Raw genomic sequence first — 60,948 nt, 5'->3', positions numbered from 1 at the left:
GGTTAGTTTTGTTCTTGGTCTTGTTTTTCTTATGTGTTTTGTGTTTTTATCTTGTATTTTTATGCTGTGAACTGCCCTGAGATCTATGGATGAAGGGCAGTATACAAATTTAATAAAGAGTAATAGTAATCAGCTGCAACCTCAGCTCAAGATCCAGCAAAGCCATTTCTGTACACATACAATACGGGAAGATACCAAACTAATGCAGTTTGGTGTCATTTTTCTTAATTTAAACCCTATTGATTTATACAGGTTTGGAATTCTGTTAAAAGTTGTTAAATTTGAGAAATAGCAAGTCCTCAGAAATTCTGAGACTATAATTTCTTTCTTAAAATGGGGATGTGTACTGTTAATTCAGTTTGCAAACAAGGTGTACAAATTATTATATACTGACCATCCTCTAGAGCTTTAATGTGTATGTGTGGCATAGATGGTTTTAGTACAGGCATAGGCAACCTTCGGCCCTCCAGATGTTTTGGCCTACAACTCCCATGATCCCTAGCTAACAGGACCAGTGGTCAGGGATGATAGGAATTGTAGTCCAAAAACATCTGGAGGGCCAAAGGTTGCCTATGCCTGTTGTAGTGACTATTCACTTCAAGTTTCCTAAAATAAATTTGAAAAATTAAAATGAAAGAGAGAGAAGAGGGGAATAAATTCAATTTCACATGTGCAGAAAGAAATGAATTGTAGTGATTGCTGGGGAAAAAATACTTCAGGATATAGTATGCAGTTAGGATGAACAATTTATTGTATATACAACTAAGCAATTGCGCTGTTTTAAAGAAATGGATGTGGTAATTAAAATAGATTTAGCATGAAAAGTACAACAGTCAAATTAGAAGTCATTACAGAAGTTATTTGTTGACTTAAAAGAGCACAGAACTTGAAATAACAGACAGCAGGTTGCATTATAAACTAGGACAGTAAAAAACTGTACAGTACAAGCAACACATGACAATAAATTATGATCAATGAGGCAGTCTTTGATTTGGGACAAAAAGGACAATGGAAGATAATTAAAATCTCATAAATCCACCATATCTTTTTTCCATCTCTGGAACCTCTTTGGAATAACTTTCTCCATCTTCATCTGAAGGAAGGAGAGAATCGGCAAAACGCTTAAGAAATCCACCATATCGTTTCTGGTAGTCCAGCCACCACTCTGGCCTCCCCACTCTTCTCATGAAGCCACCATATCTCTTTTGCAGCTCTTTGGCATCATCTTCCGATTCAGGACTGCGCTTGATGCTCCTCATGAAGCCACCATACCTCTTGATGATTTCACCATCATTCAGATCCCGATAATGCCCAGTTTCAGCATTTTCCCCTGTTCCAAGAAGCTCCTTCAGCAGATCAGAAGAATTAGCCAAGGCATCATCTTCAGCATCCTTCTTCATAAAGCCTCCATACCTTTTAGCAAGGATTTCTCCTCCATTAGGTTCCTCCTCTGGTTCTATATGATAGAGCTCATCCATCTTCTTCATGAAGCCACCATATCTTTTCATGAACCCACCATATTTTTTGGCTAGCAAATGACTCTCATCCTGTTCTTTTGGGTTGTCCCCTAGGGCACCAATGCCTTCCTGGGAAAGATCCAGTTTACTCAGTTGCAGAAGGTCTTTGCAGGTTTCCCAGGCCTTGGCAGAGGGCAACTTTCCTTCACATTCTAGTGTACATGCCTGAAAAATAGTTTGATTTACAAAGTAAGAACATATTTGTGACCTCTTTTTGCCTTGTTAAAAGCAGCAATACTAGAAATCCATATGTTAGAATATAAAACCAAGTTCTATATATTTGGGCGGCGGGGGGGGGGGGATGTCACAACTATCTATTTTTATCTTTCTCTGCAATACTTAGCTCACTGGGAACCATTAACCTGGGTTGGCTTAGCATTGCTTTGAGAATTGTGGTGGGATTTACATTGACAAGAAGAGATGCATCATCACATTTCCCCCAAAATGCATTTATTTATTAAAGATGAAATGTATTACAGGCACAGAGCCAGAGATTGAATGGCAATATGTAATGTTGTTACAAGAAGGGAAGCCCAGCAAACCTAATGAGAGCAGATAGCAAATGTGAGTGGACTACATGCAGTCTAAGTCCTTAACCCTTTTCTTACATTTGTTGATGGAACTACAGCTGTCTGTGGGCTGTACACACTGAGACTGGCTATCTGCATCTTAATGTAGGGTCAAATGTGTACTTGCATGTTCAGTGCAGAGGTGAAACATTTGTCCACCAAAGAAGCATGAGGTGGGGTGGGTGGCATGCCTTTTATTGTGTGGCCAACTCTCAATTTCTTTAAATTAAGAAGTCACATTAGAACCAGGAGCATCTTTTAAAAAATATTTAACATAATTAATAATAATAATTTATTTATACCCTGCCCATCTGGCTGAGTTTCTCCAGCCACTCTGGGTGGCTCCCAATCAAATATTAAAAACAAGACAGCATTCAATATTAAAAACTTCCCTAAACAGGGCTGCCTTCAGATGTCTTTTAAAAATAGGATAGTTGCTTATTTCCTTGACATCTGATGGGAGGGCGTTCCACAGGGCGGATGCCACTACCGAGAAGGCGCTCTGTCTGGTTCCCTGGAACCTCACTTCTCACAATGAGGGAACCGCCAGAAGGTCCTCAGCGCTGGATCTCAGTGTCCAGGCTGAATGATGGGGGTGGAGATGCTCCTTCAGGTATACAGGACTGAGGCTGTTTAAGGCTTTAAAGGTCAGCATCAACACTTTGAATTGTGCTCGGAAACATACTGGGAGCCAATGCAGATCTCTCAGGACCGGTGTTATATGGTCCCGGCAGCCGCTCCCAGTCACCAGTCTAGTCGCCGCATTCTGGATTAATTGCAGTTTCCGGGTCACCTTCAAAGGTAGCCCCACATAGAGCGCATTGCAGTAGTCCAAGCGGGAAATAACTAGAGCATGCACCACTCTGGCGAGACAGTCCATGGGCAGGTAGGGTCTCAGCCAACATCTGCCAACAACAAAGCAGGTAACACATGACCTTGGGGGTGGGGGCTGCTGAGCATGTGGCTGGCACAAGGCACTGATGTGAAGGGATTGGCTTTCGAAGCAGCACTTCCACACAGTGGCTCTACACCACTTCATTTGCTGAAATTTAAGTTGCTGTAAATACACGCATCATCGTGCCAGCATGCATGGCCCTCCCTGGGCAATTCTGGCTGTGTACTCACATAGGATGGGGATCACAGGGTTGCTATACCAGCCAGTTAATACAACCGTATTGGAAGCAAGCATCTTTTCAACAGAACCATACATTATTCATTCAAAGGAAGGATTATTTTTTGTTTTATTTTGCATATTTAGACCACACCGTTTAGTATAACTTCCTCACAGAAGGCTTTCCAAAATTTAAAACAGGGATACTTCATAGAAAGAAATAAAATCTCTGTAGCATAAATATAAATAGCCCAATGCACCAAAAAGTCTTCTTAAAAATCATGCCAGCACATCCATATTAAAGTTAAACAGCAACAAAAATGTCTAATGCTGATAACAAATTTCAGAATCCCCATTTAGTATATCTTACATGACGGTTGGAACACCTAGCTCATTGCTTGAGAAGTGACAGCAGTGGTTTGCAAAATGTTGTTTGATATGTTAGTCAATATATGCTTGTGGTGTAAATTATCCAATGTGTTGATATAGTATTACAATTCGAATAATTTGTGCTGGTAATGAATATCTCAGAGGGTTCTGATTAAAATTGTTGGTTGGATTGAAAATGGAATCTAGAGGAAAGGAGGACCCCAGACTGAGGTTTTACACCCTTCCCCAAAAAATCATAGCAGGCACTGTGTAAGGGCTGCCTGTGCCTCAGTTCTGATACAGGGGTAGTTAATATTCAGCTGCCGCCCGCCCCCCATCTGCAAAATAGAAGCTGTTCATGCTTGAATAGGAATATCTGGAATAAAGTAGGTGTCCTAACAGTGACTGTAAACATCTCTTTCAGTAGGTGGGAGGATGGGGTGGGTAGGTTATTGGTTTGTTTTGGTTTTGATTATGTATTTTGTGTTTTTTATCTGGAATTTTTATGTGATGAACTGTCTTGAGATCTATGGACGAAGGATGGTATACAAATGTTAATCATTATCAACACGATCTTCATCTACTATTGTTCCCAATAGTGCTGTCATTTGCATGTATAAATGAACAATCTGGAAAACATATAGCCACTTCAAAATCCATTCCTTTTCAAAGAGTTACAACATCTTTATATGTTGTAATTCTAAGTACCTTTTTACCTTATGCTGTCTAATTTCCTTGGTTCCCCCCCCCTCTTTTTTTTCTTTCAGGCAAGACGGAACAGTTATACAATGGTTATAAACAACATAGGTTCAAATACACACAGAACTAAAATAAATAGCCACTTGACTTCCTCCCAAATTCAAGCACATCCCATTAATTTCAACGTGAAAATCAAACACAAGTAATATATCATTCCGTATTAACATTTCTATTTCCTTAGTCTAGTCTTAATGAAGGTGATTTATAGTGGATTATATAATAAGGGTGATGGTATCAAACACTATAGCAGAAAGAAATGTTAAAACCAATTATATTCATGTACAAAGTACTTCATCTAATGCCAGCTCAAACATTTTGTCAAAATATGTCATCTGTTAACAGCTTAAAATGGAAACAAATTTAGAACATGGCGTATTTAATTTGCAGTACAGCCCACCAGTTTATAGATAATGTGCTCTGAAACATTGTTAAGAGTTGCCAGTGAGTACTAAAACAAGTGATCTGATGTGACCATACCTTTTTTACATGGATCTTTAATGTTCTAGTATGCATATTTACTCAGTCAGAAGTAAATCACACTGTATGCAATGGGACTTATTCCCAGGGGTACAGGATTTAAACTTTATATAGTCAAAATAATGAGGGTCCTGAACTTAAATAATGCTTTTAGTTGCAAGTTCCTATGTTTCTGGATCCTTGTTACGATCCTGCAATATATGCAGTTACGAAGAAAAAAATAATAAAGCACAACAATAAGAGCGTAACAAAATTACAGGAACCCTCTTGAACCTTGAAGAGACAAACTACCTCCATTCCATTTGATGTACATGGAGATGAAGCAACATGGTACTTCATTTTTCCCCCCATGGGGTTGTTAAAGGTCAGTTCCCTGGTGATGCCTAATTTCCACATTCGAAAACAGTTCTGCATCTCCACTGTCTCTAGCACCCTCAGCAAAAAGATGGTGAAGGAAATTTTGGACAGGTGTGGAATATGGGTATTATAAACAAATGTCTGCTATTCTTTTGCCCCAGGCTTGCAAATGCCAGCAAGACCGAGTGCAGAGGCAGAAGCACGTTTCCCTCTGTGGCTCTTCCGCAGGTTTCCATCTAGCAGATTTGGCTAGAAATCAAGAGTTCACTTAGGAGAGTTGAAGGACTTTTGTGCACGCCATGGGACTTCTAAAAATATTACTTTTGAAGACCAGAACCTGTGAAACATGCCACATCAAATGCTCCCTTTGAAGCTCATCTCATTTTGGGCTGTCGCAAGGCTTGGAAACCAGGTTCAAATTTTCAATCAGTCATGCAATTCACTCAATGACCCTGTACTACCTAACCTATCTTAACCTAACCCAACCCAACCCCCAGGGCTGCTGTGGGGTAAAAATGAGATGGGGTGAAAAAGTTATGCATGCCACCTTAGTCTACTTGGAGAAAAGGTGGGGTGTACATTTAATACCTAATTAAATAATACATTTCAAAACTGGCTTGGATTGCAGTTTGAGCCACCGAAGTTCAAATGCCTCATGAGCAAATGGAACTAGTTGTGCATTATTATGGATCTGAGCATTAGAGTTGGAAGTGCCAAATGCCAGTATGAGTTCACATGAACCCATGCAGACTGATTACGCCAAACAATCTGTACCACTGAGGATCTCAAGTAGACAACACATAAACCTTCGGATATTCAGGCAAGCAATATTTGATAGAGAAGACATACATTCTCCAGCAAAATCAAAGGCAAAGTTGAAATGGGCTCCAAAAGGAAACCATCCATTTTTGAACTGTGCCTACTGTATTTTCCTGAATCATGTTTATATGCACCTTGGCCAATTAGTGCATTGATGGTGCCTAAAGACTTACAGCAGATCAAAATAACCCGCTCCAGGAAGAGGCTAAAAAACCCAAGAATGGTATTAATTATGCCACCACCATAACTCTGGGATAAGTATTGTACAGGGAGACAATAATGAACAATGGAATTGAAGTCTTCAGTGTTCATGCTGGTCTTAAAAACAATAGATTCCATATATAATTTTAGGAATGCAAACGCCCAATTTGCATACTTTACGTAAGCAAAAATAATCCTATTCCTTCTGCCTCATTTTCTATGCTCATCAGTTCCATAATTACATAACCAAGCTAGATGTAGTATTTGAACAGTGAGAAATGTGGGAGTTCTCCAAGGTGCTGAACTAGCTGAACTAGCTGGTAGTGAAGTACAGTACAGAAGTGTAGCATAAACCAATATGACAGGTTTTGTGATTATTTATTATTAATTTATCAAAGAAGCATAGATAATTTAACTCTAAATATTAAGTATTCAATATGATCTTCAGTTACACTAAGATCAGGTTTCAGGCAATCTTCTGCTAGTGGGTGAAGAAGCGCATATTTAAGCTCCTTGGAGGAAAGGTATATGACTCTGAGGGCATATACAATGACATGCCTGTATTGTGCATTGTTAATCCAGAATAACTCATTCTCTCTGAAGCTGTACTCAGGTTCATTTATACATATTGTAAGCAACACATTACACACAAACATATGTAAAAAACGACATTGCAATATTATTTAACAGCCCTTCAAGAATGGCTAAAGTGCATTAGGGGGTGGCTAATCTGTGTTAGAGATACACACAATTTTGAGTTTTGTAATCTGATTGCACTAGCAGAACTTTTCATAGTAATTCATCATTTCTATTTTATATTGGTTTTTCAAAATTCATATTCTGTTTTTTGTGTTGTTTTAAAATATTTTAAAGTTGTTGTTATTTATTATATATTGTACATTATTGTACACCACCTTGCGATAGATAGAGATGGAATGTGAGTAATAATAGGCTTCTTAAATGGCTAATAAATTAATTGGGTTCTTCGGAAACAAGCCTAAATTCTGCTTACCAGGGGGTTGATGTCTGCATGATATGCCAATCGGTGGGTGCAAGATGCACAGTCTTTGCTGCATTCTGCCTGAACTGTAAGGATGAGGCATGTGCTAAGAGCGAAGAGCAAGAAATAACATCTCAGAAGAAATGTCATGGTCTGCAAAAAGAAAAAAATAATAATTGAACTTAATCACTTGCTTCCCTGTTCAAGGCACATACATTGCGTTGCAAATTGATATGCACAAGGAAGTTTGGTGAAAGAGCACTAACCATCATACACCAATGACACCCTCTACAACCATGGATGTGAACAAATTTGCTCATAATCAAGCAGATGCTTCCAAGAAAGAACACTGAAGACCAAAGCATTAAAATCTATCCAAGCTCTTTTAAATATAATGTGTTAATGTTGCACATCAGAAAGTTAGAGTGCCTATCTCTCATTCCTTAGTCCAGAGACCACATTCCTGATTTATAATTGTGCTGCTTCATTTGAACATGTAGGGTCCTGAAAGTTATCAATGAATGAAGAAGCATTTAAAAGAACTATGAGTTTCTGCCTTCCTCCAAAAATAAATTAGCCTGGAATAATTACCACTCATTGGTTCTGTATACATGGTTCCTAATGCTGTTTAGAATGACATTTGACATACCTTGGGCAGGAGGGGAAATGTTGATCCTCTCTGCTACTCTTTAATCACACTGTTGGCTATATCACAAGAGCACAAGTAAAGTGGGTTTATTAAACAGGTATCTAAATTGAGACACCTTGTCTAGGAGTTTGGAAGAACAGATATTGACTAGCATTGGTCTTGGCCACCAGGTTAAGAGAAGGCAAGAAGACGGTGGTGTTAGTCCCATAAGGAAAGGGAGCACATCACTGGTGACAGAACAGAGTTTGATCCACGTTCACGGCAAAGCTTGCAGCACCAGCAAAAGCATGCAACCCATTCCCACGGATTTACATAGGAAGCTGCCTCATACTGTTCCATCCAGCTCAGTGTTGCCCACCCTGGCTGGCAGAAGCTAGCCAGGATTTCAGGCAGGAGCCCTTTCCAGCCCTACCTGGAGACAACGGGGGTGGAAACCTGATACCTTCTAACCTCTGCACTAAGTAGAAACGAGAGTGAACATTGGGCTGCTGGAAAGAGGCTGAGGAGGAATCCCCTCCCGTCCCTCGACGCCCATCTCCCTCCGTCCCCTTACCTCTTCTCCTCGAGGGTTCCTGGCCGTTCTTCCGAAGGGAGCAGCTGCTCCGTTGAAGTTTAGAGAAGCTCGCTCGGTGGTTTTTCCTCCTTCTTTTAAAAGAAGAGCGCAGGTGCGGCTGTCGAGGAGCTGCGGGGAGAAAGAGAGAAAACAAAACAAGCGAGTCAAGGCATGGGCGAGAGTTCAACGCCGCGCTGCGTACAGCTCCCTCGAGGCTGGCCGGCTCCAGCAGGTCTTACATGGTGGAGAAGCGAACTTCGAGGACGAGCCGCTCCTTGCCTGCCTCCTTTCCCTTTCCCGAGGCTGGTCTGTTCCGTGGGCTCGGGAGCTCTCCAGCAAAGTCAGCACCCGGGGAAGTGGAGCGAGCGACTTTATAATTAGTCAAAAAAGAGAAACGCCGAGCCTTCCCCAATCGCTTCCAGCCTCCATGTGACGCAGCACCGACGACATCCAGTAGGAGCTCCTGGCACTCTGGGGAGGGGGAGGAAGGGGGCTCTCGCACGCTGCCCGAGGCCAACAGACGACGCACGACTCTCTTGTTCCCCGGCGTGGGTGGGCAGATGCACTACTCACCGGCCGTCCCCCCATCTCCCCACCCCACTCAGGGATCCATTTCACCCCGAGGTAGCTTTTCCCCTGTAAAAATGGATGGCGCGGGGAAGGGACATGACACCAGTACTTCCAGTCTGCCACTTGGGACGGGTGCACCCTTCCCGCGCCACCTCCACCCTTGAGGTCATATTTTTCTCCCCTCAGGCTGTGAGGAGTGGATGCTGGCAGGATAGATCTCTTCCCGCTTTCGAAGGCTCTGACCCTGAGTCGTCCACCGTCTAGGGAGGATGTTGGACGTGAATCAGTTCCTCAGATGCTGAAGGGATGTCATTGGGAACGTCACTCTGGTGCTCAACAGTTTGCCAAGCCATATTTATATGTTCATTAAAGTTATGTAGCTGCCCATCAATTAGTTCATCAGTTATGTCCTAGTTATACAGCTGCTCATCGATAGCTATGAATAAATATTCCCTGGGTTAAGCTTAGAAGCAAAACGAAGCTTACAGAGGAAGCAATATTAAAAATACAACACGCAGGGATTGAAACCAACAAGGAACAGTAAAAGACAGGAGCACAATCCACCCAAAAACCACCCAGAGAGACAACATAAAACAATTTACATAAAAGCATAAAACAATATACAGTCTGAATTTAAAACACAATTTTAAATCCTGGGTGATACAGAATGATTTGGGATGCAAGGTGAGTCTGTATGGGGAGACCACTACATAGCTGAGGTGCCACTCTGAAAAAGACCCCGCTAAAAAGCTTGTATCTGATATATATTTCCTGCTCCACCACCCGTCCTCAAGGTTCTGTGGGTGACTCTACCCTGCATCTTGCCACCTGTGCTGTGGGAGAAGAGGGCTGGGTGGCCTCAGGCTTTCAGCATTGTTTCCCAGCTACTGCCACCTATGTGGCATGCCCTCCCCATACATATCCACCCCTCTTTCATTCGGCATGGGAAGGAGAGTGATTTGGGCTTTGCCTCCCAAATTCAGAGCTTTTGAACATGCCTGTCACTCACAATGTACTTGAGGACCAGAACAACCCCTGTGTGGATCCAAGCTAGTCCAAACTACAGCAGAGGCACTTGTCCAAAAGGCTGTCTGTCGCAGGCAAACACTTGAGAACTATCCCACCCTGCTTCTGATTTAGCACTCTGGTGTCAAAACAGCCATGGTGGGAACCGTCTGAATTTCACAGCTGCTTCTTGAATGGTGCATGGACACTAAAACCATCTAGTTTGCTTCCCTGTAGTATGACACAGCTTTGCATCCCCTTCAGTCCTAGCATAAATGCTTATGCCAGGCACCCATTTTATGCCAGAGGTGTGTGTATATTCTCAGGTAAACAAAGACATGCAGACAGTCTTCTTTGTGAAAGTATGCATAGCATGATGCTCAATATGCCTGCACTAGGTGTGTGTATGGGTGAGGAGGATGCCCAGTTCCCTATGTGAGCCCCATCCATACATTTATTGCACCTCCAAGAAACACGAAACTGCAGTTTGTTAAGGGTGCTGGGAATTGTAGCTCTGTGAGGGGCAAACTAGAGTACCCAGGATTCTATGGGAGGAGTGTGCATGCTTTAAATGTGCTGTAAAAGGTATGGTTTGTATACAGCCTTAGGAAAAGACACAAAAGTTTTCTGCTACAAAATTGAGACAAAATTGTTTGATGGGTGGGGGGTGGGGAGGGATTTCCAACAAGGGAGCATCAGGAGGATAGTTGACTGGCTTTGAACAATTTGGTGAGTTAATTAACAGCGATGTGTGTGTGTGTGTGTGTGTGTGTGTGTGTGTGTGTGTAGGGCATAGAATATATCAGTTTTTCATGTGGCCCAGCATCTTCCAAAATTCTCTCTGTCTGGGTTAACAAATTTTATGTGGATTTTTGTATGATACAAGGTGAGAGAATAGGACTGAGGAAGACCAACCAAGGTGAAAACATTTGCAGGTAAGAAGTAACTGATTTTAATAAACTTCTAACACACCTGGCTTTTCACTGTTAGAAGACAGGTTTTCTTGTTATTTCAACAGACTCCGAGGAATCTGAACAACTCCCAGAGCACTTGCAGAGGCCCTTAAAAAGGCGACCTGAAAAGCAAGCAAGCAAGCAAGCAAGCAAGCAAGCAAGCAAGCAAGCAAGCAAGCGAGCCAGCCAGCCAACCAACCAACCAACCAACCAACCAACCAACCAACCAACTACCATCATAAATATAAAGTGTTTGAGAGCTATGAGATGTGAGCTGATCCATGGACTGAAAGATGTTTCACACATTACAGAGTAACAAAACAAAGCAAAGGTGTTACTCTCTATATGAAACAGATTTGCACATTACATTTTTAGGTGTACACCTAAAAACGTATGTTGTTAAAAGAACCTGAAACAATTTTCAGATCAGTTATTAGTGGGAAGCAAATAAACTCAGTGCTCAGGCCGAAGCAGGATAATCCCATGAAAAGATTCTTTTCAATGTTTGTAGCAATGCAATCCCCAACAAGCAGAAGAGGTGCTTAGGGAAGACAGCATGCCCTCTCTCTTTGTGTTTTATTATTCACCGTAGGTTGTCTAATATCCCATCCAGCTCAGAGTTTCTATAACCTGAGTGTTATAAACAATTAAATGGATCTTCACACATGGCATAGATGCTGAAAGCCTGTGTTTGATAACATCACTATAGTTCTTATGAAGCCTTTTGTGTTTTATTATTCACCGTAGGTTGTCTAATATCCCATCCAGCTCAGAGTTTCTATAACCTGAGTGTTATAAACAATTAAATGGATCTTCACACATGGCATAGATGCTCACCTGGTGACCTTGAAATGGTCTTTAGAAAAGAGAGACAATGAGGTATAATTGTTGGAGTGTCCGTCTTGGTCCTAAAAGTCTCAGGTTCACATCCCCACTGCAGCCATGGAGCTCACCTGGTGACCTTGAGAAAATCACTTTCTCTCATCTTACCTATCTCACAGGGTTCTTGTGAGGATGAAATGAGGGAGTGCAGAAGGGAACCAACCATGTATACTGCCTTGAGGAAGGAAATAAGTGTAATGAACAATCAAACAAATGAATAACCAAACAGAAGAATGGAAACACACTAATTTCTTGCAATTTACTTTGGAATGTATTTGACAGCATCATTTTGGTCTTTGTCCCCTCTCCTGCACTGAAATGCCTTGTCCTAGACTTCTGAAATGACTCGATGTCAACAAATCTGTTAAAAGTGGCAGGACAAATATGTTAGGTCAGCTGAAAATGGGCTCCAATATTGTTATAACGCCACTATAATGACTTTTATTGTGAATGGTCATTATCTCATATATTTCTGAGCTTTGCATAGACAAACCAGAGACTCGAAGTATCGTGGCCTTTTGGCCTCACTGTTTTCATCCCACCCACCATCCATATTCATATATCAACCAACTCGAGACCACATTTCACACCTCCAATGAAGTGGGCTTCAGTTGCAAGAAAGCTTATGCCACAATAAATCTCTTAACTTTTAAAGTCCTCTGTATACATTATGTTCAGGCTGTGTCTGAAAAGGTGCCACCCCCCACCCAAAGGACCATAGTCACTGCCTCTGATGGCTTTGATGTGTCTTTATTAGAATCCAGGCAAATACTATGAGGAACAGATGGCTGCTGAGCCTGCTCCACAGCCGAGGAGGGGAAAAAGTGAATGTCAAGGATACAGGCAGCAGTACTGAAACAAACAAACACACACACAGCCAAAAGAAAATGGTTACTGGAGCATGGTGGCTAGACATTTTAGCAGAAAAAGAGAGCAATGCCATGCACTAGGAAGGAGGGTGACCAGATGCAAAAGAGAACAGGGCCCCTGAAGCTTTGATAGATGGGTAGAAGAGGGAAAATCAGCAGGTGTAGCCCACCTTGCCAGTGACACTTGCTTTAAATTCCCTCTGAACAACCTACAAGGGGAGGTGGCTGGAAGTAAAAAGAACAAAACCAAATCATTAATGGTGTCAAGTTATAGGAAACGTTGACATCAACTATGAAAGGCTAGCTGCATTATGATATTATACACAGGAGCATAAGAAGATCCCTGCTAGATCAGGCCAAAAGGCCTGTTTACTCCAGGATCCTGTTCTCATGGTTGCCAATTTATTTATATTAAATTTATATTAAATCCCTCCCAGCAGATGTCAAAGCAATAAACAACTATTTTACTTTTAAAAGACAACTGAAGGCAGCCCTCTTTAGGGAAGTTTTTAATGTCTAATGCTGTATTGTTTTTAATATTCAGTTGGAAGCTGCCCAGAGTGGCTGGGGAAACCCAGCCAGATGGGCGGGGTATAAATAATAAATTATTATTATTATTATTATTATTATTATTATTATTAGCCACATAATGGCCCAGGTGGCTTCTAAGTGGATCCCAAATGGCTACGAGAAGCGGGATCTGGGCACAACAGTCCCCTCTCCATTTGTGGATCCCAGCACTTTTGACTGTGGAGCTACAACACAGCTACCATGGCTAGCCTTATACTCCATGAATTTATCCAGTCCTCTTTAAAGGGCTATACCTTTCTCAGGGTCAAAGGAATGTTGCTTGTGATACTCAAAACACAAAGCTTTTGGGCTATCATGCCCTACTGAGTTAGCACAAGTTATATTCTGTTGCTCCTAAGAAAAGTATATACATACGCTGAAGCACACTGAGCATTTCTTAAAGTTTCCTGTTACGATGCTTTCTCTTTCCCACCTCCCCCCCCCCGTCAGAACAGAGATGAAAAGAAAAGTCTCACTTCATTTTGTCCTCACTGCCATAGGCACCTCTTGAGTGTACTGTATACCTTGCATCCGATCTGCATTATTCTCAGCCAGACTCGCTCACTAGAGGGCACTCACTTCCTTGCAGGAGCTTTTGAGAACCCTGTTCTTAAGAGCAAAGAGCGTTTGTTTATTAAGCGCTGGCACTGGTTCAGAACAATGCAGTAAGGAACAAGTTTGGGTCATTGTTAATAATATCTGTAGGTGCAAGGGCATGTATACTTCAAGGAGCAAGGCGATAAGTCAATAGCACAGCACATGATTTAGAGGTCCCAGGTTTTATCATCATAATGGCATTAAATGATCCCAGATAGCAGGACCTGTCTAAGACATAGGAGAATCACAACACTGAAGATATTGAGGCAGGTAGACCAATGGTCTTCTGGTACTGAAGATAGATGGACCAAGTATGTGATTCTCTCTATACAAGGCAGTTTCATGTGTTGATAGAAACACATATACAGTATGTATTTCTATACAGAAAACTGTTCTATACAAAGTCTGCTATTGGTTCATCTAACCCAATAGAGCCTACTACAATTGTCTGTAGCACTATCATTCCACTTTCCCAATAATTTACAATCTGATTGAATTGGGCTTCAAATTACAGGCTCGGTTTAGAATGGAATATACTGAGGTAAGAGCCGCCCCATTCATTTCATGGGGGCTTCTGTAGAACTTCCCAGAGTACCATAGCCAAACATCTCTTATTATGAATTCTTCTTGTTTAAAATAGACATTGTTATTGATAAAATGTAATGTATATGTTACATAAGATTATTAAAATGGGGGAGGGGGGGAATGTAGTTCAAAAATTCTGTATGGCAATATCAGGGGCAAGGGAAAAGCTACTTTTTCCAGCCAGTTCAATATACATATAATAGATGATACATAACCCTACTTCAAATATATTTTCTGCAGACAATAAAGCAGCATTCTTTTATTTCCTTCAGGAAGATAGTTACACAGGAAAATGAGCCTCAGCTTGTAAATGCTTTTTGCAAAATAATGAATATTGCAGATAACAAAAAATATATCCACATTGTATATGATTTCCTTGGTAAAAACAATATTTGCCATCATGATAAATTGCATTTTGGGTTTTATACACAGGAGGAGAAATACTGAAAACAACTGTGGGAAAACCTGACGACGTGTTTTCTTTCTTATTTGGATTCCAATGACTGAGGAGATGGCACCCTTATAAAATGAAGGCATGCCTAACATCAATGTTCCCATTACGCCCATGAGATACTGTATTATATTAACAAACAGAAGATGTGACAGGCTTATATATTACATATTCTTTCAGGCTGCAATCCTATACACACTTATCTGGAAATAAGTTCCATTGAACTCAGAGAGTTGACATGTACAGGACTGCACTGTTTGTATGTTGTATGTACAACATATTGTATGTAAAACATTAGTGTTCATATATTCAGAAATATTTTTAAAAGGAAGATAGTGGTTTTCGATTATTCTGTTGAGATGATTAGGGAGTCCAGATCTGAAGATACACTGGGCACTCTCATTGTCTGAGGAGCCATGATGTCTATGTTGGAGGCAGTATGTTTCTGAATACCAGTTACTGGGAATTAGAAGTTGGGAGAGCAGGGATGGATCTACTAGGAAACTAATGGAGATGAAACTTCAGGGCTCCTAATTCCAGAGGGGCCCCATAAGCAATTTTAGCCCACATTGGTTTTTTAAAAATAAGTCTAGTAGACCAAATTAGTTTTGAACGACTCAAATTGATTATTATTTTGTTGTATATATTTCAACAATCACAAAGTTTGACACACAGTGGCACAGTTGTGGTGATCTGTTGTGGAACAACCCCCCCCGAATAATATAACAGTCATTAGCCAGATCTTGTTGCTGATTGTGAAAAGGCCCTCATGACAGCTCAAGCTTTGGGACCCCCAAAATGAAGGTCCACCACTGGGAGAGAGCACACTTGCACTTAGGTCCTGCTTGTAAACTTCCCATAGGCATCTGGTTGGCCCCCCTGAGAATAGATTGCTGGACTAGATGGGCTACATAGTCTAAACCCCTGCTTGATGCAGGGAATCTAGAGCTAGGGCACTCCCAATGGATGCCCAGCCTCATCCAGTTGTGCAGCCCAAATCCTAATCCCAGCAGTTCCATTGTCAAACTGCTGTTGTTCCCAATGCTCAACCATAATCTGCCCTCCTGTAATTTAAGACCATGAGAACTTGGGACAGCAGAGGACAGGATTATTCTATGTAACACCCCTTCAGGTATTTGAAGAGAAGACCAGTATAAGTGTGTAGGGATAATACACACCTTCAGTCAGTAGAGCATGAAGCTCTTAAACACAGGGTTGTGGGTGTGAGCCCCACTTTGGGCAAAAGATTCCTGCATTGCAGGAGGTTGGGCTATCAGGGTCCATTTCAATTCTACGCTTTTATGATTCTAAGCAGCTAGATGTCTGTTCTGAGACAAAAATGATACTAACTCCCCAAACACTGGGGAGGCTAGACAGGATAAAGGATCAAGCAGTAGATTGTAAACTTGCAGGCAACCTAAGCTCCTTTCCCATTGGGATTCTCTTTCTCTGCTAAGGCCAGAACAAGTGTTAGTAATCCTACCTAAAATGTATATTGAGTACAATGCGGCATGCTTCCAATGATTATTGATCAAAATTTGGCAATTGACCTGCTAGTATGTATGTTTCTGCTCTGGAACTTTCCATACTCTAACAATGGGTCCTTTGTCTTCACTCTAGATGCCTTATATAAACAGGCACACCATTATATAAACACATACAAAAGATTTCAATATAAATATTGAGAGCCAAATTAAAAACCAGTGACTAAGTTTACATTGCAGCTCAATTTATTGATGAACATATTTCCAGTTAACAAAGAGCACTTGAGTTTTAATGGTCAGAATACAGTTTGAGTCTGCATACAGAAACATTAATTATTTTAAACCCAAAGGCATTTATTCCTTTTAATATATATCTCTCTCAGCAAACTAAAAGCTGTAATTCTGAGAAGGGAAAAGGATTAAAGACCATGTGATATATGAAATGTATTACTTTGTATAATGCAGGAGTCAAAGGATTAGTGGGAAATTAAGGATAAGATTGTGGTTGTGAGTGAAAAAGCACTATTGAATAGCATAAACAATGGGATTAGAGTGTCAGCTGGGATATTTATCCAGCTTCACACAAAATGCTCTTTCACATACCTACACAGTGTATGAAGAGAACATCATGCATCCTCTTAAATGTGTTTGTGGGTGGTGGGCTTCTTGGTTTGTTTGCTCTTCTTGTTTGCTCTTTTATTTTTATGCTGTGAACCACCTTGAGATCTTCATATGAAGGGTGGTATAATAACTGACTAACTAACTAACCAACCAACCAACCAACCAACCAAATAAATAAATAAATAAATAAATAAATACCTATCTTCTGGAGATAAACCTTAAAATCAGCTACGTTCACTTCAGTTCCTTGGATATCGATTCACGCCATGCTACCCATTAAAAGTGAAGAAACAGACTGATAAAACTAGACTGCATTTTGATTCAATACAACCTTAACAGATTGTGCACTTAGGCAGGAAGAACCAGAAGCAGCTATAGGACAGTGGAATTGACTCCCTCAGGAGGTTGTGGACTCGAATTCACTGGAAGTTTTTAAGTAGAGGCTGGAAGGCCATCTGTCTTGGATGCTTTAGTTGAGATTCCTGCATAGCAAGGGTTTGAACTAGATTACACTTGAGATCCCTTCCAACTCTACAATTCTATGATACCCAGACCAAGTTGCTTGCTACAGAACTGGTCCAGCAGAGAAAGTGATGGAGTTCAGCTTGTCATCTACATATCATAACTGTAATCACAGCAGCTTATCATCAAGGATCTATAGCTCATCTTGGACAACTGATACACCAAGTTAAGTCTTAGATAGTAGGGTTGTGCATTTACTTTGGATGATGACCAGATACTGAACTGAAGCACTTGCTTTGGACGTATTTGGAATGGTTCATGTCTGAAGCAGTCCAAAGCAAATAAGGCTGGTCCTGAAGTTTCAGGCTGGTTTCAGAGGGTTGTTAGTTTCAGTTTTGCATGAGCCCCAAACTGATACAATATTGAACCTCCAACAGGTGAGCTTCTTAGACCATGTGTGGGGAAACCTTTGGCTTTCCAGGAGTTGCTCAATTCCCATTAGCTACAGCAAGCATAACCAGGGATGGTGGGGGCCATTGGTGCCAACTCCCTGGGGCCCTGCGTGCCCAAGCACGCACAAAATTCAGTGCCAGGGCCATGGTTGCAGGGCCAAATTGGCACTCCACCAACAACTGGAGAGAAAAAGGTTTCCCACACTTGTCTTGGACAAACAATCCTCACCTAGCTGTCTGAAACCTGGGCGACTTCTTCACCTCAGTATGCCTAAAAATTCCATCCAGTCTTTAATTTATTTAAAGGTATATTCTTTCTTTAAAGCAACCTGAAACTTAAAACAAAACTATTGCACTGCACTCCCCCTCCATCCTTATTAGCCTGAAATTTGGTAGATTTCATCTCCTCAGAAGTTTAATTATAGCAGAGGGTTGGCAGAAAATGCAATAGGGGCTGCAATTATGTGTGTGGAAAGGACTGCAGCCTAAATATTTACAGCCTCCTGACAAAAATATTGTAAACATATTTTAAAAGAAAAGACAAGTAAAACACAGTTCATCAACTGTATCTTGGTTTTAACAAAGTTCTTGACATTCTACAAAGACTTGAAAGGTGTGAATTAGGGACTTCCGGAGGTGGCACCATCGGCAATGGCGGATTCCCTCTAGTCTTGAGGGAGTAGCTCCGCGGAAATCGGGTCTTGCCGCTACGGCGAAGCGGGGACCCCTTCAGAAATCACAGACGGGTGAAGCCTGTGACCGTGGGACTCGGCGGGCACCCTTAGCCCCCCCAATCTGCGAGGGAACCCTGTAAAGAGTTCTGGAGCGAAGCGGGGAGTCTGGCGCAGTGCTGAGAGTCAACTGCTTCTTCCGTGGAGTGAAGCCGCGCAGCTGTTGCCGGAGAGCGCCGACCTTTTTCCTGTGACAATTCAGCTAATAAACAACTACCCGTGAGTAGGTTAAGTCTGAAGATCGGGAACTTAAGGGGAAAAAAGGATTAATTCAGCACTGAAGCGGGAAGGTGTAAACAGGAAGTCCGCCTTCCTTTTATGTAAATAGATCAAAGCAAAGACTGTCAAAGCAAAGAGCCTGAAAATTGTGTTGAAAAAGACTCAAATCTTACATCAACAAAAAGAGAACTCCCTCCCTGTGGTGCGGGAGAGGAGAGGGAGAAGGGGAAGTATCTTTTGCCCGCAAAAGAAGAGAGAAAGGGAACTAAGACCATCACTTAATGCCTGGGAACGGACTGTCAAGGGACATTGAAACTGCCGTACTGTGAAACGCGCTGTCAAAGGATAATGTAACTTTTTGACAGCTAGCTCTGTAAAAGGGATACTTTGATTCTGAAAAGTCCCTCTTGACTTGAAACTGTTGCTCTTTTTGGCTAAAGGGGGGATTTTTGAAAGTTGGAATAGCTATTTTATTGTTACAAATTGGAACTGCTATTGTGTCCCCCTAGAGGAACTTTGAAATCGCTACAACTGGCCAGGGAATTTTCCACTCTAAATTGGCCATACTAAAGGGGAATTTTCCACTACAAACAAGTAATCGTGGGACTGACCTTGATCCTTAGATAAAGTGTTATGGCAGACTTGACTCAGGAAAAAACAACAAGATCTGGTAAAATTAGACTGCAGCAGCGTAGACCGTCAGCACCTGGCCTCCCTGCCCCACCAGGGGAAGATTCAGCCCAGGTGGCGTCTAAAGGAATGGCAGCTGAAGGGGGTTTAGCTTCAGCTTTAGATAAAATTTTTGAATCTTTGGAAAAGTTGAGCAAACAAGTGGCTGAAGCGACAACTAAAATTGATCAAAATACTACAAGCATCAATAATTTGGGGCAGAAGGTGAACTCAAATACAGAATCTATTGAGAAACTGCTGCAGGAATCTACTTCGAATCGAAAAACAGCTGAAGAAGCTAAGGAAAAAGCACTGGCTGTGGAGGAAAAGATAGAGGAAAAGATACCACCGATTTGTAGGCAGCTGGAGGATCGTAAGTCATTGCTGTCTATGATCGAATTAAAAGAAAAACAGATAAATCTAAGGATCAGGGCTGTACCTGAACTTGAGAAAGACAACTTGAGTGACTTTCTTACGCAGGAATTTACAGACTTTTGGGACCTAGACCCAGACAAGTTAGACTTTAAGATAGTAAGTGCTTTCAGACTTGGAAGAGGGGGGAGAAAGAACAGGGTGAGAGACTGTTTGATTACCCTCCGATCAAGAGAGGAGAGAGACAGAATATTGAGCCTGCACTTCCAGAAGACCTTGGAAATAAAGGAATCAAGAGTGGAGATATTTAAGGATATCCCTAAACATCTTTTGGATCTTAGGTCCAACTACGGAGACTTGGTGGCCCTGCTAAGAGCAAACAGAACCATTTTTAGGTGGGAATTCCCTCAAGGCCTATCTTTTACTTTTAAAGGGAAAAAGTTTAAAATAAGATCAGTGGAAGATAAAGAAAAATTTCTGAAAGATCATGAAGAAGATTTGCAAAAAGAAACTGAAAAAGAGCCAAGAGCTTTAAAACCAGGAACACAGGACATAGTATCACTACCTTTGGGATTGGACAAGTTAGAGACGGTGATACCACCAACAGAACAAGAACAATTACTTGGCGCAGTTGGAGGAAAAGTAAAATAAATACACCATGTCCCTGCAACTATTAAGTTGGAATATTCATGGACTTAATTCCCCGGAGAAAAGGAAAAAAGTCTTTCATTTATTGAAAAAGGAACAATTGGACTTGATTTGTTTGCAGGAAACACATGTGATAAGGCTCCATAGGAAAGTATTGATTAATAGAAGATTGGGTCAGGAGTTTATTTCATCGGACAAGGTTAAAAAGAGAGGAGTTGTAATTTACGCGAAAGAGAGCCTATCACCGAAATTTATCTTTAAAGATGACCAAGGAAGATATGTGGCAATTGAAATCCAAACACAAGGAGAAAAATTTCTGATAGTAGGAGTATATGCAACAAATGAGGGGAAATCTGAATTTTTTAAGAAGTTGCATGAGACATTGTTAGACTATATGGATTACAACATTATCATGATGGGAGATATGAATGGAGTGGTATCTACAAACATGGACAAGTCACAGAGACAGGTAGTTACTAAAGATGGCAGACTACCAAAAAACCTTTTTTGAGATGACTGACAATATGGACTTGACTGACATTTGGAGAATAAAGAATCCCTTGGGCAGAGAGGGAACCTTCTTCTCTGAAGCCAAAATGACATGGACAAGAATTGACCAAATTTGGATAACTAGAGGACTGGCACCTAAGACTCGAAAAGTGGAAATTTGCCCTAAAACTTGCTCCGACCATAATGCTGTGAAAATGGAGATGAAATTAATACCTACCGGTTCCTTTAGATGGAGGATGAATGACACCTTGTTTAGAGATCAAGAAGTTACCAAGAAGGCCCAAAAAACCTTGAGAGACTACTTTGAGATAAATATGAACACTGTCAGCATCGCCCTAGAGCCAGTGCACCAACTGGACTCTTGCACCTCAACCCCGACTGGGCTAGGCGAGCTGGGTAGCACCGCCAGAGACCTCCTTCTCACAGGAAACACAGGTCACAGTGCTGTGGACTCACAGCTCAGAGCTGAGAGCACCGGATTCACTGTCTCAATAATACAGTCGTTGCGCAGCAGAGTTTTGCAGAGTCTTGCAGAGTATAAACCACTCGGAGAGCAGCTCTGTAGAATATCTTCCTTTTATTCTATAACTACAACTATGATACAAAGCTATATACAGAGCTGAATATTCTAAGCATAAATCAATGCTACACTGAGAGTCTGCAGCTGCTCTTAGCAGCAATCTTATCTCTAGGATCTCCAACACTCTCACTCTCTCCGATACACTGACTGACTGACTGACTCTCTCTCTCACACACACACAGATATGTTGCTGGGCAGAATAAGTAGATAGGCAGGACACGCCTCCTTCTCTCTGGAGAGTCAGCAGAGACCATCAGGAGATGATCAGGAGATTCTTGGGTATGGGAGGGGTGAAATCTCCTCATCCTCCCCCATTTCATCCGACCATTTCAAGAATCTTTAACATAACTGCAATTTACACACATACTCCAAAAGTTGTTCTCTGCTTACAACCTTGGTTAACATATCTGCAGGTATCTCTCTCCCCGGCATATAACACACTTTTACAATACCATTGAATAAGCAGCTTCTGGAAAAATCTTCACACACATTTCTTTCTCTCAAATACAAATTGACATTTCTAATTAGGCAGATTTGAACAAACCACTTTCAGAACTCAAATACACGCTTTCCTTCAAATATCAGGTAAGGAAATAAATAAAGCGTTTTGTGCTACTACTCTCAGCACACTTCATGCTAGGTTTGAAAACCCCACCAGAGTTGCTCGTGACCGCAGTCTTTGCAAACTCTTCAGAAAACCTTTTCGGTGGTACACCCTTGGTTGTTCTCTTGGATCTGCGCAGAACTCTCTGATCCTCTTGTTCTGGTGCTTCCTCCTCTTTAGGAGAATGGGGAGCTAAAGTATATGAAGCTGCTAAGTCTGAGTCAGCGTCAGACTCACCTGAGGCTTTTGGGCTCTGATAATCTGTGCCATCATCTGGAACTACATTGGCATCAGGATTATCACCACCAACAACACTTGCCTCCCTCTTAACTTTCTTTGCCCCTTTTGCACCATCATCACAAATGGGATGGCATTGAAAAACGCCAACTCTGTCCCATTGTGGATTATCATCAATACTCCTGGTCAGCCTTATGGTTTTCGTGTCTGTGATCAGAACACGATAAGACCCTTTCTCATATCCTAGGAAAACACCATGTTCTCCACGCTTGCTCAGTTTGTCACCCTGTGAGGTGTGCACCCAAACCTCCGAACCAAAAATTTTAAAATGCTTTACACATGGCTTTCTTCCGTGAAGCATCTCATATGGGGTGCAATTTATACTAGACTGGTACCTCCTGTTATACACATGACAGAAAAACGAAAGAGCTTCAGCCCAAAAAGGATTGGGCAGCCCTGAATCATGTAACAGCGTTCTGATTCCTTGCTGCAGAGTCTGGTTTACTCTCTCACATAAACCATTCTGCCAGGGTGATCTGGGCGTGGCCGTCCTATGCTCAATGCCCTGTTCAGAAAGAAAACTCTCAAACTCTTCTGAACAAAACTCTCCACCCCTGTCTGTGAAAAGACAACGTACATTCTCATTATGTACATTTCTGAGCCATTTACAAAACTGGCGAAACTTGGTAAAGGCTTCAGCCTTTTTCTGCAGCATATAGACCCAAACATATTTCGAATAGGAGTCTATCAGAACCATGAAAAACCTTGAATTGCCTCTAGAGAGCGCTAGAGGCCCCATGAATGACTTCATATGGTTTCTTGGCCTCTCTCCCAGACTCTGTACCTTTGGGAGCTTGCCTTGCCTTACTCTCTGCACAAGAAACACATTTCATGTGGTAGGGACATTCTTTCAACTTCATACCCTGAACCATATCAGGCATTTTTACCACAGCCTGGAAATTCAAATGACCATAAACGCGATGGTAATAATGAATACATTGGTCATGCAACTTCTCATTCTTATCTACAGTTAAATTGCAACACTTTTTCTCAGTAGCTTCTGCAGTGCCTGTACCTGAAACAAAAGGCAATTGGTACAATCCATTTACACATTTTGCATACAGAATGAGCTTGCCATCTCTAAGAATTTCACAGCGAGATTTAGCAAACACCACCTTAAACCCTTGACGATCAAGCTGGGAAACACTCAACAAATTGTCCTGAATATCAGGCGCATACAGGACATTCTTAATAGTTGCATTCAGGCTCTTTAAGAACACAGTTCCCTGAGCCATACTCGTGAGAACTGTCCCATCTGCTTGATGAATTTCTTTCTCTTGCTTCTCAAGCTGAACAAAGAGATTCTTATCTTTGGCCACGTGGTTTGAACAGCCAGAGTCGACCACGAAGAAACTCCGCCCACGTTGACTGGAACAGCGAGAGATCAAGGCCTTTGAAGTAGCAGGTGCTTGGGGATTTCTTCCTCCTCCCCCTCTGCCTCTGAAGTTTCCCTTCTTCTTTGAAGACTTCTTACACTGGAAACTCAAATGGCCTTGTGCTCCACACGAAAAGCACCGCTTCAGTTTCAAAGCTTTAACAGCAGCAGTTTCACTTTCACTTTCCCCTGCTGAAGACTCAGGCACATTTTCAAGCACATTTTTAACAGCACAGTCCCGGCTTTCTTTAACAGCCTGTCTGCGATCCCACTCATTCAAGAGCACGCTAGACACATAATCTTCTGTTAGCCGGTCAGAAGGCATTGTGGAAATCTGGGCAGCTACTCCATCATAAGACTCATCTAGGCTATTGATCATTAACATTGCAAACACAGCCTCTGAAATAGCCAGGTCTCGCTGAACAAGGTCCTGTCTGAGACGCTTTAATTGAGATAGATGGCTAGGCAAATCACCACCTTTCTCCAACTGCAGCCTGCACAGCTTCTTAAAGAAAATCACACTGGAACCAGCATTCTGCCTCAGATGCATATCTCTCAACTTATGCCAAACAGCTTGTGCAGTCTCTTGACCCTCTAAGTTCACCAGCAAGTGGTCTGAAACACTCAAAATAATTGTCCCTCGGGCTTTCATATCTGCAGCATGCCACTCAGCCCAATCATCATCATCCTTATCTGGAGGGTCATCTTCTATCGTGTGAAATAGCTTTTCCCTCTGTAAAAGCGCTTTCATCTTTACTTGCCAAACTGCATAGGTTTCAGGCGTGAGGAGAGGAAAGGACAGAGCCATCTGGCCAGAATGTGCACAGGCCATGTCTGCTATTACTTAGAGCAAGACACTTCCCTCGTGCAACACAGATAAAGCCTTGACTCCCTCAGCCACTCTCTCTCCCATTCAGAGCGCAATTAACAGGCAAACAGGGATGCTATCTTCTTCCTTTGGCAGTCAGCAACATACCTCCATAAATCAAGCAGCAGCAACAGCAACAGCGGCAGCTTGAACACTCTGCTCCAAAACAGCTCTGCTTCTGGGCACCGCAAATCAGTCCAGCATGCAGCGTCCTGTCCACCGTCCGGCAATCAGCAACAGAAACCTCTGGCGACTGGGACGCCTGGGACGCCTGGGATGACTGGAACAACGCCAGGTCAGACGACTGGAACAACGACTGGGCCCATAACCGATGTCAGCATCGCCCTAGAGCCAGTGCACCAACTGGACTCTTGCACCTCAACCCCGACTGGGCTAGGCGAGCTGGGTAGCACCGCCAGAGACCTCCTTCTCACAGGAAACACAGGTCACAGTGCTGTGGACTCACAGCTCAGAGCTGAGAGCACCGGATTCACTGTCTCAATAATACAGTCGTTGCGCAGCAGAGTTTTGCAGAGTCTTGCAGAGTATAAACCACTCGGAGAGCAGCTCTGTAGAATATCTTCCTTTTATTCTATAACTACAACTATGATACAAAGCTATATACAGAGCTGAATATTCTAAGCATAAATCAATGCTACACTGAGAGTCTGCAGCTGCTCTTAGCAGCAATCTTATCTCTAGGATCTCCAACACTCTCACTCTCTCCGATACACTGACTGACTGACTGACTCTCTCTCTCACACACACACAGATATGTTGCTGGGCAGAATAAGTAGATAGGCAGGACACGCCTCCTTCTCTCTGGAGAGTCAGCAGAGACCATCAGGAGATGATCAGGAGATTCTTGGGTATGGGAGGGGTGAAATCTCCTCAAACACTACCATCGAAAAAAGAGTAATCTGGGATGCAAGCAAAGCAGTTATGAGAGGGTTTCTAATTCAACAGAATGCAATAAAGAAGAGAACTCAAAATGAGAAAAAAGATAAAATTTTGGAAAAAATAAAAGAGGGGGAGAAGAAACTGAGAGTGAAACCAAAGTCACAAGAGATTCTGAGAGAAATAAAGTTATACCAAGTTCAATATATGAAGATGATGAATCAGGAAATAGAATGGAAAATTAAACAGATGAAACAAAGGACATTTGAATCGGCTAATAAATGTGGAAAACTGTTAGCTTGGCAAATGAAAAAAAGACAAAAACTTAACACCATTACCAACTTGGAAGTGGAAGGAAAGAACATCCAGAATCCAGTGGAAATTAGAAAATGCTTCCAGAGGTACTTTAAACAGCTATATACACAAGGGCCACAGAAAGAGTGTGATTTAGACAAAATTTTAAAAACAAATGGACTTCAAAGAATCTCCCAAGAAAATAAGTTAATGTTGAACTACAAAATAACAGAACAGGAGGTGGAAGGTGCCATTCAGAACATGCAGTTGGGCAAATCTCCAGGGCCAGATGGCTTAACCTCAAAATATTATAGGTCCTTGAAGGACTGGATAATTCAACCATTAAAGGAGGTTTGTAACGAAATTTTGGAGGGGAAAAAAGCGCCAGAGTCGTGGAAGGAAGCTTATATTACACTAATATCGAAAAATGAGTCTGAAAAGACACAACTTAAGAACTACCGCCCCATATCCCTGCTTAATGTGGATTATAAATTTTTTGCAGATATTTTGGCTAAAAGGTTAAAAAAAGTATTAGTGGAGGAGATACATAAAGACCAAGCTGGCTTTCTCCCTGGTAGACACTTGTCTGACAATACGAGGAATATAATCAACATTTTGGAGATGCTACAAGTGAATATTAATACTAAAGCTGTTTTAATTTTTGTAGATGCGGAGAAAGCCTTTGATAATATTTCTTGGAGTTTCATGAAGAAAAATCTTCAGGGGATGGGGGTCGGTCAAGGGTTTGAAAATGGTATAAGTGCAATTTACTCAGAACAAAAGGCCAAACTAATAATTAACAATGTGGTGACAGAGGAATTCAAGATAGAGAAAGGGACACGACAAGGCTGCCCAATTTCCCCATTGCTTTTTATTTCGGTCCTGGAGGTTCTGCTAAATATGATCAGAAGGGACCGTATGATTAAAGGTATACAGGTCGGAGCTAAACAGTACAAATTGAAAGCTTTTGCAGATGATTTAGTATTGACGTTACAGGAGCCAGAATCTAGTACTAAAAGAGTATTAGAATTGATTCAGGAATTTGGTCATGTGGCAGGATTTAAGTTGAACAAGTTAAAAACTAAGGTGCTTGAGAAAAATTTAACACCAATTGAGAAAGAGAGGTTTCAGAAGGAGACAGGTTTAACACTGGTTAAGAAAGTAAAATACTTGGGGGTTAATATGACCGCTAAGAATCTAAACCTATTTAAAGACAATTATGAGAAATATTGGTCAGAAGTGAAAAAGGATCTAGAGATATGGTCAAACTTGAAGCTTTCCTTGTTAGGTTGAATTGCTGTTATAAAGATGAATGTATTGCCAAGAATGTTATTTCTGTTTCAATCATTGCAAATCTTAGACAAAATGGACTGTTTCAAGAAGTGGCAGAGAGACATTTCTAGATTTGTCTGGCAGGGCAAGAAGCCCAGAATAAAATTTAAAATATTAACTGATGCAAAGAATAGAGGTGGATTTGCACTGCCAGACCTTAAACTTTATTATGAATCAGCAGCATTCTGCTGGTTGAAAGAATGGCTGCTTCTTGAGAACACAGACATTTTGGATTTAGAAGGTTTTAATAATGTTTTTGGGTGGCATGCATATTTGTGGTATGACAAGGTTAAAGCACATAAAGCATTTAAAAATCACATTGTCAGGAAAGCATTGTTAAATGTCTGGATAAGATATAAGGACTTACTTGAAAATAAAACCCCAAGGTGGTTGTCACCAATGGAAGCAAAGGCTCAGAAAAGGCCCAATATGGAGGCCAAATGGCTGAAATATTGGGAAATTTTGGAACAAGAAGGAGACAAATTGAAATTGCAGAGTTTTGAGAAATTAAAAGACAAAGTGCGAGACTGGCTTCATTATTATCAGATAATGGAGGCATATAATTTGGATAAGAAAATTGGTTTCCAGGTGGAAAAATCAAAATTGGAAACAGAACTGTTAGAACCCAAAACTAAAATTTTGTCAAAAATGTATAACTTGCTGTTGAAATGGAATACTCAGGATGAAACGGTGAAATCTGCTATGATTAAATGGGCACAAGATCTTGGACATAATATTATGTTTGCTGACTGGGAACAGTTATGGACCACAGGTATGAAATTTACGGCATGTAATGCCCTAAGAGAGAATATTATGAAAATGATATACAGGTGGTACATGACACCAGTCAAGCTTGCAAAAATCTACCATTTGCCCGATAATAAATGTTGGAAATGTAAAGAAAACGAAGGTACATTCTTTCACCTTTGGTGGACGTGCCCAAGGATTAAGGCTTTCTGGGAGATGATATATAATGAATTGAAAAAGGTATTTAAATATACCTTCTTGAAGAAACCAGAGGCCTTTCTCCTAGGCATAGTCGGCCAATTGGCGCCAAAGAAGGACAGAACTTTTTTAATGTATGCTACAACAGCAGCAAGAATTCTCATTGCAAAGTATTGGAAGACACAAGATCTACCCACCTTGGAAGAATGGCAGATGAAGGTGATGGACTATATGGAATTGGCAGAAATGACTGGTAGAATCCAAGACCAGGGAGAAGAGTCGATGGAAGAAGATTGGAAAAAGTTTAAAGATTATCTACAGAAATATTGTAAAATTAATGAATGTTAGAATCATGTTGGATAGAAACTTAGTGGTCTTTAGCTGAAATGTTATAAGGGAATATGAAAAAATGGTTTATAAATAGGTAAAAATCTAAAATTACAATATTTTATGATTAATGATTAGGATATATAAAGAGGGGAGGGATTTGTTGAACCAATAACTGAACTGGAATACAAAAAAGGGAGGTGTGAGGAGGTCCTGAAAATAAGCAAATGAAGGATAAGTAATGGAAGGAAGGAATTGTTTTCAACCATTTTTACTTTGTATTTTTTCTTTTTTCTTTTTTTGTCTTGTAATATTCTGAAAACCCTAATAAATATCTTATAAAAAAAAAAGAAAGGTGTGAATTAAAAGACTTTGTTGTACAAGGTAGAGATGTTTCATTACATTTACGTTAAAACCCCCCACATCATTTCAAAAATAGCATGGCAACATTTAATAAGTAGATCAATGATGGTTTTAGGATTGAGGGTACCTTTTTCCAGTGTTGAATTTTTAAATGGCAGAAGTTTCTTTCAGCAATACAGATTTCATTTTCCCCAGCAAAGTTCACTGATCGCCTACGCTATTCGCTGTTATCATGAGAAATGTACTCAAGGTGGCACAGTGTACGTGCATAGGTTACATGTTGCTGTACTGTTGATCACTAGACCTGCTCAGCTCATGATATATGACAGTTCAACACTTATTGTTTACCGCTTATGAAAAGACAAAACACGAACAGTGTGACAGCCTTGGTATGCTATGAAACACCCTTAACACAATGTTCTTCCCTATGTACTGCTGCGTAAGAAACCACCTGGGGATTAATGTTCTCATGGTAACGCTCAGGTGACAGAGGCTGAAAACAAAGTCACTGAGAAATTCCCAGTTATCACTGAAAGTGGCTCAGATGGTTGCTGGAGGATTGTATCATAAGGTTTATTATGGTCATCAACTTACATATATGGCCATGACTCCCTAGAAAGAAAAAGAAACTCTTGCCACTGGGACTGAAGGCTATCAGATGGCTCCCTTCAACACCCATGTCAGTACTGGTTGAGTGGGTTCTGAGGGATCATAATGGAGCATGGCAAGTGGGGGGAAGCTTCATCTCCCTGTGATCTGGTCTGGCACATCATGTACTCACCTCAAAAAAATGCAATTACATTACTTGAAGTGAGTCACTAATGTGTTGGCAGCAACGATAATTCCAGCTCTTCCTTCAAACCCAAACGGCTGAATGGCAGGAAGGAAAGTACAAAAAGAGCCCTATGCTAGCTAAGAAGCAGATTGTTCTGGAGCAATGTTTAGCATGCACTGGATTACAGGCAATTTCCTTGCCTGTAGGAATGACACGGTCACAACATAGAAAGTGGTGCTGAAAGCAGTCTGATAGGCAAAGAAGAAGAAAATAGTTCTTTTGATTCCAAGTATTGCAGTATAGTCCCCGTGACAGACTTCCAGAGGGAAGTCATTACATAAGGCATTCCATATGTCAGCTGGACTTTGCCCATTTGCTGTCATGCCACTTGGTTTTAGTAGCGGTCCAGTCAAAGGTTAATGGGGTTTGTGCTGAAAGCTCTCAGGGTTTCAAAGCAGTTTACCTTGCTGATAGCATTGCGTATAGTGCAGGGATATGGCACCCAGGAAAGGTTTCAGTAAATATCCCCATAGAAATCCACAGTGTGCAAAGCACAACTTGTTCTTCCTGTTCAGTCCCTGTTTGCACTAACTCACCCTCTCCTACACTAAGCATACCCCACTGAATTGCCCACATACCATTGGATGCCAGGATAGGACACCCTCCTTCTCTCCCTCCTTTCTTGTGGTGCAGAGTTTTTTTCTCTGTAAGAAGCAGTGGCTGATGTAGGTGACTTTGCCCCATTGATGGGAATGGTTGATTGGAGGCATGCCTGCACCATTTTGTGGTCCTGTCTCATTTGCTACTTTCTTTAGACATGTTAACCTTCTTGTGACCAATGCCTGCGGAATCTCTGATGCCCATTTGGAATTTCTTAACATTCCAAATGTACCCAATGGCCCCAAAGGATGGCAACCTCTGGTGTAGTGCAACATCCAAATAACATCTAAGATGGTGGGCCAAATTGGATGTTATTTTCTCTGTAATCCAGACCATTGTGTAGATGGGAGGGTTGGCATGCCAGCTTAGCACATGCACAGTCTTAACTTTTGACTTCCATGGCCATTCATGTAGAGAGAACATATCCAAATATGACCCAGATGCATAAAATTCAATGCACTAAGGCCAAAACCACATGGTTAATTACTGGATGCTTTCCTTGAGAACTGCACAAGGAGGAATCAATAGTGGTGGGTCTTTGGAAGCTGCCTGCCCATGCTGACTGACTGCTGTGGATTGCTGCATACACGTTTATAAGAGACACATTGCAGGCTTGTTCTTTAAAATATCAACCAATCAATCACACTTCTTAGATCACTGCAGTCTACAGGAGAGGTTCTCCTGCAAGTTCCAAAGATCTTAGAAACCCCCTTTGCAGTAACTTGTAGCAGGGATTTTAGTGTGGCAGGCCCTGCTCTGTGAAAGATGACAGGTGCCCACTGTCTGCACTTTCTGGAAACAACTGAAGATATACCTTTTCTGACAGGCTTTCCCAGCTGGATACAAGAGCCCTTACCACAAGTTTCCATTTGTTATGGCTTTAGTCTTGTTATAAATTTACTAGCTGTTTTGTGTTATTAATGGTTTTTAACCATCTTTTGTGTAAATCGTCTTGAGACAGTTGTATAGGAGGCGATAAATAAATCAGTGGTGGTGGTGATGATGATGTGCCAAGGACCTGACCTGATGGGTAAGAAAAGGCTGATCTCTATGTGTCAGTTGGGGTAAGCAACATCTACAGTGCTATCTGTGTGGTTGTCATTTTAATCTTCAAGCAGATCATAATGCTTTAAAATGGATGGCACAAATGAAAGACTCGAGTTCTTGAATTACTCACTGATGTCTCTCATTGCAGCTGTATGATTTTACTATAACTCACAGGCCAGCAAAATGATTTTTTTGGGCTGGTTTCCCTTTTCAGTTCCAGAAGGCTTTCCTGATGATACTTTAGTGAAGAATTAATGTATTGTTTTGACAGAATTCCGAAACGTATTCTCTGAGAATGATTGTATTTGTAATTTGTACGCACTTGTTTAGTGGCTTTTAATATTGTATAATGTAGTGTGTTTAATGGGTTCTGTGATGAATGCCTTGGATACTGGCACACTCTGAAAGGAGAGCTGGTGTTAACGAGGGGCATGAATGATGTGGCACAGCAGAGCTAGCCCAGGACTCAACAGGAAGAAGAGCCGCTTGGGGGCTAGCTGCTGCTGAATCAGTTATGCAGATCAAAATATTACAGCGTGGAGTGTTCTTGTTTCAGCCGGGGCCAACGCAAGACATTTTGCTGCCTGTGGTGAAGGACAAGATTACCCCTCCCACACACATTTCATGTACAGCAACTGACTGGACTAGCAGTTGAATTTCATTTCAATGTTGGCAACAGAATAGCATCCTCCACCATACCAGAAGGAAGCAGGCTAGTTATGGAGTGTGGGACAGGCCTCTTGTCCAATAGAAGTATGCAGCCAAGGGGCGAAGAAAAAGAAGAAGAGCTGAAGGGACTCCCCCCTCTGCCTTCTGAATCATTAGCACTTTTTGCCTGAGATGTTTGCCTCACCCTTTCTACTGAAAGGGTCAGCCCTGGTTGTAGCTGCCCATGCCATCTTCCAGGCTGTTCCATTTCCCCTTCCCCTTTCAACAGGCAACATTCTGAGCATACCTTAGTCCTCACTGGGCTGTTTTAGCCTTCCCCTTTATGTTATTTTTCTTTTTGTACTTCTGCAAACCATGGTTGGTGCCCTCTTTGATTGTATAACAACCCACAGACAAATAATGCATTTGCTACTATATGGGATAATGTGATATGTTAAAGGCATGGAGCCTGTTATCTCTGCGAAGGGCAAAGCTGTAGTGAAGTACAGACCTCTGCCTGCAAGGAGATGCATCGCTGCACTGAGAAAGGCGATGCCGAGCGGATTGTCAATGACAATTGGCAAAAGCTGTGTCAGAGCATTCAACTCACTGCTGACAGTGGCAACACTCACGCAACATATGAAGGCCATGAAGAAAGCCCTTGCACTAATGGTCAGGAAAACTGCACCACTGAAAACCTTGTCGAGAGAGACACAATACAAAGACACAATTCATTCTTCTTATTTTTTAAAAAAGTTAAAACAATAAAAAGAAACTACAGTGGTACCTCTGGTTAAGAACTTAATTCGTACCGGAGGTCCATTCTTAACCTGAAACTGTTCTTAACCTGAGGTTCCACTTTAGCTAATGGGGCCTCCTGCTGCCGCCACACCGCCGGAGCATGATTTCTGTTCTTATCCTGAAGCAAAGTTCTTAACCCGAGGTACTATTTCTGGGTTAGCAGAGTCTGTAACCTGAAGCGTCTGTAACCTGAAGCGTTTGTGACCCAAGGTACCACTGTACATATGTAGGGTAAATACAACTGAGGATAAATAGACCTTTAAAGGTTTCTAGGATTTTAGCAAAGGAAATGGTAACAGATGTCCAATATGAACACACTGTACAAATCTATTAGACCATTATCTTGAAGAAAAACAAACAGAAAAACAAACAGATAACCAAGATGAAAAGATGCAAGTAATTTAATAACTGGGGTCCACAATTCCACCCCCCCTTGCAGTTCATGTATTTTGCGTCTATTTTCTCTTTTGTTACATCTGAGAGATGGTGAATAGGTTTTACCTCCACCACTGGGTGGGTTTACCCTCACTACTGGGGTGAAGCTAAATACGCATGCTTCCCACATTAAGTTTAATACTTCAATGCTGATCCGGGAAATGTTCTGTTGTGCCCTTATAAAAAACCACCCTGGCAGCTGGGGTGTCAGACTGAGCAGATGAATGCCTGGGAAGAGCACCAATTCATAAGCATGACTTGCCATGCCTCTGTATGACAATTATTTCAAGCATTTGCCATTGACTCAGCGTAAGTGCTTGTGTCCCAGGAAAGATGCAACTTGAGCATCAGGACTCATCTAAATGACACAAGAATTGGTAGAATATAATCTATTGCTAGAGCTTCTCCCTCCCCCATTGACTACTGGCAGAAAGAGACTTAAATAATCCAGGTCACACTTTTTAAAATCGCGGACACCCTCAGATGTCCAAGTAGCTGCTGATGCCTCTCTCTTCCACAAGTATTCCATCCAGTCCCTGCAAATCCAAAACAGTACTGTGATCCATCTGTTTAGTTAGAGACCAGTAGTTGCCATCTGTGATCTTGGAGATGTGGGTGGTCCCTACAGTATTTTCTTGTTGTCCTTGGAGACCTGCCTATTCATCTGGCTTCTCTTTAGTTCTAGTTGCCCGGCTGCACTGAAATATAAACAGTGTACAAAACCAAAAGCAACCTCAGGAATATGGCTCAATGTAGCATAAGCATAGTCATTTTTACAGCTCTGGAGAAGGAGAAAAATGGTATGACTGAACACATTCAGAAAGCCAGATATCAGTCAGTTCAAGAACACAAGGTGAAAATATTTTTTTTTAAAAAAGAGTTAACAGAGAAAGTAATTAGAAAGAATGAGAAAAAAATCCAAAATCTGCAGTTGGGAAATACTTCTAATAGGGTCATCTGAAATGTTACAAAATGAGTAAGATTTCAATGTCTCAAAGATCTTCATCAGGCTTGATGTTAAGTAAAATGGAGGGTGTGGGAAGAGAAAAGGATTGCTTGCTGTGGAAGTTTGCTGTACTCTTGTGTGCAACCATGTATGCTGGCTCCATCCGTATTGTCCCATCCCTTGGGGATGTGGAGGGAGCAACAGTCAAATTGGGTAGCATTATTTAGTAGTTGCAGGGACTGTAACTCTAAAAAAACCCCAAAATTCCATTTTTAGGTGGTTGAAGGCCATCGTCCTCCCACTTTTAGGATTCTGCTACTGCACAACTAATTTTAAATTCTTGAAGGCAACGAAAAGGCAGAAGAAGCTGTCTTGGTCTGTTCAGAAAAATTCCACAAGGACTGGGTGGGAAAAAGTTTATTATTACTTTTTTAAAAAAGAATGTGCAAACTGCTGTGAGTCTCTGGGCTACACTATTTTCCAAACCATAGCAAGTGGGCTTGGTTACATATCTAATAATTAAAACAGAAATCCTGGATCAAAAAGAAGCCGTGCATTTTCACACTAAAGGGATAGTGTGCAATGCATCTCTGTGCTATCCCCAGAGGTCCCTTCCTTATACAGTCTCTTTCTCCTCCAGAAACACCCTATATTTACAAACATAGTTACAAACATTTTGCAAGTTTCTTATATTTACATCTTGTTTTAGCATGCACTGGTCACCAAGGAACCATTACCATCTACCAGAAACTTTTGGAAAAATTTGTTTTAGGAAGTTATCACTGTGGACTCTCATAATCTCATGTAAAAGATCAGCATACCCGATAATGACTTTAAGAAACATTCCAGAACGCTGTTTCTACAAGTGTTCTACAGCAGATGTGAAACTGTTATAAACTGAACATTTTTTTTTAAAAAAGCATACACAAAAAGGAAAAATGTTCCCATTAACTGTTGCTAAATTATAATGGAACAAAATTTGCTTTCCAGTCCCATGAATACTAAGCAAGTTTGTTATGATTAGAGCTACAGTATTACAATGAGCTCTAAATGTTATTCATAATAATACGCCACAAAGGAAAGTGCCTATCACTTGTGCATTGCTTTAATTGTATATGGCAGCCGTGGTTAAATATGAATGCATATATAAGCAGGCTTTCCTGGTGGTGAAAATAATAATGTATAGCAAAATTATAGGCAACGTCATAGACCTAAATAACATGACACTTCCATTCCTTAATGTACTATAATTTTAAATATATTCTCCAGCAACTTTTGATGATGTGCATTGCACACAAAGCTGAAGTCCAATAGGAGAAATAAATACATTTTTAAACAAATCATTAAAAATATATATAGTTGTTTTGTAGGAGAAAAGGAGGTCTTATTGGTTGTGCTGTATTCTTCCAATGAGATTGCATTAGATAACAGCCGGTTTATTGTGGTCTGGCATGCGAATGGTATTATATTTCCAAAGCATCTTGCAGTCCAATCTCATTATTTCAGATCTTATTTCTGAATTGCTCCCAGAATAAATAAGGTAAGGCTGGCCCAATACATTTTGTTGCATGAGGGGAAGGACAAAATGACACCTCCACCACCCCTTTTCCATGTACAGAAGCTGACTGGGCAGGCAATTGCTTGCCTGTATTACTTCAACACTGGTGATGAAGTAACACCTGCCACTTCATCCAAGGTAGGAGGCTTGCTTAGGGGACCCTCATGGGTTGTGTAGCACCTGTCCTTCAACAGAGGGAATGACTAGGAGGCTTAGGAGGAACAGCCAAACATCCACCTACCCCCTGAGGCAGTTGCCCCACTTTACCTATTGGTAGAGCTGGCCTTGTATCTGGGATCAAGTACACTAGTGTATCTGAACAAGCAACAGAAAATCATGTACAGCTGAAGGAGCCCATTTTCTTCAGCATTAGTTCTTCTGATTGCCCAGTTTATATAATGTGTCTAAAGAGGGAAAACCACAGCAATCAAAGTATTTATGCAGGAAGTATCCTGTCCTCCCCATTCACTTTTGAGAGTCTTGAACATCTTGTAAAATAAGTTGCTCAGCACTCTGCTTTTTGAGTACTTCATTTCCTCTGGGCTGGGGAACTAGAGTTCCCACCAGCCTCAGCTAGCAAATGCAATAGTCAGGGATAATGGGAGCTATGGTCCAGCGTATCTGGAGAGTCACAGATCCCCCAACCCCTGTTCTAAACATACCTTAAGCAAGCAGGTTCTCTATGGTTATAAGCATTAAGCAAAAGGTGATATAAAAATCCAGGGTCACACAAAAACACAGTTGAAACCAAAGACCTGTTTTACTGCAAGGATATTAAGTTCTCCTCTTTCATCATGTTCATTTAATACATGTGGTTTGATGTTGAGATAACACTGAGGAATAGGGAGGAACAGGCTGTTGGTTTACTGGAAATATCCCCCAGTTGCGAAAACCTGATCCTGTTTTCCAGTTTCTATCATTCTCCCATCCTTGTTCCTTCAAAACCCATGCAGTTCCATATCTCTGCTTTCCTGTTGCTCATTTTCAGTCATTGTGTGCAATGCACCATATGCCACTATGCCTTTATGAATTTCCGTGTTACTGAAGCATCTCTGCACATGGTTAATTTTAAGAGTTCAGTGGGCCACAACAGCATTGCCAGTCCCTACAGGCCACCCTGATCCCTCATCTAATCACATGACTGATGGGGGAAGCAACAAAACAGCATGGGCTGTGCATTCTTGCGCCATCTGGGAATTCTTAAAATTAACGTGATTCTAGCCAATATGGGCAGTTGCCAGTATTTTCTTATTTCTCAGCTAAGAGAGCACTTTAATCCTCCTATGGATTGTATACTATGCTATTGCCAAGAGAGTCAATGCAATGTAGTGGTTAGAGTGACAGCCTAGCAGTAAGGAGACCAGGGTTGAGATCAAATCCCCACTCAGCCATGAAGCTTGCTGGGTGACCTTGGGCCAATCACTCTTTCTTAGCCTAGCCTAGCTCACAAGATTATTGTAAGGATAAAATGGAGGGAGGGAAAAGAAGACTGAAGCAGGCACAATGCTTTGAGCTTCTTATAGGGAAGATAAAAATATAAATAAATAGTGGGATAAAAATGCTCAGCACTGTAATCATGTATTGAAATTATACCGCCACAATGGAAGGCACTTGGTTATTAACAGCTTTTTGTATGTTGCCTGGTTCTCATGTGCATGTTGCTCATTAATTTAGTAATGAGTTGCATATATGAACGAGTCATCACTGTTCCAAATGACACAAATAGACATAACACATCAGACACATGAGATTCAGGGGAACAAGTTTGGGCTCCTCTAGATGACTTGTTAAGGGACACGGGTGGTGTTAAATCACAGAGCCTAGGACTTGCTGATCAGAAGGTCGGTGGTTCGAATCCCCATGACGGGGTGAGCTCCCATTGCTCGGCCCCACCTCCTGCCAACCTAGCAGTTCCAAAGCATGTCAAAGTGCAAGTAGATAAATAGGTACCACTCTGGCAGGAAGGTAAACGGTGTTTCCGTGTGCTGCTCTGGTTCTCCAGAAGCAGCTTAGTCATGCTAGCCACATGACCCAGAAGCTGTACGCCGGCTCCTTCGGCCAATAAAGCAAGATGAGCGCCACAACCCCAGAGTCAGTCACGACTGGACCTAATGGTCAGGGGTCCCTTTACCTTTACCTTTAATATGAGGCGGGAAGGTAAACGGCGTTTCCGTGCACTGCTCTGGTTCTCCAGAAGCAGCTTAGTCATGCTAGCCACATGACCCGGAAGCTGTACGCCGGCTCCCTTGGCCAATAAAGTGAGATGAGCGCCGCAACCCCAGAGTTGGCCACGACTGGACCTAATGGTCAGGGGTCCCTTTACCTTTACCTTTAGATGACTTGTTTATTGAACAGTCACCCTGATTGGTTTGCACAAAGCTTAGATGCAGGCTGGACCATGTCTGAGCATTTGTTCTGAATTGTTTTCAGATAAGTTATATGACAATGAGCATTCAACTTGAATTGTTCCGATTTGTTTACGTGGTGGTTATACATCTTTCCATTAATTATTTGCTGCAGCAATGAAACTGCTAGCACATTCGCAAAGTGAAGCAGTGTCTGGTGTGGTTTCTTTCCATATTTTTCAGTGCATTTCTCCATCACTTTCTAAACTGAAAAAAGCCGCATAAAAAGTTGATTTGTTTTTCCAAGACAACAGTGCCATTTAATACAATTTCTGGTATGTGTTTCAATCTCTCCCACAAAACAGTGACAGTCTGGAGGTGACTTATACTACAGTCAAGAAAATGGCAAGCCCACTTCCACTTATATCCGTTATATAATTAGAGCAGCTACTTAGGGCTGGTTCATGTAATAATGTGAGATGTCAAGAAATTCCTGAAATGACAGGCATTATCTGAAGGCAACAAAGAAGATGGTAACCCCAGCAACATTTACAAAGCAATTAGATCAATTGCGTACATGGAATAGTCATACTGTGCTTGAAGCCAACATATTTTTAGCTGACCTTAGTGCATCTTAGCCGGTGGAAAAACCAGAGCAAAGCCATTTTGACATAAGCAATTGGCTCCCCCTGAACCAGCAACAACATGTATTCTCCAGAGCCATGGATTGAGTGCAGTTGCTTTGGCTTGTACTTCAAACACAAAGATTTGCAACTGTAATAACCACAGGTCTAGGGAACGGCTATGACTCAGTGGTAGAGAGCATGCATTGCATGCAAAGGCCATAGATTCAATCCTCAGTATCTCCATATAGGGCTGGGAAAGACTTCTCTGAAACATTGTTGAGCTCAGCCTTCTGGATTTCCCCCTGCTAGATGGATCCATGGTTTGACTTTGTGTAGGGAAGTTTCCTATGTTAATGTAGAATATTATAAGAAATGGTATTATAAGAAAATAGGCATTAATAAATGGCATTTCTTGCATTGCTAAATCAGACCAAAGGCCCATGTATTCTGTCCCCACAGTGACCAGCAGATATCTATGGGAAGCCCACAAACAGGACGTGAGCACAATAGTATTCAGAGGCATACTGGCACTGATACTGACCATAGTGTGTAATCATCATGACCAGAAGACATTAATTGTTTTATCCTTGTATTTATTTGGGTTATGGCCCAGAAGTCTTGATCCCTCCTCTTACTTCACACTGAAATCACTCATAGAGAGTTCCTTTCTCAGTAACTCAATGCACCACATTAATACCCCTAGCATTTTAACGTGTTATTTCTGGATTAATGTAATAGCTGTGTTTTTAAAAATGCTATTATTCTTGGCTGTTGCTGCAGAGTATATGGTGATGTGCATTCACATAATATCTGTGCTTCAAGCCCATTATATTTTCATTTACTGTGATTTGCCAATTTTGGCAGGTCACCGATGCAGCAGTTTGTAGTCATTTTACTACCAACATCATAGAATATAAGAGCCCTATTAGATAGCTTGAGGATCCATCTAGTCAAACATCTTGCTTTCCACAGCAGCCATTCTGATGCTTCTCAATAGCCCACCAACATAGCTTGAAGGCAATAGTATGGCAAAATGGTTCACTCAGCTATGAAACTCACTGGGGGACCTTGGGCCAGTTACCATCTCTTAGCCTAACCTACCTCACAGGGATGTTGTGATGATGAAATGGGGAGGAGGAGAACACCACCTTGAGATCCTTGTAAGATGAAGGTGGTACAGAAATGAAACAAAAAACAAACAAAAAACAAACAAACAAACAAACAAACAAACATACATACATACATACATACATACATACTCCTTGGTAATCAAAGGCCTACTGCCTAGGAGCACAGGTGTACCATTAAGCTAATACATATTGTCCTTGTTGTATCTCCTTGTCATAGCCATCTTCAAACTGTGATCTGATTTAAGTTGTGGGGAATTTGTGGCCATCCAGATGTTGCTGGACTTCACTGCCATCATCCCTGGATATTGATGATGCTGGCTGGGGCTGATGGGAATTGGGGTCCAATAAAACCTAGAAGACCAGAGATTCTCCATCTCTAGTTTAAATCCTATTCACAGGAAAAGCTGAAAAATTAACTGGTTGCATTCTGTATTCCACTATTAGTAAATAATTCCTTACTGCTGCCTTTATGTTTTGCTTCTTTGGGATCAATTACAGCTAAAATTCCTGCCTGGAGTCTTGGAGCCAAATATTTCCTTGAACATGTTTCCTTTTGGGTACCCAGTTTGAAAAGTTCGATCCATGTTTCAAAACACAATTCAAAAACCTGTGCTTTTATTTGAGGGATATTTATTTCCCTTTTGTAAAAAGGTACTATTTCCAGTGGTACTGCATTTTTCATGAGAAAGGGAAATCATAGACTTAAGCCATATAATTTTAAAATGTTTTCTCAGTTCTTTGTTTTATTCTCCTCCCTTTTAGATCATGATCTCTTGTGGGTCCTTTCACTGGATTGATGCTCTGGGCAAGAATCAATGGGCCTCCAAGCACAGCAGACTCCTTTGTTCATTCTTCATGGGTGAGAAGACAGCACAAGACAAGAGGATAGACCCAAAAATATGCCAGGCAGGTAAAAAGCTTCAAACAAACTGAATGCTGTTCAGAAGTTGCCCAAAGCATTGATTCTATTTGGGGCCCATAGATAACCAAAAGTTTAAAGAAGGAAAGATTAAAAGTACATTTTAAAATTTGTCTTTCTTTTTTCTTGTAATGCTGTGAGGCAAGATACTCAATGGTGGAAGGGAATAACAAACCATCACTGATTACTGCACATCACTTTTGCGTTAATGAACGTACAAAAAAAAATACATATTTTTTCTATGTTGGCCTTTACATTTGCCAACAAATCAGGTATGGCAATTATTTTATTGTGTGTTCAAGTGGACCACTACGACCAATCAATCATCATCATCATCATCATCAGTGCTCTTTTCTAAAAAAATGTTTAGGGGTACTCTCATTTTGACTCAAGAAAATCACCATTTTATAGTACAAATTGGGAAAAATAAATACAGTAAATGGACAAAAGTACAAGGAACATGCATTACCTCATATTACACAGCTGACAGCTCACAGTAACATCCACATTGGCATGAGGTTGTGTCCACTAACATCTTCCTGATTTCACTGCATGCTGTTGGTGTCCGTCGGAGGTGGTAAATACAAAACTGACCAATAACCATGCTAGATTCCAACTCCTACTTCACACATTAAATGCTCGCTTCCGCCTGAGACTCAGGAAACACTGTGACAGGAAATGAGGCCACAATCGGGGGTAGCAATGGAACTGACGATTCACTGTGCTATTCAACAGAACTGACGATTCACAATGCTAGAGAAGAAAGTAAAATTTTTAGTTTCTTCTCCCATTAGATTCACAAAACGTTTAGGGGTATGCATACTCCAGGAAAAAACACTGATAATAATAATATTGCACACCACCCCAATCTCCGAGTTGTGCAAGATTCTAGGGGTACCAGGTGCTTATCTAGGGTTCAGTTTGTTTGGAATGATGGACAGTGGAGACTATTGTGTCTTTAGGATATCTGGTTTATTCACACACATATGCAACCTATCTGGGCTGGTTGTCCTCTTCCACCAAGCACAGAGCTTTGGGAGGGACACACATGGAATGGTGAGGGAGGAAGCGGACACCTGCCTAGCCAGCCAGAATTGTCAAATCAACCCTGGCAATCAATGGGATGACAGATGCCGCAGCCAGAATGCTCAGCAGCTCTTTCTGGTATTCTGAATTGTTGTAATTTTACTGAATTGTAGTATTTTGATGAATTTATTGTTATTTGCTTTAGTCATATGTTATGGTGTTTAATATTATAGTAAGGCAGACGAGAGATCTGTGACCAGATCCTAGAATGTCTCCGCTAGCTTATGCATCAACATAGAAAGCTGCCATTTACCAAAGTAGATCAATGTTACTATCAACACTCATTGGCAGCAGCCGTCTGGCAACAACACTGATAGGGAGGGATTCAGATGGGAGTCTTTTCCAGCTCTCTGACAACACCTGGAACTGTCTGAATGCAAAGTGCATGCTCCATCATTGAGCCACAGCTCTTCCGCTTTGGACATGACCAACGCTGCTGCTCCATAGGTCTTCATTACTCTCTCTTCCAAAGCCTGCTCTGATTTATCACCCACTCGGGGAAAGATAGAGCTGAATGAAGCCAACGAGGTCTGAATTAAATATTTACCCAAGATACAGTAACCTCTTTAAATCCTCCCTGAATTTTTTAGAAGATGTGCTTTAGCCACCATGGGTTGTTAGAAATATCTGCCTTAATCAGTGCTTTTTTCCCTAAAGAAATATTTAGGGGGACTCTCAATTTCCTACTCATACTGAAATATTGCCCCTCAATGAGGCCAAACTTAGATTCACAAAATGTTTAGGGGTATGCGCCCCCCTGTGTTCCCCCAGAAAAAAAGCACTGGCCTTAATACATTTGGATTATTAGACCAAGCCTAAAGGTTTCCAGTGTGGATGTGCCACTGAAATCTGACAAACAAATAGGCACAAAGAAGGCAGAGTACCATATGTCTCATAACAAATCACATAAGGAAAGAAATCTGGAAGCCTTTAGATTGTAACAGCATCTTCCCTGCTGAGAAGTTAATAATCAGTTCCCTGTGTTTGCTCCATCTGAACATTAGTTTGAAGAACATCCATTATTTTTGCTACTAGCAGAGTAGGAAACAAAATCTTTTCATCTGCTGTTATGAAAAGCAAAAACAAATTCATCTGCCATTGTAGTCCTCGAGCAAACAATGCAAGCTTTTGAAGGATCAAGACTTTATCATGTCACACATAATAAACTGCCATCATTTGACGGTACATACTACTCTGATTCTAAACAACCTTTCTGAGTCATGATAATAGTGAAGAGTTCAAGTAGTGCTCTTATTAAGCTTCCTCTTCTCCGAAATGTTAGGGCATGGTTTTGTCAGCCCCAGAAATACAGAATACAATATATTGCTTTAGTCCTCATTAGAACAGCACCTGCTTTTTCTCACATAAGATCAGCATATATGCGATCCTCAAATTTGACTCCTTTCAGCTTCAAATATTTGTGCAAGCAAGCTCATGCTCAATTGTGATTTGTGAATTTGAAAATGGACTCTTCATTGACATGGGTTGTGCTTCTTTTCTGTGGGGGACTGCTAAAAGTACTTCCACAGATCTGTTTGGAGCATGCAGGATAAGATGGTTCCTATGGGGAAGCAAAACATTGCAGGGTCAAATGACACTATAGAGAAAGTCCAGCACCAAAAAGAGGTAAAGGAAATGAAACATCATTTTCTTTAATGTGAAGCAAAGCTTACAGCATCTTACTGGAATTTTGTTGGCTTTTCTACATAATTTTTTACATGAGCAACAACAACAACATTGAGATTTAGCAAAGAAGACTGTATGGCTGGCTTGTTGTTGCTAATGTGAGAGATCCTCTTGAGAAGTATATGTAATTCAAATGATGTTTCTAGCATCCCCTTGTTGGATATCGTAGCACCCAGCCAGGACTTCACAGCTGCTACTGGGATGAACCCTCAGTTATTTCTTAGAATGTTTTGCCCATAGAAACTACAACCCCAAATGCAGTGTGTTAACTTAAAATTGATGTACCTGCTTGCTCAGGAGTGAAAATCGCCATGCATGTTTGCTGTGAATGAATTCCAGTTCAGGCCATACTCAGACGGTGCAGATAAAAGCCGGTTTAAATCCAAGTAATCCAGATTAATCGTTTAATGGATTATAGTTTTCAGGCTTTTATACAAATGCACATCTATTTATTGATGTTTTGTTACCTGTGTTCACAATACAGAAGCTTTTTAAAATCTAAAATGGAGAGCATTGTACCCCAATATTTTGGGGTTTGAAGATCTGTAATATAACATATCAGTTCTTCAATCTTTAAGCTTGTAAACATAAATGGTGTTAGCACATTGATCTCTTCGCTAGATGCATACAACCCACCCACCCTCAATAATTGTTGGGTATTATTTACAGTGGAGTCCCCTTAAGCAACAACACAACGAAATGAGGCCATGGTGAAGTCAGATTGTTCCAGAACAGATGGCTAGAAAAGTATTCAAGCTCTTTATTAGCAAGTCTGCTTTGCATTCTCAGCTGAAGCTGCCTGTCATAATCATTGCAAAGAGAACTCTTTTTCAGAGAAACTGACTGAATAAATATGCAAAAATGTAACATAATATTTTGAGGAAATTGGAAAAGTAAATAGATTCCTCATGAAACTGCGATGCAGTAGAATAGCTTCACCATTAAAAACAGTTATTGGCAGCACCCAGCTGCTTGTTTACAGAATCCTAATTTCTTATTAGCAGAAATGTCCATGAAGCTGCAAAATGAAATGGTGCTTTCTCTCTCTGCTGATTAAAGAATTCCTGCGATCAGTGCTGTTTAATTACTCAGCAAGTATTGTAATTTTTATGAGAGTCTAGCACATTATATTAGAGTCACTGTTCGAATACCTTCTTCAGCAGTAATCCTTTTACTCTGAAAGGAATTCATGCCCTCAATACATGCACACACTAACTGGGAGTTCTTCAATCAAATTCAACAGAGAATCATGCTAGGTTGGGAAAACAAACTACCAGAGCCTCCTGGGCACCACAGCTCTGTTTTTTGGCTACTTTCTGTCCTTCTCCGCCATAGCTATGTTTTCCTGCTTCCAGTTCTAAGCACAGCGGTGCTTTTAGCTAGAGCCAGCCCACAACGTATTGCAGCCTAAGGCAGAACATAAAATCACCCATCAAAGAGTTAGATTCTAAGTCATAGGGCATAATAAACAAGGAGAGTTTTAAAATTCTACAAGCACTTCTCCCTTTCCTTGGCAGTAAAAACACAAATACATGACTCAATTAGCAATTTGCTGCCCACAGAAAACCAGCTGTCTGAGGTGGTTGCTTCCCTATGCCTCATGGTAGGGCCAGGCTGTTCTCATGCTTCTTTATGATCTAATCAGGTCATACTTTCTATATCAGAACAACATCATGTGGGGTATAAAGCTGCATCAAATTTTGGTGCCCCCACTCTTGTCTGGGACTCAATTCAGACCTCTGGGTATAGGGCGGTTTATAAACTCAATCCATCAATCAATCAATCAATCAATCAATCAATCAATCAATTCCCACTCAGCCATGAAGCTCATTGGGAGACCTTGGACTCTTAGCCTAACTCATATTACAGGAATGTTGTGAGGGATTAAATGATGAGGGAGTTGGTTGCCACTGCTACCAGTAGTAACCCCAGCCCCCATGATAAAAAATGGCCTCCAGTTTCAGTTACCTATTTCCCCTTCCCTCCCTCATTCTTAAATGAGGCTTAGCTCAGAGCTACAAACAACTTATTATTAAATAGCCATGTGTTTCAATCAATTTTGTTATTTGCATACTTTACTAAATAACCGTACTTTACTAAAACATTTAAGTAATATCTTGGTTGCATGTGACTTTTTGTGTTCCAGAAGAGGATCCCTTTTGTGTTGGTGTTCCATCATGATCTGGAGCAGGAGCCTACAGGACACACCAGGTCAACTCAAGGAGGTACAGATAAAGATGGGACTCTGGGGCCATGGAAAAAGCCAAGTAAGCAACTTGCTCCAACAAGGCTTGAAGTCCAAGTGAGGCCTTTTCTAGATCTTGATCTGGGAAACCCCTCTCAGGAAGGACCTCACATCTCTTGGAGAATGTTGAACTTAAAAGGCACTCCATCTGCTCTTGGCTCCTGACTTGTGATGGTGATCAGTGAGGGGCCGCCAGGTGAGGATGTTTTCATCCTTTGAGGATCTCAGTGGGTGCAGTCTCTGGGACCTCTGTTCAAGGATCTTTTGGTGGACAGGCTTTGCTTCTGAGTCTAGCTTTTACAAGGCCTTTGCTGCTGAAACTTCTGAGTTGACTGGCCTTTTCTCATCATGATTGGAGCCCAAGTTTCTGCCTGCTATGGAGCTCATGACAGCTTGGTACTTTGGATATTTTCTACACAAAAAAGAAATAATAATAATCTTGAACTCCAACAGGAAAGGGCTTAATTCCCTCAAGATTCACAACTATAGATCTTCATGTTTTGCCAAAAGGTTTCCCTTTAATTCCCTGCTGTGTGCTTTCCATATTCATAGCTCTAATAATTACACTGTAACTAAAATATTCTAATCTTTCGGTGAGCTAATTAAAACGTATTTGTGTTATGTTCATTTGCTAATAATGGATTATGATGCTATGCATTCATTTAGTAATTTAATGAGGATGGGTCCAATCAAAGTGAAAATGATGCCACATAACCGCTCCTAGGCACAGACTAACTGTTCTGAACATATTTGTTTCTTCATAATCCCGATATCTGATCCTGAAGTCATAAGTAGCAGCCACATTACATAAATCTGTTGGAAGTTGTGTTTTGTTTTTCATTTTTATAAAATTTTCAGTGCTGTTTACAGGCTAGTGGATGACAAACAATATATCTCACCCCCCTACATAGTCCCTGGGAGACCAGTATTATAATTCTACCAGTGGGACCTGTAACAAAATGTTAGTGTATTCCTATGCCCTAAAAGGAGTCATGCTGTGCATGGCTCCAGGCAGTCTGGAACAGAGCCTCTTGGGAAGGGGGTGAGTTTCAGGAATGGGGAAGAGATAATGACCACATTTCCCCTCTCCTCTTGAGATCTTCTGCTGTGTATATAATGCTAAAGGACTGCCACCCCAGACATACACGTTTTAGCTATAGAGAGGAGGGAAGTATTTTAACTAAGAGTTCTAGAGAGGGAAAATGTGCCATAACCCCCCCCCCCCCAATGTTTCTGTAAGGTGTTTAAGACTTGAGCAGATGAATTTCCTTTGACCTCAATTTCCCTCTACGCCCAACTGGCATACAAATATTCATTGTCTCAATCTGATTTGATTGATAGCCTCATTTTAGCCAGCTTCACATTTGCACCAAGGGGCAACATGTGTGCAAATGTGCAGTGGGATTATGCCGTTGGCCCGGCCGCAGATGATGCACAGTTTTGCCCAGCCCCAACCTACATATTCTGTTTTGCAAAGCAGGACCGCAGGTGGGTCAGGAGGGTACAAATCCAGAAAGCAGTCTGGAGCACAAAGAGAGGACAAGCAGGAAAGAGACAAACCATGAAGTCATGGGAGTCTACTAGCAGGTTATCCAGGACCCTGGACAGAGCCTAACAAGCAGACACAGTTTGTTGCAACAATAACTTCTTTCCAGCTGAGCCCTTTATGATCTCTGAACTTGACTACACTTCTCAGGCTTACACAGGATTATGGGGCAGCTAAAGGGACAGCTATGTGGATGCTCAAGCCTGGCATGCGGTCTGTGTTGGTGCACTGGGATCATGGAGTGAAAGGTTCTTGGAGATGAATATGTTGGCCTCTTGTTGGACCTGAAATCTTTGGGTCAGGGACTTCAGGCTTGGGGGTGGCTCTCAAGCATTTCAGGATCAAGCATTTGGGGGGTCAGTCATGGTGTTTGGGTCTGGTACTTCCTTTGGCCCTTCATTCTCTGTGTGTCTGGGTCACTGCTTCACTCCAGAGTTATGTTAGGCATATTATCATCTGCTCTGAAAAAGCCTGGGCACATATTCCCCAGCTCAGATGTCTAGACTTAACCTGTAGTTGCCAGGACCAAAGCTGAGGGAGGCCATACATTGCTGGGAGTGGGTGAGGCAGCTCCTCTGCCTCTTTGTACACATGCATAAATGCAGTCTGCCTAACATCAGGTTTCTTTAGACCTGTGATGGCCTGGGAATCCGATTCAGAGGCTGAACCGGAGGAACCCCAGTCTGCACAGGAGTCCCCGCCTCCAGGGCCGGCTGAACTGGGGCAGGGCCTTGGATCTGAAGCACCTGCGCCTGTGCCGGATCCTCAGGAGCAGGCACCAGGTGAATCCTCTCTGACTCCGGAGGTGATTGAAGACACAGTGCCTACAGGTGCGCCTCTCCCAGCCCTGTCAGGGGAAGGTGAGTCTCCCCCTGGGTCCATTAACCCTCCAGCCTCTCCTGAGCTGCAGAGGCTCAGGGCAGAGAGGTAGAGGGAACTGATTTCTCCCAGGAGGAGTGCTCGCCTTAAGGCCAGGAGAGGCGGGTCTCCTGGGGTCCGGGACCGCCCCTGGCCTCAGAGAAGATAAAGGCCAGTCAGCCCAGTCCCAGGTTGCAGGAGCAACGTCGTTGAAGAGCTGTTTTGGCCAGCACCCTGTCCTGTTCCTCGAGAGTTCCTGTCCTTGCCCTGCTCCTCGCCCTGGACCCCGCTTCGCCCGTGGAGGACTGTCTGCCGACCCTCGACTCAGGTCCTGGACCTTGCCCCACAGTAACCTCCCCCTGGGACCAGCACAAGACCCTTTTGTCACCCTACCCCCTTTCTGTAGGTGCAAGTACCATCAACATTCTTTAAGCATTTTTTTAAAAAATGTCATTTAATTCCCAGATATACTATGTACTAGGATACCTAGGACTTCTGCATACCATTAAAACAGCCTTTTCTTTTAATTCACCAGCTTATGTATTTATGTACAGCCTATCTAAGATACCTAAAATAGATTTTTCTTTAAATTCAGAACCTTATATACATATGCACACCTAGAATGTCTCCAGAGTAGACACTACTTTATCTTTTCCTAATTTGGGACTGTGCCAAAGTCATATTCATTCTACTTGGAAATTAATCATTTTTAAAATTCAAAAATTGTTTTATTTCAATAGCATAAAACAAAGCTAAATATTGCAAATATTTCTTTTTCATTGTTATGAAAGAGAGGATGAACTTTAAATCACCATAGACAAAGATAACCTCAACAATTTGAAATCTTTATATTTCCCTTTAGCATAAAGTATATGTAATAAAATGGAATCATTTTCTTCTGTAGCACAAAGGTTACACAGGAAGCAGGCCATACATTATCACCATTTTATTTTATACATGCTCCTATGAAAGTTTTTAGTTGGTAAGGTGCAGAAATGGATTTTTGTCAGTCACATTTTGCATCTTAAGAACCTTTAGCAGGATCACCTGCATTTTAACAATGGAGTGCATGGGTAAAAATTGAATAAAAATTGAGTCCTAAACTTAACACACCCACCACCACCAACACACCCACCCACCCACCTACTTTTCCAAATATCACTTCTCTTTCTCATGTTTCAGGATTTCTTTGATTATAACTTTAAGCCATCGTGTTTCCCTTAGGGAAATGTCCTTCCTATAGCCAGAAAACAATGGTTTCAGCAGTAGGGTAGAATCAATATCAACAGTCATTTGTGAGAACATGAAAAAACAAAACAAAATATCTGACTCTGCACACCTCCTTGAGGTGAAAACAGTTACAGCAATGCTCCACTGGGATTTAACATGGATATTACATAACTAGGGTCTAGTTTATTGACCAACTGCTAGCAGTCTAATACTGTGGAAAGAATCCCACTTGGCCAAGATCGCAAGTCACTAAGAATACAATTTTGGGAGGAGGAGCAAGAAAATGACAGTATTTTTCTTGAACATCAGAAAGTAATGGAATAGGATCAAAAATGTAATTTCAGCTATTTATTATCAGTAGTGTAAAGAATCAAATATACCAGGGATGGGAAACCTGAGGCCCTCCAAGTGTTGCTAGGCTACAATGCCCATCATACTTGACCAACAGTCATGCTTGCAAAACTGATGAGAGTTGGAGTCCTACAACATCTGGAAGGTCATAGCTTTTCCTCCCCTGGAATACACAGTCTATATATCTTTGTGTGTGTGTGTGTGTGTATTCCTCCCACATTTATTTTTAAAAACTTTTTCTTATTTTTTTATCTTTCCTGTAAGGAGACGCAAAGCAACTTTGCTTTCTTTCTTTACTCTTGAAATGTCAGATTCCAAACACTATTACAAAATGAAAAACAAAAAGAACAGACCTGTGTGTACTTTAAGTATGTTGGGATGAAAATATGGTTAAATCCTTAAAGCTTAAAGCTCCTGAACTTTAACACAAGTTATAAATCCATGAGAAGTCAATTATGCTTTCAAGATATATTTTTAATGAAAAATGATATTATTAGTATTTTTACATCAAAATGGAACTTAAAGTTAATAGAATACTTTTTAACTGGACTTGGATACAAAACAGATCAAAGTGTCATCACCCCCACAAAAGCCCCACTCATCCATTTTTAATTTCTTCCTTCATCAAATACATTATAAGTATAAAAGAATAATGTATGTGCCTCACTAATTATCTGGAACATGTTTGATCTTGAATCACACTGTCAGAAGTCTTCCTGGGTCTGTTAGCTTGATTACATAATCATAATCTGGCAAGGAAAGAATAAAAAGTTTGGGCCTTTTGAAATGTAGTTTTTATCAAAAGGGCTGAATATCTCTTGATACCTTTTGGAATGAAATTCTCTAACTTCAGAAATGCCTTAGTTCCATTGTCTCCTATCACTTTCCTTCCTCAGAGTTGACTTTTCTTCAGAGTTTACTTTTCTTTTCATGACATTTCCTTGTAGGCAGAGGGAGAGTGTGTGTACACGTGCACTAGCAACACACTCCTCATTCCCTGGTATATTCCTCTGAGTGTGGCTTATTTGATTACTGTGAAAGAGCAGTCAAAGCCTTAACAAAATAATATTAAGTTTTCTTCATGGTTGTGGATACTTGGTACTTCATCTGCAAAGATAGGGCCTCAGCCTTCAAGATACACAAATAGAAAGCCAGAGTGTGCATTTTGAGAAGGAGGGGAGAGGCACTAATATTTGCTAGCTGTAGTTGACTGGAATTGGCAGTTCCGCCATAAGAGAAAGTGCTGCTCAAGTTGCTCTCCAAGGACCGGCTGCTGTGTGCTGTATGTGTGTAACAAAAAGGCATCTTCCAGAGGCATCAACACTTTGTTACCCAAAGGAGACTAAATCAAAGGGCTGCCCTTTGAAATTCTTACTGCTCAAAAATGTCTTTGTCTGGGTGTGTGGGGGTATATAATACTAACTAATAGATTTCAATTGTATTTTTAGATGGCTAATTTTAACCTTTAAAAAAAGTCTTTATGCATTTGTGATTCTGAAAAGCTTCACTTGATGTGCATGTAGAACAACACATGAGCTGACATTTCTTCCTTTACTTAAACATTACACAAGGTCTGCCCATGCATCCTTTGTGAGTTAATAACACTGTATCCTTGCTGAAGTGAAAAGACTGCCATTTCTATTTAGGGGCAAATCACACATGGGACACAGAACTGTTGAGTCAGAGCAGAATATAGGCATCAAACTGCAATGCAACCTTACTACTTCGCTTTTGCAGAAATTATTTTTCCGTTCCTCCATCCACCTAATTCTGGCATCTAAACAGGATCTCTCTGCTTCTCTTCAAAAACACTGCATGCAGATGAAAGCTGAGGTTCTGTAGACTTATGTTTCAATTTATCAGTCAAGTTCTGTGTAAATACTTCAAAACCATGGTTGGTTGTCCATCCCCCCCCCCCCAAGGATCTTGGTTCTACCTAGAAGTCCCCAAAGGTGAAATATCAGAAGCAGACTGGGTTTGTGTCTTTCGAATTTCCTGTCCAACCTTCATTGTATTTTCCTTCATAGAGACTTATTGGCTGCACATAACCGGTTACTGCCCACTGGGGATTCGGCTGTTGTGGAGAACAAACATATTTTGACAAAGACTTGACAGACACAGTTCTGGCTGCAAACAGGAAATGCTGGGAACACATGGGGAAGTGCAGAGGAGGGATTTCAAAGCCAGGAAACTGCATGCCATCTCTTGTCAGAAAGCACAACACTAATAACTTAAATCAAGCCAGAGTCAAATGAAACTTTTCTTACAAATGTGCCCCAAGTTGGACTTAATTAAAAAATTAAGGAGCTGTAGTTCCACAGTTTGGTGTACAACACTAACATTTCGTTAGTGTCAATCTGTACATTCAATATTTATCATTGGCTGCTTGTTGCTAAAAGCTCTGCAATTGCTGGCATCCAGTGACTAAAAAGATATGTGCCTGAAAACATACAATAGGAAGGCAATATATAACAAGCATCAAACAACTTCATTGAAGATGACCCATGTTTATACAATTCTGGAATGAGTAACAGGTGAACTTATTCACTTAGAACTTATTCACATTAATTTAAACTTCAGTCACAATGCATTATTTCCACCTATTATTTCATTAAAAAACCTCAAAGGGTTTTTTCTTTGTCACTCATAGCACTTGGTTTTTGCTTCCATGTGAGATTTGGGAAGCTAATTTTATTTGAATTCCTTCTGAGAACTGAACTTCCTGATGTTGCAAGTCATTTCAGAGGAGTCTTTAAATTGACTGGCAGTATTAGGGAATCAATTTACAGCAGTTCTCTCATTTTTAGAACAATATTGTACATACCTTACAATAGTATCATCTGAATATTTCTGAATACTGTTGTGTACTGTGCTATTATTCTTCCAACTAAAGCTGCCAAATAGGGCAAGATGACCTGAAATGGAGGTGGGAAACACAACAAAAGAAGACCCAAATAATCTTTCTCAAAGGACAAAACATGTATCATCATGCTGATGTAGCTGTCTCATTAGTTCTGCAGCAATGGCCATGGGGAAGTAATCCTCTCATAACAAGGGGGGGGGGAGCTACTGGGAATATGGATAGGAAACCCTGCACATATAAGGAACTCTCCTTGCAATACCTTTAGAAGCAAACACTTTTGTGCACATAACTATATTGCCCAATACTTAATTAAACCCATGGATTACTCAGGTCTATTAATTTCTGTACCAGCTGTAACAATAAAAGCATTCAGCTTGTGCATTCTGATAAGACTCAACACTTGTGCTTCAATGTGGCTTCATAATTACACTCTTTAATGGTAAAACTCTGTACCTGTGTATCTGGGAGTAGATATGACTAGGACTGGGCTGCAAATTAATTTGCTCTGGTGTAATATGAAATAATGTTTCAGCTTTATGGAAATACGATTTGGCAAGTGCATGGCTCTCTCTGCCTTCTCCATTTAGTATGTCATCCTAATTCTAATTCAGGTTTGCCAATATGGTGCTCATGGGTGAGATAGTGCCCTTATAGAGTTCCCCTAGTACCCACAAGGTTCTCGGGAATGGTGGAAGGAGAAAGAATTCGCCCATGTGAAGATCATCAGGTGGAAACTCTTACACATATGGTTCTTAAATGTAAATTATATGTCAATCTCTGCCAGCAGTTCCTAGATTAACTCTGCATCCCCAAATGGAAACCTGAGTTAGAGATCATACATTTTCTATTATTGGGGAATAATCAGGAGCTCACCTAGTTAGTGGCTAAATATCTTTATCTGGTTTTTTGTCGTCAAAACACATTGCAGACATTTGATCTCCCTGGAGACCTAGAGATGTAATGTTAGACTGCTTTGCCTCTTTCATTTGACAAATGTTTTGTGTCACTGGGAAGGTGGGAATTCTGTATTGATTTGCTATGGATGTTTGTATGTGATGCCAATAAAAGGTTTGATGATGATGAGTACCCACAAACCTCCTGAGTACCCCTCCATTCACTGTCTCTTTTTTCATGAGGTGGCAAGAGTGGTCATGCTTTCCACCCCTCACCCCCTGAAAGCATATTAGCTTTTCTTGTTAAGGTTGACAACAGTAAAACTGAGTTGAGGTGTCGACAATAAACTGCAATTAATCTAAAATGGAATCAAAAGCTTCCAAACTCCTTGCAGTTGTGCTGGAGGATGGAGAAGGGGGCAAATAAGCCTGAGGCTCTGTGCAGTTTGTTCTTGCAAAGCTAAGTCATGGTTTAGTATTATGCCAAAATGAAACCATTGCCTAATGCTTTTCTCAGTTGCTGTTTCATTTCCCTTGCACCTTCTTTACATGCATTCTACCAGCACATCTCAATAGAAATTCAACAAAATAGAATGGTCCAGCGAAATGCTGTGCTGAGATTGTGGCAAATATGTCAACAGAATTGGTTACAATGGGGACATCACTACCCTTTAGGCAGTGGCGGAAGAAGGGTGTGGGGGGTGCAGTCCGCCCCAGGTGTCATCACTGAGGGGTGTGTGTGACAAAATGAGTTTTTTTTAAAAAAAATATACAAATTTGGGCTCGTGAAACTTTTTATGAGTGATGTGGCGGCTTAGGTGCCTGCAGGTTCCGCGCTGCCTGAAACGGCAGCATGGGACTTGCACCTGCCTACTGCTTCTCCCTCAGCTGCCCTACATCTGAGGGGGAGGCAGCGGAGAGGCTCCAAGCATCAGAAAGGCTTGCCCTGCCTCCACAGGCGGATCGCCTTGCCCCCATGGGCGTGTCTCGCCCCACCCCCATGGCTGCCTCGCCCCACCCTCGGCTGCAGCATCCCCCCCACACCAGGCACCCAAGTGGCTAGCTATGCTGCTGCCTGTTGGTACACAATGTTTTGTGCAATGACAACAATATTTACTATATTTGTGAATTGCATTCCTAGAGGTAAGCTTTTATAACTTTGGGCAGTTGCATAAACATAAAATCTTGCAAACAATATCAAAAGCAAATAGTACAACTGCTGAACCCTTGAAGAAAAGCTCCGAACTATTTAAAGAAGACATTGTTTCTGGCAGAAACAACAAAGCTTTTCCTAAATAATGAGGCAAAATTGGGGGTTCGATGGAAACAGAAATCCAGAAAGCATTGGGTACAAGGAGAAAGGAGGAAGACACTTCTCAGAGCATGGAGGAATGCTTCAAGTCTTCCCCTAAAGTTCTCAAGAAATGTGGAGGTTCATCTGTTGAGAGATGCTCCCTTTGCAATTTTTGTTTTGTTTAAACAACTTCTGATTTGAAGCACTTTAATATCTGAGGATTTAGAATGCAATCCTATACAAGCCAACTTGGAAGTAAGGCATTTTGAGTTCTATAGAATGTTCAATCAGGGATGTAAGTATAGAATTGTGGTCTTTATTTTAGGTGGGGAGATAGGGAACCTGGGGCCCTTCACATCACCCCAGCCAGCATGGCCAATCCAAAACCATCCGAAGGGTCAACAACATCTCAGCCCTGGTTTAAGATACCATTATCATGCTTTTGAATTTGTTAAGATGGGTTGATTATCTGCCACACCCATTTGGCCCCATTTGGATCAAATCATGCTAAGAAACAATTGTTTAACAACATCTCCCACTTTGTATATTTTGTTTGTTTGTATGGTGCTCCTTTCAGTAGATTTTTCTCATTGTTTTCTTACTTTGTGATCATCTGTCTGAAGATAGGGAAGGAAAAGCAATTTAGAGCTTGTAGCTGAAAGCACATTATAGCAGAACTAGAAGAAAATAAAATAAAAAAACTCTCTTTCATTCCCAGCTGTCAGCCTCACGAAATGACTGGTGTTAGTGTAAAAACAAACTGAAGCATGTAAAAATTGATGCCCCATACTTAAAGGTAAGTTTTAATAAGAAGGCATAGTTTCTGCTTAGTCGTTGCTACTGTGGACCAACTGATTGTGCACTGCCATTGTGTGTGTATAAAGCTTATAAACCATTTGGGGTCCCCTCATCAATGAACCCCCTGGGTCCCTTCATGCAGCTGCAGTCTCTCAGCCTTCATTGATCATCTGTAAACTGTCCTATCTCACAAGTTTGCTTTGGAAAAAGTGTGGGGCCATGACCTTCTGCAGTGGTTGGCATGCTGACAAAGACTGGGGAAGCCAAGATTCAAATCTCCTCTCAGAGATGAAGCTCACTGGGTGACCTTGAGCCCAACCTAACCTACCTCACAAGGCTGTTGGAAGGATAAAATGGGAGGGGCAATATACATTTGCTGCCGTGAGCTCCTTGGAGAAAAAGTGGGATATAAACACAATGAATGAATGAATGAATGAATGAAGTTGTCTTCCTCTTCAGCTTCTGAAACCACCACCTCGCAGTCTGCTTTTTCTTCTCCCTCTGGTCCCTCATCATCATCCCTCCACCAATCCCCCAACTCTGAGCATTCTTCCCCTGAAAGCCTCCTGCCCCTCCTCTGCATCCATCCACTCCAGGTCATGGGTGTTGTTTTGCATGCGCCTTCCCTGTAGGAGAGCTGCTTGGAAAGGAGCGCCCTGCAGCCAACAGGCTTGTACCCTCCACTCACCAGCAGGGAATTCAATCCTGCTGAGGTGGGGCATTATATGCAACTTAATGCTTGGCACCTCTAAACATCTTTCTCTTTTTTTGCCCCCTTGCAGGATTGCTTCTATAATTCTGTGTTTCTTGTTGACTCAGAACAAATACATAATGAGTCATTTACCCTAACCCTCCATTGACTCTGTTTTTATCGGCAGTGTCTGGAGCACAAAGTCTGTGGCGTCATCACTCTCCCTATCCTCTGAACTGCATCTAGGAATAAATGTAGCGCCTGCCATTTTTTACTTGAGCTTTTACTGTACTGCACAATTTTTCAAAACTTTTATATAGATTTGTGTTTCTTTTTTTGATAATCACATCCCTGTCGTACTGATTTCTAACGCTAATGGGATCAAAAGTAATTTTAAGGAATTTTCTTCTTTTTAATTTGAAAGTGCATACTCATTATTTCTGCCTTCCTTTTCTTAATTCTGAACCCCCCATTTGACCCTATTATGTCAGTTCTGTTTTGAATGCTTTAATCAGATTTAATGGATCCATTATAATCAGAGCATTGTAGTCTACATAAAGACTCAGTTTGAATACTTCTTTTATTTTTTCTTTCCCTTTATCTCTGTTTGAGTTCTTATCAATACAGCAAGAGGCTCTGGACCCTCTACAAACCACTGCCCTGATAAGGGACATCCATATGCCTTGCATTTGTTGGTGATTACCTGATCTCTGCTCTGTCACTGAAATGAATGTTTTTGGTGTCATAGAAACTGCATAGATCCCTACAAGAAACTTCTCACCAGAATGATGGATGTTGATTGATTTAGGCATTAGGAAAACATGTAAGCTATCACCCAAGCCCCACCTTTCCTGTACATTTTGGAACTGTGATTTCCCACGGTTCCAAAATGTATGGTGAGCCTCCACAGATAGATACAAGCAGCTTCCTGCTACAGAGATTTGCCTTCTACCTTTTGAAAAGCAATGAAAGTGGACAAGGAGGGGTGGAAGCATCACCTGTCCCTCATCCCTGAGGACCTCCTCACATGATAGCTTGCATGCTTTCATAATGTCTCAGTAGGGCTAAAGGGTTGAAATGTGACAGAACTCAGGTGGTGAAAAATTCAATTCTCAAACCTCTCTCTGAGAGGATTGAACCTGGCATCTTCTGCACGCAGCTCAGGGTCTTTACCACTGAGCTATGGCCCTCACTCTGACCCAGCAATGTCTCATTAGATTTGTAAATTCTTACGTAGTTAAATTATAAAAGGCCAAGGCTTTGTAGACCAGTCAAAACTAGTATTATCACAATCATGATCTGTATGAGCACATGAACTGCTTTAAAGAAGATACAAATTTCCATTTGTGGCAACAATCTCTGGTCAATGTAATATCAACAGCTAATGAAAGGAGGTCAGCGTCTGAAGTTTTAATATATGGCTCCATAACCTGGAATGTATGTGAGAAACTGACAAAATGCTATTATCACACCCTGACAGGATAATCACAGTCCACATTTTCAAATTCATGGTGTGAGTAATTGGACACATGCAACAGCTTTTTCAGTAATCAGGGCTTGAGCACTTTTGAAATACTAGTCTGTTTGCTAATATTATAGGAAGCTTGATATTAATAAACAGCGAGTTTATTACATGCAACCCCAGTCTCCAAGCGGTGTGAGATTCAAGGGGTTCTAGCTGTGCTTACCCAGGGTCTATGTTTCCTTTTGGAAATGACATACAGTGGAAACTGTGGTGTCTTTATGATGTATGGTTTATTTACACAGATATACAACCTGAGCCTATGATGGAGGGGTTTCTAGCATTACATTCCAAGAGGGTCTTGCCTCCTACATAGGCATAGCTCTGAATTCAAAGTTTTGATACCACAAGCCTTAATTAAATTTTAGCACCTACTGGACCCAGGAATTTAGGTGAGTCTAACAAATTCAAAACAATATACTTAGTTCAGAGTGCAAAATATTTTCTTCTTCTTTGCCTGCATTTAATCATTTTAAGAAGCCCCTTGACTATGAACTGACATATTGTTACTATTAATTTGATATCACTCTCCACAGAGTTGCTTGATTTTATGTGTTGACTGGTTTGGGCTGAGTTTGAAATATAGTTGGGTTTCTTTTTATAAAATCTGTCTTGAGAGACGATGTGTTGCTGATGCCTGATAGTGGGTCTGTTTCCATGAGCATGCAGGCAAGTTTCCAATTCTCCAAAGAAATTGCTGGCTTCGGACATAAGGACTCTACAGCAGAGCTGCAATAATTACTGAGATGTATGCAAAGCACTCTGAACACTCGAAAAATGAACTATATAAATGTTAAGTATTAAACTCATGTCTGTGGACTCCCAAGATGGCTGTTCTATCTTTGCTGCATGACTTATTTAAATCCTTAGCCAAATGCACTTCAAGCTCGGGCCTTTTTAGAAAACTCCATCCTGATTGCTTTGAGCCAGGACTACTGTAACAGTCCTTTGAGAATAAAATATGGGTAAGACTGGGTTACACAGTATAGTTTATTGTTTCTGCATTTATACTTATTTTATCTATCTTATTTATATCTCACCTTTCTTCCAAAGAGTGCCAAGGGTTCTCTTCTTACCTCATAAAAAACCCTATGAGGTAGGTTAGGCCTACGACTGGTCTAAGGTCACTCACTGAGTTTCATAGCTGAGCAGATATTTGAACCTCAGTCTCTGGGTCTTGGTCCAGCACCATACTGTCTCTCTTCGGCCATGCTCATTTCCCATTTTCAATAATCATTTCCTGGTGTGCGTAGTCCCGTCACTCCTCTGGCCTAAGCTTCTCTCTTGAAACCAACGAGACGGAAATGTTTTAACTTTGGCTGGATAGTGCCCTATACTTTTCATTGAGATCATGAAGATTTTTGGATTTTGATTTTTGATTTGTGCCATCCATGGTGTCTTCAATTCCACAGTTTGTATTAAAAGAAAAGGAAAAAAAATAATATAAGTGTAACAGAATATTCACGGCACGTTGCATACCTGTTTTGATGCAGGCTGCATGATAAAGAAACTCAGCAGGACTGTACAGACAATATAGAATGTAATCCTATGTAATCCCCAGAGGTAAATTTCAATCAGTTCAATGGGACCTACTTCTAGATAAATATGCATAGGATTGCAGCCAGTATAAGTAAAAAGAAAAACACCCTACAGACATCTTTCAAGTGGCGAATGGTCCCAATCAAACAGGATTATTTAAAGACATGAACTATTGAGTATCTGATTAGAGTCATAAGGAGGTCTGACATAATGAAGTGGTGGGGGAAAAAATCTTCTGATATGCTGCACTATATAATTAGATAATAAAATATCACTGGTTCAACTTGGAATGGAGAATCCAATCAGTTCAAAGTTACTGAGAAATGAAGGTCCACTGAAAGTCATCTCAAAAGGAAGAAAAAGAGAGTGAAACTGAACAAAAAATATATTCTGATTGAAATGTATGCAGTGCCCTTTCAGTAATTGCGTCTCAGAAAAAGGGCATTCCACTATCTTGCCAAACTCAACCCTGCCCCTTTCTGTAACATAGGAAGAATATTTGCCTACCTGATAGGGCTGTTATAAGGGTTAATGGGATAATATATGTGAAACAATTTGAGCACTTAAATTCAATATATAAATGCCAAGCATAAAATATATGTAGGTGCTTGAAAGAGTCAGATGCATCATTAATTAAAGTTTATTTTCATTTGATAAATACTCAGCAGGTTCCTCTGCTTCAAGTCTTTTTCGATAAGGGATGGGTGAATATGCCACTTTTTGTTTCTCTCAGTTTCAATACTTTCCAAGCAAATTTATTTCTTTGTATTTCCACATCAGTTTGCAAGTTCTGTTTTCAAAAGTACTCAAGAAATTAGCATTTTAGTGCAAATTTATCCTAATAGACACATTATTGCAAATAATCTATTTAAAACAATGCATTTTTTGTATGTTATTCTCACTCATATATGCATTTTTGTGCACATTACTTGACTGGAGATATCTACTGCAAAATTCAGTGTAAATTTTAATTAATATCTTGATCAATCAATTCTGTGATATAGTCTGAGTTATGTTACTACAAAGGGCGTTCTGGGTATCACAGACTATGCAATTGACTGTGTTGTAGGGCTTCTCAGAGATCAGGAACTTGGTTTATTCAGAGTTCCACCACTTCTTTCTGGGATTTGTCACCAGACCATACACTTAGGCATACATCTAGGTGTCTGCTGGGACTTGTAATGCTTATGAGGCAGTGCCTCTCCATCTTAACTGAGGACCTAAAGTTACCAGATGGGGGAGTTTGCTAGAGTGTCATAACCATAAATTTTGAAGTGCAGGAATTCCTCATGACAGTCCCCCAATTTTTGTCACTTTCTCACATACATTCCAGGTAATGGAGACATATTTTAAAGTGCCAGATGTTGACCACCAAAATTGTGGAACACCATTCCCTGTGTGGCACGAGTAGCCACATTGGTTGGTTAAGGCATTTTTATTCCGATAGGTTTTTGCCTGTTCTCTGTCTGCTGTGAAAACCAGTTTATCTCTTATGCCTGCTGTATTTTTAATGTCGTATTTTTACTGTACTTTAATATATGTT

The 60,948-nt window shown here is 41.1% G+C and overlaps 1 protein-coding gene across 1 annotated transcript; it reads right to left on the bottom strand.

The window, feature by feature from the left end:
- Positions 1-728: 728 nt before the first annotated feature.
- Positions 729-8,780, bottom strand: PENK (proenkephalin). The gene is made up of 4 exons (XM_081014043.1): positions 8,621-8,780; positions 8,382-8,510; positions 7,192-7,332; positions 729-1,682 (listed from the first exon to the last, which is right to left on the bottom strand). Exons 3-4 carry the CDS (start codon positions 7,327-7,329, stop codon positions 1,020-1,022), a joined length of 801 nt encoding a protein of 266 aa, XP_080870169.1. The 5' UTR covers positions 7,330-7,332; positions 8,382-8,510; positions 8,621-8,780; the 3' UTR covers positions 729-1,019.
- Between the last annotated feature and the right edge of the window lie 52,168 nt (positions 8,781-60,948).

Source organism: Podarcis pityusensis (genome assembly GCF_964106645.2).
Source record: "Podarcis pityusensis genome assembly, chromosome: 7".
Lineage (NCBI taxonomy): Eukaryota > Metazoa > Chordata > Lepidosauria > Squamata > Lacertidae > Podarcis > Podarcis pityusensis.
Note: the sequence above shows the minus strand (reverse complement) of the source record. Positions and strands in the feature narration are given on the sequence as shown.

Excerpts from the sequence above, each read along its gene's own strand:
- PENK (XM_081014043.1), bottom strand. The coding sequence starts at position 7,329 with ATGACATTTCTTCTGAGATGTTATTTCTTGCTCTTCGCTCTTAGCACA. Across the intron at positions 1,683-7,191 it reads ATGCAGACATCAACCCCCTG|GCATGTACACTAGAATGTGA; the intron begins GTAAGCAGAATT and ends ACTATTTTTCAG.